Raw genomic sequence first — 72,089 nt, 5'->3', positions numbered from 1 at the left:
AATCATGTTAATATATGGGCTTCGGATTCCCATTCTTTCCAAGACTTTTAACATGATGGTGTGTTGAATTTTCTCACATGCTTTCTCAGCATCTAGTGACATGGCCTTGTGGTATTTTCTTTGACTTGGATTATATGGTGGATTAGATTGGTGGTTTTCCATATATTAAACCATCCCTACATCCCAGGGATGAAGCTTATTTGATCATGATGAATGATTGTTTGGATGTGCTCTTGGATGATGTTTGCAAGGATTTTGTTGAGTATTTTTGCATCAGTATTCATAAGTGGGAGTGTTCTGAAGTTCTCTTTTCTTGTAGGGTCTTTGTGTGGTTTATGATGGAGGGTTTTTGTGGCCTGGAAAAAAAGAGTTAGGTAGTGTTCGATCTAAATCCATTTTGTGGAATAGTTTGGAGAGTATTGGTATTAGGTCATCAATAAATGTCTGATAGAATTCTATACTGAACCCATCTGGACCTGGGCTTTTATTGTTTGGGAGGCTTTTGATGGCTGCTTCTATTTCTTTAGGTGCTATAGGATTATTTAGATTGTTTACTTGGTCTGGTTTAACTTAGTATCTGGTGTCTGTCTAGGAATTCATCCATTTCCTTCAGATTTTCCAGCTTTGTTGAGTATAGGCTTTTGTAGTAGGATCTGATGATTTCTTTAATTTCTTCAGTTTCAGTTGTTATGTCTCCCCTTTCCTTTCTGATTTTGCTAATTTGGATACTCTCTCTTTGCCCTCTAGTTATTCTGGCTAAGGGTTTATCATTCTTGTTAATTTTCTCAAAAAATCCTTTTTTGTGGTTTTGTAGGGTTTCTTTTATGAATATAGTTGCTCTTGTATTTGGAGCATATATGTTAAGGATTAGGAGTTTCTTCTGATAAATTTTTCCTGTAATAAGTAAAGAGTGTCCTTCTTTACCTTTTTTGATAACCTTTGGTTGAAAGTCTACTTTATTTGATATTAGGATGGCCATTCCAGCTTGCTTCTTGGCGCCATTTGATTAGAAGTTTTTGTTACAACTTTTTACTCTGAGATAGTGTCTGTTTTTTTTCTCTGAGATGAGTTTCCTGTATGTAGCAAAATGCTGCATTCTTTTTATGGATCTAATCTATTAGCCTATGTCTTTTTATTGGGGAATTGAGTCCATTTATGTGAACAGATATTAAGGAATTGTGGTTGCTGTTCCTGCTAATTTTGTTTTTAGAGGTAGAATTATGAATGTGTGTTTTTTTTTTCTTTTGGTTTTCTTTCTTATTTATTTTCTTCTTTTTTTTGAAAAACTTTACTTAAAACGGAAAGATAAATGTACAAATTTTAAACATTTTTGCATAAAAGTATACAAATACATTTTTTGTCATTGCTTGGCTTTCTTTATTTTTTCAAAGTTTTGATAGTATGCATTAATGTCTTACTAGTTACAATGAGCGTAAACAACATGTAAAATAGGATGTAACCTGGCATTAGTCATAGTTTTCTTGGTGAGTAAAAATTGAGCATAATTTTTTTTTCCTTACTTTTTTTTCTTTTCTTGAACTTCACACAGTCTGTGAGTTGTTTCTGGGGTGTTCAGAACTTTCTGTGGTTAGTATCACATTATCAGTGACTGCATATTATGTCTGTTCTTTTGTGACTGTGTCATCTCAATTAGGATGATATTCTCTAGATGCATTCATTTTCTTAAGAAGTTAGTTAAGTCATTGTTTCTGATAGCTGAGTAGTACTCCATTGTGTAAATATACCACAATTTTTGTATCTATTACTCTACTGAAGGACATCTGTGTTCTTTCCAACTTCTGGCTATTATAAATAGAGCTGGTATGAACATTGTGGTGCCCATGTCTTTGTTGTATATTGGAGTGTCTCTGGGAGATAAGAAAGGGTCTGTTTTCATTCTTCTGGATGCTGAGTGCCAGTTGGACCAACACCATTTGTTGAATAGGCTGTCCTTTTTCCACTGAATGTTTACAGCTCCTTTGTCAAAAATCAGGTGACCATATATGTGAGTGCTCTTCCTGCTTTCATAGTGTCTGTTGAGAAATCAGGTGTGATTCCGATTTGTCTCCCTTTATATTTTATGTGGCCCTTTTCCCTGCTGCTTTTAATATTTTTTTTTTTTTTTTTTTTGCTTTTGGAACTTGGTGTTTTTAGTATTATGTGTCGGGAGGCATTTCTTTTCTGGTCCAACCTATTTGGAGTTCTATAGGCTTCTTTTATGCTCGTGGTCATCTCATTCTTAAGGGTAGGGAAGTTTTCTTCTATCATTTTGTTGAAGATATTTACTGTGTCTCAGTTGATATTCTTTGCCCTCTTCTATTCCTATTATCCTTAGGTTTGGTCTTCTCATTGTGTCCTGGATCTCCTGGACATTTTGGGTTAGAAGATTTTTGGTTTTTGCATCTTCTCTGACTGTTTTGTCTATGTTTTCAATGTTGTTTTCGGCCCCTGAGATTCTCTCTTCCATATCTTCTAGTCTGTTGGAAATGCTTGCATCTGTGACTCCTGATTTTTTTTTTTTTTTTTTTTTTTTTTTTTTTTTTTTTTTTTTTTAGGTTTTCTACCTCTAGGTTTGTCTCTTTTAGTGTTGTCTCTATTGTGTCCATTTCAGATTTAAATTCTTTCTTCCATTTCTTCATCTCTTTGGTTCTGTTTTCCTCTAGTTCTTTGAGTTCTTTGAGTGTTTTTCTTCTTTCCTCTTTAAAAGCTTCTAATTCTTTATGTTTTTCCAGCATTCTTGTTTAAGGATCTCTATCTTCATCTTGAGGTATGATTTTTGGTCTGAGTATTTTTGGAGTTTTTGGCATTCTGCTCTTTGCCTTGATGTGAGAACTGGGTTCCAGTGTTGCCAGGTTGTCTTGGTTTCCACTGGGTAAGTTCTCTCACTTTCCTCTTGCCATCTTGTTGTCTATGATTACTAGTGGTCTTGTTGTCAGTGATTGGTTCTAGTCCCTCCCATGTTTCTTGCCTATGTACTTGAATCTTTTCTGTTGCTGGTGGAAGATGGCTTGAATGTTTGATTCCCATGAATGGGCCTTCCCGGTGGAAACCAAGTCCTTTCAAAAGATTTCCTGTTCCCCTAACCAAGGGGAGGGGAGTCTTTCTATATGCTTGTCCCAGACCTCTCTGTACCCCAGCTACTTGCAGTGCAGTCTCACCTGGCCTGCATCCCTGTATCTCTCATAGTACTTTTTTTTATTTTACTTGTTTTTCAAGCTTTGCATGTAGTTAAATGTAAATATTTAAACCTGAGTGTGAGGTTTAAAAAAAAAGTCACTTACAAAATATAAGAACAAAAGCAAAAGCAAAACCAAAAACAAAACAAAACTAACTCAAAACCAAAAAACCCAAACATATTTTTCAGTATTTTTTCTCTCTGAAAGTGTGCTATTGACACTCTGAGATCTTGTTTCATATCAGACTTTAAAATTATTTTTATAATAATCACTATTAAAAAGTTTGTGGAATCTTCATGAATTTTCCATCATGCCCGCCAATCTCACATCTTTCCTTTTCCTTAATACTTGCCCTTTGTCCTTGCAAGTCCCCAACTAAAAAGAAAACAAAACCAACCCCTAAAAACAACAACAGCAGCAGCAGCAACAACAACAACAAAAAGCAAACCTTGTAAAGTTGTAGGGCATGACTGTGTGTCAGGCAGTATATCATTTTGTCCACACTTCTGTACTCATAAATGTTCATTGCATGAGTCACTGGCAAGGTTCCAGGCCTCTTCTGCTGCATTGTCAATACTGGATCCTCACCTGGACTTCTTCAGGATATGCCTTTATTGCCCTGTGTCATGGAGATCCTGCAGCTTTGAATCTGTAAGACTGACCTCTTCACATACACCAGCAGCGAATCAGGTGGGTAGATGTTCGGGTTAGCCATTTCAAATCCCCGGATCTGGGCCCCGGATCTTAGCTGGTGCTGTGCAAACTCGACTGCACTCATGCTGCCATGGTAAGCACTCCAGCATTGCCCCAGCTATGTCTCCCAATACCTGTGCCAGCAAAGGGCACAGTCAGCTTTCCCAGGGTCAGGAACTGGGGACAGCTCTTCTGACTTCCATAGGTGGAAAGGGATGGATGAAAGGGGTAGGGCATCTGTTCTCCACTCACACCATCGCATAGCTCTGGTTGTTGTGGGACCAGCTCCCTCATGTTCATGAATTGGAGGCAGGGTCACCCACACCCTGTCATAAGATCAGCTCTAGTGAGATTTCTGGCTGAAATTTCCATGTTCTTCTGTCATTAAGAAGCAGGAACAACTTTTCATATCTCATGACTTTCTATCTTAGGTGACAAGGGGTAGGGGTGGCCATTTCACCCTCACCCATGCCAATGCATGGCATAAAAGTGGCGGTGCTAGCTCTTTGGTGCTCATGCCCTCAGGGACAGCTCATCAGTAAACTCCTGGAAAGGAAAGGATAGCTTGCTTTCTTGAGTACTGCACCTGGTGAGAAATAAGGCTGGATCCGCTGCTCTCAGTTACTCTAGAGAGAGCTCTGCCTCAGTACCCATGCAAAAGTTAGGGAGAGCTCTTCACAACCCACAAACATCTACATGACCCCAGGGAGCAGCTCAGACCATGGGTAGCTCTGTAGCTGTCTGTTTTCCCCTCATTTGATCATCTTCTATTGTTATAACATCCCTCCAGACACACATCCACATAGACATTTAAATGGATTCTGCATGTGAATAAAAGCCTGTTAGATAACCCTTAGGCTATCAAACCTCACTCATTTAACTATAAGTAGTGATTTTCAGTTCCATCTCTTCCTGAAAATATCATTTAATTTATTTTTGAATAAATATTTTGGAAGAATAATGGATATAAGTATACAAAATCAACCAACCTACAAGATACTCTCACTAGTGAGATAGTGGCTCTAATGTTATCCATTTAACCACTGACTATTTTGGTTTTGCTGCTGAGCTGCTGCTGCTGCTGGTATTTTAAAACTGGCTTTAAGAATCATTCAATTAAGTGGAACTCATATCTGACATTGCTAATGTGTCTATAACCTTGAGAATAGACAAGCCACGGGCCTAGGCAGTAAGCCTACTGCTGTTGTTCTGCTAATAGAACAAAAAAAAAAAAAAAAAAAAAAAAAAAAAAAGAATGGAAAGAAAGAAAGGAAGGAAGAAAGAAAGAAAGAAAGGAAGAAAAGTAAAAAGCATCACCTAATTGTTATATCTAGAAATCAGTGCATCACTGAAACTTTATCAAGAGACTTCTTGTTACAATAGATAGTAATTAACAGAAAAACCCACAACAGACTAATTTGTAGAGAGTGAGAGATTTTGGAACCTTGAATCTTGAAGGGGATGTTCTTATCAGTCCTTTCTCTCAAGCTCAGGTTTTTTTATTTATATTTTTTAATGGTGAATCTCTCTTATTTATTTATTTTAATTAATTATTTTATTTATTTATATCTCAAATATTGCCCCCTCTCACACCCTTTTCCAGAGTTCTGCACTCCAACTTCCTTCTCTATAGGCGGCAGCAAGTATCTATAGGATTATGCTCATCCTTTCCCACTGAGACTAGACAAAGCAGTAAGTCCTCTGCTTTATGTGCCTGGGCTTCTGCCCAGTCCCTTCATACTCTTTGATTATTGGTGGTTTAGGAGCCTACAGGGGTCCCAGTTAGTTGACATTGTTGGTCTTCCTATGAGGTTGCCAGCACCTATAGTCTTTTTCCAAAACCTGATCTCAGTTCAATGTTTGAGTGAGTATTTGCATCTGTCTCAGTTTTAAGTAGGCTATTATTCTTTTAATATCTGAAAACATTATATATGCCCTTTTATGTGCACAGGTGCTCACAAATGTCAGAATGGTTCATCAAATATCTTGAATCTGGACTTACAGTTTTTGTGACCTGACTGATGTAGGTATTTGGATCCAAACTCTTTTCCTTCAATAAAGAAATAAGCAACTTGAATCAATGATCATATCTTCAGAAATGAGGTTGTATATTTTCACACAGTTTTCAAAGGTTAGGAGACTATATATTTGTAAGTTTATTTCTGCAAGCTCTATTTCATCCCATTGCTGTATATTTGTGTTTTTGTAACTATACAGTAAAGTTTTTGTTATTGTTGATCTATAGTATAACTCTATTCAAATATGGCTGCAGTGTGTCTCTGTTACTGATAGTCTTTTTTATTTCAAGTCATAGTTTATCAGAATAAAGTTTAATAGTGTTTCCATGGATTTTTGTAGAAAATCACTGGAATCTATATCCAAATTCCATAAAATATTTGTACTGCTTTAGTTAAGATTACTATTCACAACTGCGTGGTACTGGTACAGAAATGGGCACCAGATCAATGGAATAGAATAGAAGATCCAGAAATGAGCCCTCATGTATATGGTCACCTGATTTTTGACAAAGGAGCTGTAAACATTTTGTGGAAAAAGGACAGCCTATTCAACAAATGGTGTTGGTCCAACTAGCACTCAGCATGAAGAAGAATGAAAATAGACCCTTTCTTATCTCCTTGTACAAAGCTCAAGTGTAAATGGATCAAAGATCTCCACATTAAACCAGATACACTGAAACTATTAGATGAGAAAGTAGGGAAAACCTTAAAACACATAGGCGCAAGAGAAAATCTTCTGAACAAAACACCAATGGTTCAAGCTCTAAGGTCAAAGATCAACAAATGGAACTTAATGAGACTGCAAAGTTTTTGTAAGGCTAAGGACATTGTCAAGAAAACAAAATGGCAGCCAACAGAATGGAAAAAGATCTTTACCAACTCCACATCAGATAGATCCCTAATATCCAATGTATACAAAGAACTCAAAAAGCTAGACATCAGAGAATCAAATAACCCTATTAAAAATGGGGTAGAGAGCTAAACAAAAGGTTCTCAATTGAGGAATATGGAATGGCTGAGAAACATCTAAGGAAGTGCTCAACATCCTTAGGCATCAGGGAAATGCAAATCAAAACAACCCTGAGTTTCCACCTCACACCAGTCAGATTGGCCACGATCCAAAACTCAGATGATAGCAGATGCTGGTGAGATTGTGGAGAAAGAGGAACACTTCTCCACTGTTGCTAGGGTTGTAAACTGATACAACTACTCTGAAAATCACTCTAGTGAATCTTCAGAAAATTAGACATAGTACTAGCTGAAGAACCAGCTATTCCACTTCTGGGTATATACCCCAGAGACACTCAAATATACAGCAAAGATACATGCACCACAATGTTCATAGCACCTCTATTTATAATAGCCAGAAGTTAGAGAGAACCCAGATGTCCTTCAGTAGATGAATGGATACAAAAATTGTGGTACATTTACTCAATAGTGTACTATTCAGCCATCAGAAACAATGACTTAACCAAATTCTTAAGAAAATGGCTGCATCTAGAGAATATCATTCTGAGTGAGATAACCCAGTCACAAAAGAACAGACATAATATGCAGTCACTGATAGTGGGATGCTAACCCCAGAGGCTCACACTGCCCCAGAAACAACTCACAGACTGTGTGAAGTTCAATAAAAAAACAAAACAAATCAAAGCAAAACAAAACAACATTATGTTCAATCCTTACACACCAAGAAAACATTGACTAATTCCAGGTTACATCCTGTTTTACATGTAGTTTTTGCTCATTGTAACTAGTAAGACCTTAATGCAGAGTATTAAACCTTAAAAAAAACAAAACAAAAAAAACAAGCACTTACAAAAATGTATTTCCATACATTTATGCAAAATTGTTTAAAATATTTTCCTTTTATCTTTGTTTTGTAAAATAAAGTTTAAAAATATAAATAAATAAATAAATAAATAAATAAATAAATAAATAAATAAAGACTGCTATTCACATTATTAATCCTACAAATTAATGAGCAGAAGGGAGATTTCCATTTTTTTGTGTCATCTTCAAATTTTTCTTCAATGTCTCAAGGATTGTATTATAGATCTTATTGTTCCTTTTGTTAGATTTCATTACTAGGTATTTTTATTTCAAACTACTTTGAATGAGATTTCTTTCTCATTTCTAATTTCTTTCCTAAAATGTTCATTATTGCTATAAAGACTAGTGATTTTAATATATAGCCTTTTTATCCTGCCCTTTTACTGTAAGGGTTTGTCAGATATTAGAGCTTTTTGCTGAATTCTTCAGAATCTTTCAACTAAATGGTAATATCTCAAATGAAGCTCTTTTTTCTTCCCATTTTTCTACTTCTGGTCCTTTACTTCTTTTTTTTTCTTTTTTTAACCTTATTTCTGTAAGGTTTAAAGCACTGTGTGGAATAAGCAGAAACAGTGCATACCACTCTTATTTTCTTGCATTTTATATATTTGGAAATGCTCTCATATATCTTTTATATATAATACTAGACATAGACTTGTTTATAATAATGTATATTATATTTAGATGTGTTAGTAGATTCAGGGCTTGTGTCCAGAAGAGACATTGAACTTTGTCAACGAACCTTTCTTAATCTGTTTAGATGAGCATGTGATTTCTGTGATTATTCTTTATCTTTTGTTTAGTGTGATTACGGAGTGCTCCATCTTATTGATCTTTTCCATGAACCAACTCTTTGCTTACATAATTCTATCTTTTTATTCTACATTATGTAAACTTGTTGGAATTTTTTAAGTGTTTGTATTTAGTTTTGGTTTATTTTAGTTCTTCTTTGTGTTTCCAAATTTTTCTCATCTTCATGTGTGCTTTTTCATTGTTTGTGTTGCTGTTCTACAGCAATTGCTTTTATGCACATGAAATCTCTACTGTTTGATTTTGACTCTTCTTCACTAGATAACACCAAGGTTGGTCCTCATCTGCTATATTACTGCAGACTTTTACATTAAAAAATAATATCTATTTTTGGTAAAACCTATAAACTTAGAATCCCTTGGTAACTTAAAACATTTGACAAAATAATGGCTCATTATTATGTATCAAATATCTTAAGAAGTAATAATTTTGCTCTTAGCATGACTGAAGTTTAAGAAGAATATAATGTAAAAATTTATTATAAAATATTAAATTTTAGGTCTGAAAAAGCTATCGACATGAGTTGTATGCATGTAAACAAGCAATGTCTAACCATCTTTTTAAAAGGCACTTTTAATAAATAATTCTTTTTTTGTTTTTTCATCATAATGGTTTTATTAAGTCATTCTGAAAATCATGGTGGATATACATTTTCCTAGGTGTACTCTTACCATTTTACCCTACCTCTTCTCCTTCACAAAATATATCAAATTCAATTTGTGATGCTTCTCCATTCATAGGAGCATAGTGAAACTCCCAGCTGCTTAATGAAAAATGGGTACCTGCTCCCACTGCCAGAAGCCATGAAATGTGAAGTGCTATACTACCTCATCTTTGTCACAATGTTGTAAGGTCTGCCTTCAATAAATTCTAGTCTGGAATGTTTCCTTTATTTTTTTCTTTTAAATGGGGGTTGGGTGGGTGTATGAGGAGTCTGTCACACAATCCTTAAGTGTTTTTTATCCTCAGCATGAGTCTGGAGTCAGTCACAGATGCACTGCTTCCTTTCCCATGCCAGTTAGCAGCAGCAGGGATTCTTCCCCACAAGGTTTTCTAATAACAGAATGGACTTTTGCAGATATTCGATCACGATGTGAAAGATGAGATTTTGTTAATTACAAAAAAAAAATGTGGGTAGTTGTGGTGTGGCTCATCATGTAGCACACAGGCTTAATTGCTCTGGACAAAATACAGACATACCCTCAGAACATACCTTTATTTCCAAACAATGAGGATAAAGTTAGTTTGTAGAAGTAAGGCAATGTTTGAAAATGATGTGTAATTGAATAGCAGACAAAGGGAAGAATAGTAGAAAATTTGACATTTTAGAGAATACCTAATCCTAAAAAGAAAGGAAGAGGATATACTAAAGAAAAAGGGGAGGCAATATTGCTGTAATGGTTATAGAGAGACAGATTTCAGAGAGATAGAGAGAGAGAGAGAGACAGACAGACAGACAGAGACATAGAGAGAGACACACAGAGACGGAGAGACAGACAGAGAGGGAGAGAGAGAGAGAGAATGCCAGCTAGACACAGGTGAACATAAAATGAGACAGAGAATGAAATTGAGCAAGATTATTAAAACATATTTCCAGAGTTAGTTTTGAGAACAAGCAGAGTGATTCAAGAGAAGGATGAGGACAGAGATGGAGAGTGGGAGTGGGATAAGCAGGGTGGTAGTGTGAGAGGCAGAGGGAGAGGGGGAGCAGGAGGGAAAGGGAGAGGTGCAGGGAGAGGGGGAGGGAGAGGGGGAGAAAGAGGGAGAGAGAAGACAGAATCAATCAGCTTGGTGTGGAACTTGAGCCAATAAAACTGAGTTGAACCAGCCAGTCAGAGGTCAGAAAGCACTAAGAAGTGTGAGATTATTCAGCAATAAATCTCAAAGCTTAAAAACCTTCTAGCCCTAGATAAGATTTTTGGAGGGTAGAAGCTTTCAGATATATGCCACACTGACTGAGGCAGTAAGCCTCTTAGAACATCATGGGAGAAAATACTATAAGGGAAAAAGAGTAACTTTTACTCTGGATTAAAAACATTTCTTTCCGCATTTTGTACAATGAGTATAGGTCGTACACGTCCTACCTCTCTGACATCCTCTCAGGACCACTCTTCTTTCCTTACCCATTTAGCATCTAGTCCTTTTTCTCAGTATGGTCAATTTGTGCTATGCAAATATTTTTGCATGTGTGCCTTTCACTGGAGTGTGAGGTAAGAGTCAGGGGCATAAACTCAAAAAATGCTGTGGCTTCCTTTCCTAATAGTTAAAATTTTTCAATAGCTCTCATTGTAGTGGTAAAACTTCTTGCCCAAGTCCTGTTTACTCTGAAATTTTGTCTGTTTTGAGTTTTCACAGGTCTGTGAATATTGTCACACTAAAACATGTGCAAAGCTGTATGCCTGTACCTATAAAATGCATTTTCCTTTTTAGAAATCCATTGCCACTGTCTTTTATTTCTTTTGACTCAGTGGTCTCCCACAATAATGCCTGGATCTAGAGAGAAGGAAAGTAATATACTGTTTATATCTGGGCCTAGAATCTATAGTCTCGTATTCTTTGTACCTTGGCAAATTGTGGATCTTTTTGGTGATCAACATCTACCACAAACAGAAACTTCTTTGATGAGTAGTCTGAGGTATCTTCTATTCTACAAGTGTAATAAAATGTTCTTAGGAGCTGGTTTAATGTTATATATGAACAGGAAGAAATAGTAGTAGGTCCTCAGTAGGGTATAATATTTGTCTAGCCATAGGTTCTTGGCTTGATAATGGTACTATGGTTAGTGTCACCTCATGAATAAAGACCTAAGTTGAACAGGAACAGTTTGCATAATCAGGAAATTAGACTAGGAAACAAGCAATAGTTTAAAAAATGGGGAAAGAATCTCAGTAAATGTAATAAGCCAGTTTATCAAGGCTAATATATCATCATTAGCTGTCAAACCATGAATTTATACTTTGAAGGAATCCATAGTAAGTACCCTAGCTTCTGTGAACCCTCCCTCTAATACTTAAGAATTTCATCTGTCATTGGAAAAGAATAATAATATAGGGCAGATAAATTGAACTGAGAGTCCAAACCTACTCCATCTTAGGAATGGCCTCCATCTTAAAAGAAATAGATCCTGAACATTTGACCTGTAGCTGAACATTAGCTGGTCCCAAATACCAGGAAGGATCCCCTGGCTTGTTCTTATCCCTTACTCCAGAATTACCCCCTAGCTACTTTCTAGCAATAGTTAATCAAAGGATAGTCTGAATGTTTCAGGTGCACTTTCAGACTGTGATTGTTCAGTGTTGCTTCTGAGCACCCACTTGCAGGCTTACAATAGCCATTTAGATAGGTATTGCCAGGAAGGATGGCCATCATTTGCTCCAATTTTCTACTAAACCTTGTCTCAGTGAGAGTTTGGGGCTTCTTTCCCAAACCATCCTGCAGGTCAGTGATGAGCAAGCCCAAGTTCAAGTTTGGAATAAAGAGACCCTAATGTGATATATCATAAGTTGGTTTCTGGATGGTCTTTTAAGTTTGCAAAGGAGGTTCAAAAGAATCTCTAAAGTTTGAATTTAAGGAGGTTGAAAACAAGACACCAGAACCTTAAAACATAGCAACACTTAAGCACCTATTGTGACAAAGGATGATGCAATCAGAAGGTAGTGTTATAGTGACTATATTTAGGGGAAAATCTTCAAATGAAACATTAGAAAAGATATACATGTCTATAGGCAGTGATTATTATATCATCATTGTCTTTAAATTACCTTAAATCACAAAGCTAATCATATTAAAAGTTTTATATCATTTAAAAGTATAGCATCTACGAAGCCTACAGAGAAACATAATGTATCTGAATGTATGAGAAATGGGGGAAAGAACTGTGAGGAAAAATAAAAATACAAAATTAATATTACAAATCATTTAAAGTAAGTCATACATTAAATATGTGTATTAAAATAACTTGTAAAAGAGTTAATTTTATGTTCAAAGGCAGTTGAAAATACTGAGCCCTAAAATGAAACATAAAATGAAATCATTGCTAATCTGTTTGCGTCATGGAGATATGTAAAATCATTAATATTAATAACTTACAAAATAAAAAAATAGACACTTGTTGTCATGTAATAATTGCAAATACCTTGATGATAACATAAATTAATATTGATCATATTTAGGCCTTTTTAAAACAAGCCTGATGCAAGTGCTTTCCCATTTTATTGGCACCATAATATGAATAATGGTTTTGAAAATATCCTTATTATTTAAGTACACTATTCCCATAATCCTGACATTGCAAGTGGTCAGAAGACTTCTAAGACTGCTATTTTTAAACTGTGGAAACCTAAGGTAAATGTCAATTAGTGAAATCATGTTTCATGTCACTAATCAGAGATGGTTTATAATGTTACAAAATCTTTGGAAATGCATGTAACCAAGCCAGGTATTAACCAAATAAATCTTTAGATATGTATATGTTTTCCCTTATGTACTGATATTATTACAATAAAATTAAAGTCAGTTTTAAATAAATATAAGATTACATATCATTTGAAAAATTATTGCAACTTTCGATATAGTTATAAATGGCTCTATCTTTGAACTTTTATTGCGAGGCAGTTTGATTACAAGGCAGTGTGATAAAAATGGATTATTCACATTATATAAATAACATCAGGTATTTTCAAAAAAGCTTAAGGTACTTGGGATGCTTATTAATTAAAATTAATTTTAAGAAAAAATTTTATTTAAAATATTTTAGCGAAATACCTCTAACTTTCCTAGATTTTTTCAGTTCTCTCAGAGTACATGAATAAAGGAAGCATTTAATTAATAGCAAATGTTTTTAGTTATACATATTTCCATTCCCTTAACCAGAAAAAGCTCATCACTATAAAAAAAATCACTGTTAGGCAGGGAGTGCTTTCGATTTTAATGTATATAATTTAAATTCTGCATTATAAAATATTTTATTCTAATGTTTATAACCTACATATTATATTATTAACACATACAAATTTTACACTAATTGATGCATATTTAATTCCCTAACCAGTATCTTTCAGTTACTATAAACACAGAAACAATTTTTATTATAATTATATCATAATATTATATTCCAAGATAAGGAATCAAAGTCTTATTTCCATGTCTGTTAATTTCTTAAAACTGAATCATAGGTAATTCACTGTAATAATTCAGTGTTAGTTAAGAGAATTTTTTTATAGCTCATTTGATTCTTCAGCCTGGACGTCAATGATGAAAACCTTTACATGGAGTCAGGGAACAGCAGAGCTGATGCATGTCAGTACCAAGGGGACTAGTTCACAGTTGATATTGTTAATTGCTCAGTATCTTCAATATTTTATATGTTTTTCATTGACAGTTTTTCTTGCATCATAAAAGGAAGATATATGTAATATTTCAAAGTGTTATTATTTTATATCTCATCAGCTTTCTCTGTTGCTGAGTTCCTTTATATTTTAATGGAGAAATTTGTTCTCCTACTTGGTTCATGGTCTAGTACATTGTTATATTCAGATTGTGTAATGGGATTAGCCCCTGTTCCTTAAAAGAAGCTCTTACTGATAAACACACACACACACACACACACACACACACACTTTGAAGCACCACACAAACACATAGAGAATGACAAAGAGACAGAGAGAGAAACACAGAGAAGTTTTTTTTTTTTTTTTTTTTTTTTTTTTTAACAGATAAACTCAAGGACCACATTGTTTTAATTTCTCATGTTTTAAATGTTAGATTTAATAAAACTTATTTTTCTGTGTATGTGTGTGCTTCTGTGGTTAAAAATGTAGTTATGTGGACATGGGAAGCGAATGATTCTCTCTGTATTGGGAAGCCAGATTTGAAGATTAACAGCTATTGATCCGCACTTGATTCCACAGGTTGTTTGTTGACACTGGAACTTACTGACAGTATGTTCCAAGATCTTTTCATCATTTTCCTATCACAAAGGAACTGCAGCCAGGTGTGTCAGCTACCATGTGTGTCTTTTATGTAGGCTTCAGAAACTTGAACTCAGATTGTCATATATGCTTAATATTCATACTCACTGAGCTATCTCTTCAATCTTTAAGATTTTATCATTTCTTTTATTTTTAAGAATAAAATTTTATATTTAAGAATATAGTATTTCTAAAAATTACATATATTAGTTTTTTGTATGACTCAGACACTGCATATCTGTTCTTGATGTAAATGCGTATGTTTTTGTGTGTGGTTTTGGTCTTCAAAAAATATCGGCCACCCTAAACCCCTGCAAAAAAACCAAGGACTACATTGACGATCTATATTGTTTTGGGAGTCCCTTTTTCTACCATGACCATCCATTCTGTTAAATTGACTTTTATTCACCTGATGTAATTTACCTCATGGGCTTACTGCTGAATAATTCATCTCAGCTGTTATAGCTCAACCCTCATCTCCAAGCTGATTGATTCAAGCTGAGTTTCACAGCTTCTGACAAGAGCTGCATAGCTTGCTCTCAAACTCTCTGTCAATCTCTTGTAAACTTCTGGCTTTTTCTCATTTGCTGTCTCATTATGTCATTATTTGCCATCTGTTCCTGTAAAACTGTCCTGTCATAGTAGATTCTCTCTCTCTCTCTCTCTCTCTCTCTCTCTCTCTCTTTCTCTGTATCTCTCTCTGTCTCTCTCTCTGTGTCTCTCTGTCTCTCTCTGTCTCTGTGTGTGTGTGTGTGTATCTCTGTGTGTGCATGTGAATTTGTGCTCCTCTATTATGTTGCCTCTCCCTCTGTGTTCTAATGTAAGTTGGAAATACTCTATTTCTGACTCATATGTCGACTTTTCTTTCTAATTTATTACCTTGTCTGCCCTTTAATGAGAGGTCACTTTGAAACATGTCTTCTTTCTTTTGTAAACAAAATTTGCTTTCATTTATTTGAATTAAAAATTGTTACTAAGGGCATATCTGTATTAAATCTAGACCGTGCTATAATTCAGAGCATGTCTGAATTAAAGCACAATCATGCAGAATTAGGTCTTTATATGTGATCCTTTTCCAGAGCAGCCATGGAACTGGATTAACATTTCTCTATATTCTCAGAAATGTTTCTCATGTCTGCTACTGACATACTTGTTAGTCTGTAGAATTTGAAGGAACAGGGTAAGCCAAAGTGGCTTCACTTCCTTTAACATATTTATATATGTATGTATATATGCATCTATGCATGTATGCATTTGTATGTATGATGCATGCATTAAATACTTCTTTTTTTGAAGTTTTAAAATACATTGTCTAATTTGACCCTCATTTCTTTTTATCCCCTACCTTTTTGTTTAAGAATTTTTATACTTTTCCTTATTTTACATCTCAAAGTTTCCAACCATGTGTTACCTTTATACTAAAATTTTATTCATGCATAATTTATAGAAATGTATAGTAAGGATATTCTTATAGGTTTGTGCTCCACCACTTTGTAGGCTGCTATTTTATTTCAGCTTCACTGTGTACTCATATTTTTCTAGCAGCATAATAATTTTCCCAATCCAACTTGTATCAAAGCTGTATTTACATGATGGATGACTTATGTGTCAACAATTTCATCATTTTAGCACACAAGTATTTGCCTGAAAATGCTGATAACTAAAGAGATAGCAGTCCTTTCTTTTCAATATTTTCTCACATCACATTTACAAACTAACTATTTTTTTAGGAACACAAATCTCTTCTTAATAAAACAGTTTTGCATTTGTAGAAGAAGAAAATCATCCAGAACAATTCCTGAATCCTGAGTATATATGTTCTTGTTGTCCATGAAAATTGGTACATTGGAATTTTTGGAGAAGTTTTAAACAGTCATATACCTCCCCCCCACACAGTCTTCTTCTTACATATAATTATACCTTACTATATATATGCATAAAATATTTTAATTGATATGTTTAATACCATTATATTTTTGATATTGATATTTTGTTAAAAAGTAACAAGTTACCAGTAAAATGAGATGGAAATGATAAAAGAATTGGTGGTTGAAAGCTGTATTATACCATGAACTAAAGATCTAGCAGTTTCTGAAAAGTCAATAACAGTATAAACATACAAGATCAGCCCAAGCAGCATGACAAAGTGGGTTATAACTTGTCTTCATTCTATTGTTTTGTAAATCAACATGTTCAAAGGTAAATTTAGAAGAATTTAAGAGCTTTAGAGCCCATGATAATCCCATCAAGGAGTACACAATTAAAGTATGATGTTGTAGTAGCATCTGAGATTACATATCTTGAGCCTCAACCATAAGACAGAGAGACAGAATGGATAAAATTATTTCAGTATTTTTATATCTGTTGAGGCCTATTCTATGACCAATTATATGGTCAGTTTTGAAGATGCTACCATTAGGTGTTGAGAAAAAGATATATTCTTTTGTTTTAGGATGAAATGTTCTATAGATGTCTGTTAAATCCATTTGGGTCATAACCTCTGTTAGTTTCACTGTGTCTCTATTTAGAGACAGAAAACTGGAGTGGTATGACATAGAATACTCTAAGTGACATACCTCCTTTCAAAACACAAAACCACCTTATTCTTTTTAGACAGTAGGATTAAATGGGGGATCAGCTATTGAATTATATGAGCCTATGAGGGTGTTCTTATTCAAAATGTCATATAATTCTAGAAATTCCATGAAAACAAGCCATTAAAGAAATAAAAGATGCAGAAATGTTAGCATTCAGGAAGAGATATATGGCATTAAAAGATAAAGAAGGGAGTTATATTTCCAGGGAAAAGATGACTGTGCAGTCTTTGTTAATATGTGAATGAGCTAGTGAAAGAGAGACTAATATTCCTATATAATTGACCACTACCTCTGTTTCATAGACTCAAAGCCTAAAATGCAGATTCTGATACTTTCTTCCCAAATAAAAATGAGGATGTTAATGAAATAATTAATGAGCTGATAATAGTTACTGTCAGATGTAAGATCTTATAATTTTTAATAATAACAAGGTCCAAGTAGTGATCTACAAGACCTGTCCAACAGAATTATAAATTCTAAATCAATAAAGAAATCTGAAAAGTAAATAAAGTGGAAATGATTGCAGAGAAAAAAATTAGAACCTGAGAGTAATCCCTACAATGAACATTTATAACTTCTTTCTTAGTTGTAATACATAGAACAGGTGACTTTATGTCTAGGAAGAAGGATGCCAGAAACTAAATGAACAAATTTTTTTTATTGAAAATTTTCTGTATTTACATTTTAAATGTTATCCCATTTCCCCTAACTCCCTTCCCCCTCACACTCCTCTTCCCTCCATGAAGGTTCTCCTTCTCCCAACCACCCTCTTCCGCTTCAGTGCCTCAGTATTCCCTTACAATGGAAAAATGAGACTTCACTGGACCAAAAGTCTCTCCTGTCATTGATGCCAGACAATGCTATTCTATGCTACATATGCAACTGGAGCCATGGGTCTCTCCATCTGTACTCACTGGTTGGTATTTTATTCTCTGGGAGCTCAGGAGGGCTTGATAATGTTGTTCTTCCAATGGGGTTACAAAACCTTTCAGCTCCTTCAGTACTTTTTTTAGCTCTTTTATTAGAGTTTCTGTGTGTAGTGCAATGGTTAACTTCAATCATCCACGTCTGTATCAGTATGACTCTGGCAGAGCCTCTGAGGAGGCATCCATATCAGGCTCCTACCAATAAGCACTTTTTGGCAACAGCAATAGTAACTAGGTTTGATGGTTGCATATGAGCTGGATTTCCAGGTGAGGCAGGCTCTGGATGATCTTTTCTTTAATCCATACTCTTCTCTTTGTCCATGTATTTCATCCTGTGAGTGTTTAGTTGTCTCTCTCTTATAAGGGGGACTGAAGTATCTACATTCTGGCCTTCCTTCTTTTTCAGCTTCAAAAGATCTGTGAGAAGAGATTGTTCTTGGAGGGGTGGGTAGTAACCAGTCCAATAAGAATGGCCTCATGACAAAATACACAGGAGACTTGTACCAGGTGAAAGGTAATAGTCAAATATTTTTTAAGACTGGTGTGAAAGTGTCTAGAAGCCACAGAAACAGTACAAAATACTGTTGTCCTGACCCTCCTGTAGTATAATCGAACATCGAATAATAAACTACAGCTTGTGTAAGCATATCTTATATTGTGTTGTAGGCCCTGAACAAAAATATCATTTCTGTGATCCTAAAATGAAGAATGGATCTTCTTCCACATGTGTTTGTGGAAGAACTCCAGATTAGGGAGAACATTAAAAGTATGTTTTTCTGTAGCCAAAATAATAAAAAATATTATTTGCCAGGTTCCCAGAAAGACAAGGAAATTACTTAAAAGATACAAACGATGATAAAATAATTTTCAGTTTTCCATATGTACATTTAAATTTGTGGTTAACAATAATCAAAAACAAAAGAGTTCTAAATAAATGATAAATTACTGCAACTACAACAAAATACTCAAATGTAACATTTTGCCAGAGATTCATATTTAATTAATGATTTATTAAATTTACTCTTTTCTTACTTTATCAAAAAAGAACAAATGAAAGTTTTAAGGGAGATACTTTAAAAAGAATTGCAGATGACAGATTAGATCTTCAATTCATGTACTGAAAGTAAGAGCTACAGGTCTGGAACCTTCTTTAGTTGTATAGGCATTTATTGCACACATCAATATGTGACCCATTATATTTGAGATTATTAAATAAAAATTTACAATGCATTAACAGACCCTCAAGTTAACCAAAGACCTAAGATTTATTACATTGAATATTAGATAAATTTAATCTGTGTTCTTGGGCCATAAGCTCTCATATTGGGCTATGGAATAAACTTTCCCTTATCACCTTTTAGGTAAGAGCAGTATATTAGCAGAGTGAGCATTTACATTATCTTATTTTTAAAGTTAGCTGAATATCCTGATTTATATTATAATACAATCCTAAGACCCCTGAATAAGTTGCACATATGACCAATTATCAATCCTATTAATTACACTGGTTATAGAAACTTTGTTGGTTATCATGGTTATGGTATTATACTCACAGTGGAAGGTTTGTTAAGAACTCCTATGTTAAAGGTAATGCATAAAGCTCTTAGGTTTTGGAGTCTTTATATAAAAAAACAAAACTGCTAGGAAATATTTTATTGTATCTGTATTACCCATCATATTCAACATGAATGCCAGACCATAATATTTGTACTTCCTGGACATAGCAAAGAAACAACCATACCTCAATTTACAGTAATGACTGATAGACATTTCCTTATGACCACATAATTATGCAAAATAATTTATTCTATATTTTATTTCATTGAATAGACACAATGAAAAATTTTGCAGCTAATCTATAAGCATTTATTAAGCAGGTAGTCTTAAAGTCCATAAGTAAAGGAAAATCTTTGGTCACCAAACCTATTTTTTATTTTGTAATAAATGCTGAATCAGATTTAAATATGTGCCATTCAAAGATAAAAGACAAATATCCTGAATGCCATTGGGTAAAGATATTGAAGATAAAATGTGAAATGATGCAGTCAATGTGTTTTGAGAGAAGAATATATTGAAGTTGATATGAAAATGATAAACTGTCTATCATGTGCCATTGCCTTTGAAAAGATTTACTCCATAGAAAAGACAGTGAAAAAATTAAAAATACAAATCTCCGCAGATGCTGATATTAATAACACTCTAATAATAGCCATATCAGAGCTTGCATAATATATTAAACAAAAGTCTACAGACAGAAATATTGGCTATCAATGTGATTTTACAGTTAGCAAAATACAGTTCTTTCTATCAACAATACATAACAATAACAAATACATCAAATTGCAGTTTCCCTAAAGACAAGTCACTATTTATGCTTAACAAATATTTTGCTACTTTCTAATAAAGGGAATTTTGAACTTTATTCTTACATACATATAAATATATTGCTAATGTGAAATTGTTGATTGTTTTCTAAAGTATATTCTTTGAAAGTTGTTCAGTTTAAAAGGCTTATGGAACATTTGATATATTGACAATATAAAGCACAGTGCCTCACAATCATTGTAACCATTTAAAATGAAAAATTTTGTTAGATATGGTGACACATATATTTTATGTCAACACTTACAGGGCAGTTCTAGGTGAATCTCTTCATGTCTGAAGCCAGTCTGGTATATTGAACAGACATGATACATTGAGAGACCCTTATTCCTATTGAACTATGATATATGCTTGAAAAGTGTTCTTAAACACGTTTATTTTATTGCATTGAGATTTCTCAAATCCAAAGGAAATGCATTTTTGTTAGAAGATTTATTTGATGATTGTTCATATCATCTTCTACCTGGTCATTTCTACCTGGTCATTTCAGACTTTTAATAACTAGGGTTAGGAGCAGAAAGTAAGGTCACTGATTTCAGCAGTTTTTGTTGACAAAAAACAATGATAAAGCTAAGACAGTATTTACATTAATTTACTTGAAATGTTTTGAGGATCCATAGTCCTAAGTATGATAATATTCTGAGAGAATGTACTTAGAGAATTTACTTAAAGAAGATAATATAACGAGAGAATCCCAGGTGATTTATTCATGGTTACCAGTGTCTCAATCACCTTAAAACTGAAGTTCTTCTACATCATATCAATAGATGTTTCATCAAAGTTAAGGACATTAATTCCAGTGAAGAAAAGCTTTGGAATGTAATATAAAATGAAGATCATAAGTATCAAAAAAGATACCAAAGAAAAAATACATTTTTATGTGTTGAAGTTTATGCCACTTGGCTCCTTCTAAATTTTATCACAAGAAAATATTCTCATTAGACAATTCTCCCAAGAATGGGCAAATATATAATTCAACTGAAAGCTGTGAATAACAATGAAACAATTCACAGACTTTATAAAGTTCAAAAAGACGGAAGGTCAAAATGGGGATGCCTCAGTCATTCTTAGAAAGTAGAACAAAGCACCCACAGGAGGTAATACAGGGACAAATAGAGGAGCAGGGATTGAAGAAAAGGTAACTAACTCAGAGACTGCCTCACCTGGGGATATATCCCTTATGCAGCTACCAAACCCAAGCACTATTGCTGATGCCAAGAACTGCTTACTGGCAGGAGCCAGATATGGATGTCTCCTTGGAAGCTCTACCAGAGTTATATAGATATATTCATATTATATATTCATATAGATAAATATTCTAGCAGGTAACCATTGGACTGAACATGGCATCCCTAATGAAGGAGCTAGAGAAAGAACTGAAGGAGCTGAAAGATTTTGAAACCCCAATGGAAGAACAACATTATCAATGACCCAAACCCTTCAGAGTTCCCAGGGACTAAAACACCAACTAATGAGCACACATGGAGAGACCCATTGCTCCAGTTGCATATGTCACAGAGAATAGAATTGTTTCACATCACTGGGAGAAGGGACGTTTGGTCCAGTGAAGGCTTATTTTCCCAGTGTAGAGGAATGCCAAAGTGATGAGTTGGAGAGGGTGGTTGGGAGTGGAACATCTTCATGAAAACAAATGGAGGTTGAGGAGGATGGTAGTAGGGGAAAGGGCATAATATTTGAAATGTAAGTACAGCAAATAGCTAATTTAAAAAAAAAGAGGAGGTCACTATGGAAGGTGTGCTTCCCAGTTTCATTGCCAAAAGAAGATATGCAGCATAGATAGAGGCATCATAAACAAATTGTGACAAACAGCTGCTTCAAATTGTATTCTTCCTGCAATCATCAGCCTCAAGGAAAGTCACCCTTTATTAGGAATTTGAAATCTATTGACTAAGCAGTTATAGAAGTAAAGATCTTGCCATGTCAGTTCCAGAAATAACAACACTGATGGAAACCATTCTCTCTAGAGCATCTCATATGAGATACCTAACGTTATAAATATCAGATATTTTAGACTCTTCTTCATAAGACACCTTAAGCTAATTTCAATACACTAGATATTTGCAACAAATAGTATTGACAATATCAGCATTACTTCTAGAAGCAAAATTTATTGCTTGTATAGAAGGTTGCTGTTCTTTTCACTTTTCTATAAAATACTATCTTAGTGAGTAGCATCTTAAGTGTCTGATTAAATGGACAAGAACTAATTTGAATATCTAATAATAGAACATGATTATAATTATATTTTCAACTCCTCTGTGTTTCTATAACTACGTTTTTATATTCCAATCTCCCACCGTAATTCTTTATCATGTTAGAGATGTCATTCTTATGTGTCTTTGTCAGATGCTTAATGACTAGAGACTCACATTTTTGAGCTGAATAATGAACCCTCATCAGACAAATCCTACTGGAAACATAATTTTTATCTCTATAAAGAATGAAGTTAAATGAATATACACTGCCATTTAATGTAACTTGGTAAACTAAACCAAATGCAAATGACGTGACTTTAAATGGAATCACCTCATTTTGAAAAGAGCACTTTTATTTGTATCTGGAGTATTTGTTAATTGTGCAATTAGTTTATCTCAGTATTTCTACATCTATAATAGCTGTCATAATACTTGTTTTATTGTCTTCAAAATGTTGTCATATTCATAAGGTTTGCATTTACTTTAAGGAGTAGGAATGTATGTGTTCACAAATATTCTTGTCACTTGCATAAATGTACAAAACTTCCAATGTTTTCCATAATACTTGCTTAGCAATAACACTACTCTCTTATAGGTTGTTAGGACGTAAATTATATGCAGAGGTCATATGTTCATTGTTGGTAATAGCTGATAGGCAGCCTCAGCAATTTATTCTGGTTACACTCTGACTTAGCATAGATCCTAAACTATGTGGCATTTTCTCTTTCATAAAAATGAAAGAGAATCTCCAAAATTTGGAACAACATTCTATTTCCTCTATCTGAGTTTATTTGCATCCCGTATTTCCTTTATTATTTCTAAGAAAACTCATGTTTTTTCTATTATATTGTATATTATACATCATATATTGTACATTTTATATTTTACATCTTAATACCTATATATTAATTATATATGATATATAGATACATATTAAGATTTAGTAAAATTTCCTTTTGAGATAAAGTGATTTTGTGATGTTGTCCTTTTGTTTTAGCACTGTGAAATTATTCAAATAATTTTTATATAGGTATGATTTCTTCAACTTCAAAAACACAAGAGAGTTTCAGGTTTTCAAGGTAATTTTAATAAATTACACAGCATTGGCAGAAAAGTGAGTATATGCACTTCTATGCTCATCTTCAAACTCAAGTGCTTGTTGAACTCTGACCTGACTTTCCTAAAGTAATAAACACGTGCTTGTGCTCCAACTAATTTTGTATCCTGACAATCAATGTTTTATTGATATCTCATTACAGAGTTATAGCAATAATGGCATGAGATTTCTGTGAGGTGGAAAAGGCTAACTAATATAAATGAGGTTGGTATAACATCACTAAACAGGAATATCTTGTATGTATGTGTGAAATTTTTAAAGAATGCAGAAAATATATTTTAAAAGAATCTTAACTTTCCTCAGTATGCATATATTTGAGATTTCAGGATTTGAAAACTTCAAAAGACTAAAATCACAATAACAGCTCACATTGGAAATCCTATAATAAGACAATGTTTATAGTTATTTTGGAGAGAGAAGGTAGAAATTGAACTAGTATGATGTTATTGTTCCTTGTGCCAGTCAAGCAATACCTTTAATTATAGGATACTCTTGGTAAAGTTTTAGGGGCTAATAATGCATAAAAAGGATAGTAATCTTATATCTTGGAAGATTTTCTGGACTTTTCCTGCTTTAAAGGGATATTCACATTTTAAAATGTAAAGACAATGTATAAAACTTGTAAAGCCCACCTCTAGTAGAAAGACTGAGCATCAAGTGAGCACTAAGGATGCATCTCACAGTGAAAACTCTGACCCATAATTGTTTCTGTCTGAAAGAACTTCAGGGATGGAAAGGCAAATGACCCCAATGAAAAGAAGGTCCAGAGACAGGCCCAAGGTGTGATCCAGCTCAAGGGGAAGCCTCAATTCCTGACACAGTTACAGATCCTACCTAACCCTCAATAAAGGGACTTATTGTGACTATCCTCCAAAAGACAGAGCAAGATGCTGAAAGAGTCAGATGCAGATATTTGCAACTAATGAATGGACAGAAGCTGCTGACCCCTGTGGTTCAATTAGGGAAAATATCAAGAAGATGAAGAGGAGGACAACCCAGTAGGAGGACAAGCAATCTCAACTAAACTGGATCCCAGAGATCTATCAGACATTGACCCTAAACAGACAGCATACACCAATTGATGAGTCCCTAAACACATACACAGCAGAAGACTGCTGGGTCTGGGTCCAGTCAGAGAAGATGGACATAACATTCAAGAGACTGGAGGCTGCAGCAAGTTTAGGGGTCTGGTGGGGTGGGGAGATAAGAGGGTAGGGATATCCTCCTATAGACAGGGGTGTAGGGAGGAAGTATGTAATGTAAAAAAGTCATAGGTTGGGCCTGGAGAAGAATAAAATCTGGAGAGAAAAAAATTAAAAATAAATTTAACAGATACATTAACAGTGTAAACATCTATCTCACAGTATGTTATGGTTCAGTATATTTTATGTATGTAAATATATTATATGTTTAATAATATGTGCTGAAGAAATACTCAAATTAATAAAATTGTATTTATGTACTCAAAATATGTAATTAATTTAAAAAAATCTATTATAGACTTATTTCTTCAAATCGGTAAATCCTTATATAACAGAGAGTAGAAGGAGCAGGTGTGAACAGGAATAGGAGGGGTCAGATTCGGGAAGGATGGAGAGTGAGTCTCACATTCTAGGAAACCAAGAGTCTTCCAGAACCTAAGAGAAATGACATTAGATGAAATACCCAACAAAGGGGAGTGAAAACCTGTAAAGACCATATCCAAAGGTTAGACAAGTCCCTTTGGTGGGGAACTGTAGCTACCTACTTGTATCTAAATTTTTGACCTAGAATTGTTTCTGCCTAAAGAAAATAAGGGGTTTAAGTGTGGATCAGAGACTGAAAGAAAGGCCATCTGGAGACTGCCCCACCTGTGAATCCATCTCATATACAGACCCCAAACACTATTGTGGATGCCAAGAAGTGCTTGCTTACAGGACCCTGATACAGATGTCTCCTGAGAAGCTCTTTCAGAGCCTTTCTTATGCAAATGCAGATACTTGCAGCTAACCATGAGACGGAGCACAAGGACCCCAATAAGGTGTCAATGAAAAAACTGAATGAGCTGAAGGGGTTTGCAACCCCTAGAAATAAAAATAATATCAACCAACCAGACACCCCCAAAAGCTCCAAAGGACTAAACCATCAACAAAAGACTATACATGGAGAGACCCATGGCTCCAGATGCTTATGTAGCAGAGGATGTCCATATCTTCCATCAATGGGGAAAGAGGCCCTTGTGCCTCTGATGGCTCAATGCCCCAGTGTAGTGGAATGCCAGGGTGGTAAGATGGAAGTGTGTAGTGGGCAGAGCACCCTCATAAAAGCAGGAGTAAGGGGGATTGCAAAGGGGAAATAGGGAAATGGAATAACATTTGAAATGTATTTACCATGTCCAATAAAAAAAGAATTAGAATTAATACATGACCCAATGTCTATTTTGAGTATATTTTATTAAAGTTACTCACAACAGAAATTTGAGGCAATTTGAAACTTTCTATGCTTATAGAAAGGATAGCCAGGATATTGAAGATTTGTATAACAACTAAGTATATTGATGAATATATTCAAATAAACAATAGATTTTCATGGGAGAGTATTTATGGGATAAGAAAAGAATATTTCATTATGTGATAATGTGAGCTTTTGAGTGAATAAATGGAATAAATTAAGCTAATCACATCTTCTCTCATGAGGTATTCTATTGATATATACTGGCTATAATACAGTTTTCTTGTGCCTAATATAAAAGTTTCAAAAAGTCTATCCCTATTTTACTTGAAATACCATCTTACATATTTTTCTAGTACAAAAAGTCCCACTGCAATGAGGTCACAATTTGCCATAAAGTAATCCATTGACATACTGTTGTTTAATGTTAGACTATGTTAGACTATAGAAATGACACACTCTTTCTATAATTTATACTTGAGAGCTTTTATAATGTATGATTATTTTGAAACCATAGTTTTAAATAGAAAAATTAAACTAAAATTTGATTTATGCTTCAATTTGCTCATTTAGTGTAATTTAATTTAGAATCAATTAAATCAGTTTTATGTTTCCAATCTTATGCATATTTATACAGGGGAAAGTAATTATACAATGAAATCTATTTCTGAAAATTGTTCATTTTAATTAATTGACACAATAATGTTCTTTTAAGTCATTTAATTGTGATATTTTGGTTATCAGAGTGAAGTACATATTTATTACAGTGAATTATTCAGATGTTCTTTCATACTGTTCCAGGAACCAGGCAGTTTTGAGTGCATTTCATTGTGTTGAGTTTACAAATAAAAATATTGATAAGCATGCTTACCTTATTTCAAACAAACAGTATATTAATGAATATGCAAATGTCAAAATCACTCTTGTGTTCTCATTTTGGTTTCATTCATTGATGTATGTTCCAAGTTAAATTGCTTCAGTATTCATTACTACACATGGTAATTGTTCTGCTAACAACTGAATTAATAATTTTAACTGACTGCTATATATAATATACATAATTTATTCTTTCAAATGCTCAATAGATTACCTACATAAAATCCTGAAATTTTAAAGAAATAATCATTTAAAAGCTGTAACACTAAAGGTTAAAACAACTAAATTTTTTTTTCAATGTATGTTGGTAAATTGACAACTCTGGCTTCTCCTTATTACTCTATGATTCTCAAGGGCAATTTTATTTGTGACCTAATGTTAATGGTCATAATTATAAATAGGCTCAAAGACATTGAAGATATATTGAATAATAGATGAGCTTATTATGTTAATCAAATACAACAACTATTTGTCAAAACCACCAGTATAGTAAGAAGGTAGGCATAAGGTTAAACCTGAACTACTTAATTCTCATGTATTTTATAATGATATTTTATTATTGTTATGTAGAAACTTTCTCCAAGATTGAAATATTTTTTCTATGTAATTTTTATAATCAATAACTAAAAATAGCTTTAGAAAGTCCCATATAATGACGAGATTCACTATGTCCCTCTGGCTCTCCAAGAGTAAAATATAATGATGCAGTTGATGATCACTTTTAGATAAGTCATTCAGAAAGAAAATTCAGGATCAGAACCTACAAGGAAAGAGAACCCCAGACCAATCACACTTATGAACATTGATGCAAAAATATTCAACAAAATCCTTGCAAACCGAATCCAAGAACACATCAAAAGGATCATTCACCATGATCAAGTAGGCTTCATCACTGGGATGCAGGGATGGTTTAATATAAGGAAATCCATCAATGTAATCCACCATATAAACAAATTCAAAGAAAGAAAACCACATGGTCATCTTACTAAATGCTGAGTAGGCATTTGACAAAATTCAACACCCCTTCATGTTAAAAGTTTGGAAATAACAGGAATCTATGGCCCATACCTAAACATAATAAAAGCAAGATACAGCAAACCAACAACCAACATCAAACATAAGAGTGGGAAACTTGAAGCATTCCCATTAAAATCAGGGACTCGACAAGTTTGCCCACTCTCCCCCTACCTGTTCAACATAGTACTGGAAGTCCTGCTGGAGCAATTAGACAGAAAAAGAAAATCAAAGGGATACCAATTGGAAAAGAAGGATTGAAAACATCACTATTTGCGATGACATGATAGTGTACTTTAGCGAGCCCACAAATTACACCAGAGAACTCCTACATCTGATAAATAAGTTCAGGAAAGTGGTTGGATATGAAATTAACTCAAACAGATCAGTAGCCTTCCTATATTCAAAGGACAAACATGTGGAGAAAGAAATTAGGGAAAAGATACCCTTCACAATAGTCACAAAAACTATGCAATACATTGGTGTGACTCTAATTAAGCAAGTGAAGGACCTGTATGACAAGAATTTCAAACCTCTAAAGAAGGAAATCGAGGAAGATCTCAGAAAATGGAAAGATCTCCCATGCTCATGGATTGGAAGGATCAACATTTTAAAAATGGCAATCTTAGAAAAGCAATCTTCAGATTCAATTCAATCCCCATCAAAATTCCAATCCAGTTCTTCACTGAGTTGTGAAGAACAATGTGCAATTTCATTTGGAATAACAAAAGACCTAGAATAGCAAAATCCATCCTCAACAACAAGAAAATATCTGCGGGAATCACTATCCTTGGCCTCAAGCTATATTACAAGGCAATTGTGCTGAAAACTGCATGGACTGGTACAGAAATAGGCACGTGGATCAATGGAATAGAATAGAAGATCCAGAAATGAGCTTTCATGTATATGGTCACCTGATTTTTGACAAAGAAGCTGTAAATATTCAACGGAAAAAGGACAGCCTATTCAACAAATGGTGTTGGTCCAACTGGCACTCAGCATGCAGTAGAATGAAAATAGACCCTTTCTTATCTCCTTGTCCAAAGCTCAAGTGCAAGGGGATCAAAGATCTCGATCTCCACATTAAACCAGGTACACTGAAACTATTAGATGTGAAATTAGGTAAAACCTTAGAACTCTTAGGCACAGTTGAAAATTTCCTAAACAGAACACCAATAGCTCCAGCTGTAAGGTCAAAGACTGACAAATTGGACTTAATGAGATAGCTAAGTTTCTTTAAGGCTAAAGACACTATCATGAAAACAAAATGGCAGCCAACAAAGTGGGAAAAGATTTTACCAACCCCACGTCAGATAGAGGCTTCATATCCAAAGTATACAAAAACACAAAAAGCGAGATACCAGAGACTCAAACAACCCTATTAAAACATGGGGTACAGATTTAAACAAAAGTTCTCAATCGAGGAATATTGAAAGGCTGAGAAACATCTAAGGGAGTGTTCAACATCCTTAGCCATCAGGGAAATGCAAATCAAAAAAAACCTGAAATTCAACCTCGAACCAGTCATATTGGCCAAGATCCAAAACTCAGATGACAATGGATGCTGGCGAGAATGTGTAGAAAGAGGAACACTTCTCCACTGCTGGTGGGGTTATAAACTCATACATGCATTTTGGAAATCAGTCTGGCAGTTCCTCAGAAAAATTGACAAAGTACTACCTGAAGACCCAGTTATTCCACTTCTGGGCTTTTACCCCAGAGATACTCCAACATACAGCAAAGATAAGTGTACCACAATGTTCATTGCAGCTCTATTTATAATAGCCAGAAACTGGAAAGAACCCAGATGTTCTTCAGTAGATGAATGTATACAAAAATTGTGGTACATTTACACAATGGAGTACTACTCAGCTATCAGAATCAATGGCCTAAGGAAATTCTTAAGAAAATGGCTGCATCTAAAGAATATCATCCTGAGTGAGATAACCCAGTAACAAAGAACAGACATAATATACAGTCACTGATAATGGGATACTAACCCCAGAAAGCGCTGAACACCCCAGAAACAACCCACAGACTGTGTGAAGATCAAGAAAAAAAGAGAAAAAAGGAATATATTTTAATTAAAATAGAACTGTATCACATCCCCCTTTCCTTTTACATCTTTTCCCAGTTTCTCTTTTATATCCTCAAATTAATAACCTCTTTTCTTTTATTATTATTACATATATCCATATGTGTATGTGTTTGTACCCACAAATACTTAATTACAAACATATAAATGTATTTTTATACTTTTATGCAAAAATGCTTAAAAATCTGTGCATTTATCTTTGTTTTTTAAAATAAAGTTTAAAAAAGTTATTTTGGCATACAACTATATAAATATATATTTCTCAGTACTTAGGTTTTTTAGAGTAGACCCATTTAAAGGTGCATAATAAACTAGGAGGCAGAAACATAAGTAGTAGAAACATGGGCTAAACTACAAACACAAACATTACTAAGTAGAGATGAAAGAAGTGAACTTGTTTAAATGGCAGAGATAAGAATTTAAACTGAGGATACTGGACTGATTTAGATAAAGAGAAATAAATGTGATGGTTTGTATATGTTTGAGCCAGGACATGAAACTATTAGAGGTGTTACCTTGTTGGAGTAACTGTGGGTGTGGACTTTTATACCCTAGTCCTAGCTGACTAGAAGTGAATATTCTCCAAGTAGCCTTCAGATGAAGATGTAGAACTCTCAACTCCTCCTAGAACATGGCCTATATGCTCCCTTGTTCCTGTTTTGATGATAGTGGACTGAACCACTGAGAAGAACCTGTAAGGTAACACAAATTAAATGTTGTCCTTATAAGAATTGCCTTTGTCATGGTGTCTTTTCACAGAAGTAGCACCCTAACTAATAAGAATTGGAGAGTAAAATATAATTAATCAGGTCTCAACATTTTATTGTTATGAAGAGTCACAATGACTATACAAATATATAAAAGAAAATATTTAATGACACGTGCCATACAGTTCAGGGGTTTAGACCATTTTCATCATGGTGGGAAACATGGCAGCATGCCTGCAAACATGATGCCTGAAATGTAGTTGAGATTAATATGTAGCTAGAAAAAAGAGATACTGGACCTGGATAGAGAATTTGAAACTTCAGAGTTCATCCAATAGTGAAAAACTATTCCAGTATGGCCACATCTAATAATGCCTCTCACTGTGAGCCTATATAGGCGATTTTATAACCAGCCACCAAAAATTGTCTATAGTAAATAGATTTTACAATATGCATTAGACAAGTGGGAAGAATCTGGAGGGGTTTTGGTACCTGTTGTTAATTTGTAAGGGTCCAAATATTCAGAATATATCAGAAATTTAAGGATGAGTTACAGTAAAACAGGTATAATTTGATTTTTCTCCCTTTTGTAGTTGTATATTGGTTATAATTTCATGTATTATCAAGAACTCTGACTTTTTCATAGACAAATCACAGGTGCCAGTGAGATTCTTAAGAAAATGTACAAGAAAAAAAAGATGAACACCACAAGAGAAATTGGATTTTGAAATATTTCAATCAAAATTATCTTTTATAATGATTCCTATTTTTAAGAATTATTATTTGTTTTTAACTTATAGAAGATAAATTATGTACAAATAGTGTTTGAAAAATTTAATATCTATTGATTTAATATGTTTTTAAATCCAACGGATCATGAGAGGAAAATACTATATCAGATGATATTTTAAAAGTAAATTTATCTTGCCAAATAATATTATTCTTGTTAACCAGTTTGTACAGTGAAATATTTCCATGATATTGTAAATAATAAAAATATCTGAAATGTCCAAACAGATGTACATCACTAGATTAAAGGAATATTTGGGTATACACAGCATGTCTTCATTAATTGCTGATAATAGGTAAAGAAAAAAAAGGAAACATTAGCAGGTAATGGCTATAAGAGCAAGTTCTTCATGTACCAACTGCTGCTATCAAAACAAGGTGTACAAAAACTGATACCATAGATTTCAGACAATATTAATTCATAAGGAGCAATAGTAGTTTATCCTCATATAGTTGAGACTGTAGTTAGCAGACCGCAGTAACTGAAAATATAAATATATTTTAAATGAATAATTCAAACAACAAAATCATATATATGCATATATAAACATATATATATATATATATATATATATATATATATATAATTTCAAATGAGAAAATAACAGAAGAAACTAAATAGAAATTCTGTGAAAAAGGGAGTTAATAAATTAGTAACTACATATTTCAAAATTAATTGGCATATAAACACTACAAGGTAATTTAGTGAAGTTCAAAAATGAACTCTTGATTAATTTTGAATGAATTTAATGCTCATTAGTAAAAAGGTGAGATTCAAAAAAAGAACATATAATACTGTAGAAAAGAAAATGCCACCTAATATGTTACAAACATGTAACAAACAATACAGTCTAAAGCAGTTAGTATTGTATGGATGTTAATCTATATGATTTTTTTATGCAAAGATTATCCCCTACTGATCATAATGGGGTAGTTTAGCATTTAGGGAAAGTTAATGAGCAAATGAATTTATACCAATACTCTGTAATTAAACTTACTGCCAGATGTTGATTTTCATTTCATTTGGAATGTTATAAAAGTTATATGATACACTAATGCTTTCATTATGTTTATATTTATGTCTTAGTATTTTTTAATATTTATGGTTTTAAATTTTTATATTTTGCTTTAACATGAATTACTGAATGAATTGATTTTAGTACTAGAAAAACTATATCTAATATTAATAAAAGCTAAACGTAAAATGACACCTAAAAGTGAGCTATCATCTAGTATTTAATCTCATAAAAATTATTAAAAAGATGGCAATTTATAGTTTTTCCTAGCAGGCAATAGCCAATTATATGTAATTATTAGGTGATTTCTTCATGTAATATTTATTATAAATCTGTAGAATGGTACACTGCTACAAATATGAATGTATGTCACCTTTTTTAAAGTAATTTGAGTTTTTTCTCTCTTACAACTTTATTTTTTAAAATAGGGGAATACATATACAGATTTTTAAAGGCATTTTGGCATAACACTATATTGAGATACTTTATTTATACTAATGAGTTCCATATTTGCAAAACAAATTAAAATATATTTCCAAAATGTAGATTCACAAAAGTATGCTCAAAATTGCTTACAATAATTTTTATTGTTTAAAATGACATTTTGTATAAAAAATGTCATCATGTATAAATCTTCAATTGAAGAATCTATAAAGGATAGTTATCTCCTACACTTGGTACATTCTTTTATTTTATTTTAATTTTTATTTTTGGAAACCTAGAATTCTTGGCAGTCTTTAAAAGAAAACTAGATCATTAAACTTCATAGAACTTTTAAATGTTTCATCAGTCTTAAACCTGAAATAGACTCTTTTATATCATTAAATAAAAATGTCTATTATATGTTTAAGTAGATTCTAACATCAAATTCGAATATATATATATATATATATATATATATACATTAATGCTATATTTTATAATATATGTAAATTGAATATTATATAAACTTTATTTTCTACCATGATCTCCTGTCAAGTTGGATTAAATTCTTGGTTTAATATAAAATTTAGTGTTATTTAATCTCATGCCTCTACCATTGTTTCTGAACTCTCCTGGACTAGATGGAGCAAATTCATAAGTACAACATTTGTATAAATGTATTCAATTACTTTTTTATCCAGGGATAAGGACCCTGTAAATCAAGCCGAACAATATGAAGTATCAGCTCTAACCCTATACGGAGAACACAAAAATATCTACAATGTATTTATTTATAAACACATACAATGCTGTAATATTAATATGGATTAAATGATAAAAGACCACTAATTTGATAATAGGAAGGACATAGAAGAAATTGAAGAGAGAAGAGACATGTGGACAATGATATAAATATAGTACTCACATAAAATTCTCAACAAGTACAAATATATGTGTGTATGTGTGTGTGTGTGTGTGTGTGTGTGTGTGTTTGTGTGTGTGTGTGTGTGTGTATAGAAGCTTTGAAAATGATCCATATTTTTGACTTTGTACAAAGTTCAAGTCCAACTGGATCAAGGACATCAACATAAAATCAGATACATTGAATGTGATAGAAGAGAAAGTAGATAAGAGTCATGGGCACATTGACGAAGGGGATATCATCTCTAGACTGGACCCTTAGTGGAGGTACTGGGTCACGAACCTGCCTTCCAAATATTTGAGCCAGACTTGTTCTTGTCTAGAAAAGTGCAAGCACAAAAATTGAGCAATGGTTGAAGGGAAGGTCATCCAGTGAGAGGTCCACCTTGGGGTCCATCCAATTGGTTGGCAACAATCCACACACTACTATTAATGCTTTGTTGTGCTTGCAAACTGGACCCTAGAATCTCTGTTTTCTGAGAGTCTCTACTAAAAACTAATTGAGGTAGATTGAGATACTTACAGCCAACCATTGGACTGAGACCAGGGACCACAGTGGATGAGTTAGGGGAAGGAGTGACAGAGCTAAATGGGATGTTAGCTCCATAGGAACACCAACAGTGTCAAATTTTCAGATTCCTATGAGTTCCCAAAAACTAAGGTGCCAACCAAAGAGCATACATGTCTGTGATCCTCAGCACGTTTGTAGAGGCTTGCCTTGTCTGATGTCATGGAGGAAGATTGGCCTAACTCTGTAAAGATTAGATACCCCATGGAAAGTGGATAAGGTGGTTAGGTGGGATGGATGTTTGGGTGAGGGGTGGTTGTAGATGAGTAGAAAAACACCCTCTCAGAATTACAGGGTTTAGGCAATGTGGTGAAGAACTCTTAGATAGGGAACAGGGAAAGAGGGTAGTATTTGAAATGAAAATATATAAAAAAAATTTTAAAAGAAAATTTCTTCCATAGAATTTTATTATATGTCAAACTCTAAATTTTGTAAAGACATTTATTATTAGTTTATTTCATAGTATAAACAGTAATAAAATGTTGCTACTTGTTTTCATCTCATTTTATCTTTAAAATACTGTGACATTGTTTTTTATCTTAGAAAAATATTTAATTGTGTTCTTTTACTCTTGTGGTTGTTCCTGCTGTCAAGGTACAGTTGATATAACCATTGATAAGTCAAGATTTATTATATTCATCTTTATGCTATTTTCCCTGTGTGTTCTGTGATTGTCCTTTTTATATTATGTATAATTTCTCTGATTATAACATTTATAAATATTTTGTTATAGTATTTTGTTGTTTTTATTTATTATTTCAATGTTGTAGTGTCTTCTTACTATATGTCTCTAGAAAATTGTAGATAGTTTAGTGCAAACAATGGGATTATTTACCCAAACCTCGGTATATATGGCTCTTTTTATCTTTACCCATGACATCTTACATTTCTCTTTTGTGTGTATTTCAAGAAAATAATGTTTGTATTTACCATAGAAAGCAATGTCAATTCCAGGAAATGATTATTTTTAAACTAGGAAATCTAAAAGTAGGATCAAGAAGATGATTTTGTGGGCAAAAGGACCTGCTGCTATGACTGATGATTAGAGATTTACAATTTGTAGAAAACTAACACCTTAAAGTCATCTTTTGATGTCTATATGAAAGGCAGCATGACTCAGCATTTTTCTAAGCTCCACCCCACAGTTACCTTGTAGCAGCCAGGTAGGAGAGACTCACCATCAAAGGGCTGCTTGCCCCTTCCTCACTCTCTTGCTCTTGCCTTCTTGCTCCTACTCTCTACCCATTCTCTTCCCCACTCTCTCCCTATTCCCTTCCCTGTTTCTATCCACAGGCTCATGGCCAGCCTCTATTTTTTAAATCATTTTATTGGATAGTCTCTGTATTTACATTTCAAATGTTATTTCCATTCCCCCCCACTTCCATCCCCTTTTCCCTTGCTTTCATCAAGATGATCCCATCCCCAATCACCCACTCCCCCCAACTCAGCACCTTGGCAGTCCCCTACACTGAAAAAACAAGCCTTTACTGTACCAAAGGCCTCTCCTCCCATTGATGATAGACAATACTATTCTCTGCTACATATGCCTATAATTCTTGTTGTTCTTGTTCTTGTTCTTGCCCTTGCTCTTGTTTTTTTTTTCTTGTTCTTCTTGTTCTTGTTCTTCTTGCTCTTGTTCTTCTTGTTCTCTCTCTCTCTCTCTCTCTCTCTCTCTCTCTCTCTCTCTCTCTCTCTCTCTTTCTCTCCCTCTCCCTCTCCCTCTCCCTCTCCCTCTCCCTCTTCCTCTCCCTCTCCCTCTCTCTTTCTCTCTCTCTCTATCTGCCATCCTTTCCCTCTATTATCCCTTAATTCCATCCAAATTCGCTGAATAAAGTCTATTCTATACTATATAGTCCTTTGGTTGGGCATGAACCTATGGGGATATTCCCTTTCCCATACCTCATTTCACATCCACCAAAACATAACTCTCATCTCTTTAACTTTATAAAAATACATCAGCATGTGTGGATGAAGAGAGGAAAACACACAACACACTAAACAAATATACTACAGTTTCTGAATAATGTTTAAAAATGTTTAATTTATTTCTGTAGATACTGCAGTGTGTTCAAGCTATATTTATAAGGGCAGATATATTTAATGTACACTGTTAACTGTGGAACATAGTTGTGGCAAATTTTAAGGAGGAAAAGAAAAGGAAATACATATATGTATATGTATATACATATATACATATATATATATATATATATATATATATATATATATATATATATATATATATATATAAACACTTTACATGGCTACAAATTGTAACAGCAATAAACTTATTTAAGAAAGCCTAAGAACAGAATTTCTAGTTTTTCTGTAAAAGAGTTAATACTGTAGATTTCATATAAGTGCTTGCTAAGTAAAATGTTTGGAACAAGATGCAAAAAATAGATATTTTTGTAATAAAATCCATTTGTATTGTTGTGCAGTTTTTCTAGTCTGTTGATTTCAGTAAGAGCTGATGTATTCTACATTTTCTGAGTTTGACTCACTGTTCCTTGGATGATCCTGGGCTGAATATCAACATTACAGCATGCCCATGGACAAAATAATGGAGGATCAGTGGAGATCCAGCCAGAGACCTAGATGACACTAAAATATATCCAGAAAAATAGAAGACCTGACAATTCAAATGCAATAGAAATGTTTGAATCAATATAGAATTCTGAAGCATTATGAGAGCAGAGGCATTTTAATTTCTAGGACTGATCTCAATAGCAGTCATGGAGCTAGTTAGGATAATGGAAATAATTTGAAATTACTAGGTAATTTTCATCAGGATATAATGGAACTACTCTTCTAAGGCTCAAATGACTCCTTGGCAGAAAGCTAAGTACACACACAGGGATGCTTCATTAACTCATGTACACAAATGTGCCATCCCAAAACCCCAGAGTTTCTTCTCAATATGAAGTTATATTTTCAAAATACAACTTAGTGTATTTAGATGTAATAATTATATGAGTCAAAAACTCATTAAAGTAAACCGATCTCATATCATGTATTTATAATAAAGTTTTCACATTGAAGGATGAACATTTATTCTTCAAATTATTCTCAGGTTTCTTAACTCCATAACAGCAAAATCATACTTTTTGCAAAAAAAAAAAAAAAAAAAAAAAAGAAGTTAACTTTGCAAAGCAGTATGTCAGAAAGTTTTTATTTAAATTATTCTTTCAAAATAGAATTCAGATAATAATAAATACATGTGGAAACCAAAATAACTTCATTAACTTATGCTGTAATGTTTTAATTATTATATATGCTTATTAGAAAGAAAATCAAGGGTCTAAAATCAACGGATACTGGCATAAATATTTTTTGTAGGGAACATTTGAGAATGTGTTCTAGGCTATTGATACCTTTATAGTTCTGAGTTGTTCTAATTTCTTTCTTTAACTTGGTTATATAACTTGTTCTAAAGTTTACTATGTCAAATCAAACAATCTTTAGTATGCCAAATTTCTTAGTAACTTCAAGAAAAACACAAAACAGAAAGAAAGCAAACACTTGACAAAATCAAAATTACAAAATTTAAAAATAAAATGAAGAAAATTCAAACTTGTGACTCATAAGAATGTATTCAGATTAATAAATTTGAATGCATTCTTTATCAGCCATGTGTAGATGTTTTCTTCAAATGAATATATATATATATATATATATATATATATATATATATATATATATATATAGAGAGAGAGAGAGAGAGAGAGAGAGAGAGAGAGAGATGTGTGTGTGTGTGTGTGTGTGTGTGTGTGTGTGTGTGTGTGTGGTGTGCGCACATGTGCATGTGTGTGTGTCTGTGTTTATACCCGCTTTTTGCCTTACAATATTATTCTTTATTACAAGTAACAAATCAAAATATAAATTCCATCATAGAGTTTCTGGTTAAAAAGTAATCCATCCCATAGTATTGGTGAGAATTTATATTAGCACAGGTATTATTTTTAAAAACAATGCTACACAACAGTCATAGCCCAGTAGAATTATTTGATATTTCACATAATGGTAGTGTAGTCATATCTTGCAGAGTGTTTTGAACTTATAGAGTATGCTCAAAGACAATAAAATTAGTCTGTCCAAATGACATCTTTACTTCCCACTTCTATGACAGCACTATATTTAATTTCCCAGAAAAAGAAATAAGCTATGTCTCTACCAGTTAACCAGTACATGCAACCAAGTACTACCTCACTTTGAATAGAGAAAAGAATTTGTTATTCATAAGAACAAGATTAATTCATATGATTCATGCTAGGTGAAGAAGCTAGGACCTGAAAGACACACACACACACACACACACACACACACACACACACACCAACTCTCTCTCTCTCTCCCTCCCACTTCCATCATTTTCTCACCTCTCTCTCTCTCTCTCTCTTTCTCTCTCTCTCTCTCTCTCTCTCTCTCTCTCTCTCTCTCACACACACACACACACACACACACACAGATAGAGATGCAGATAGAGAGAAAAAAGCAACTTAATCTAAGAAAATGGGACTTCCCATGGAAATTGAGGGATGAGTAGTCATGGAAGGTAAACAGAAATGGTAGAGTTGGTTCCATGTGCACTAAGTTACATTTAAGTAGAATGATGGCATTATGCATCTTCCGACAGAGAAATGATGCATAAACTCTGTGCTTAAAGATGGCACATGTAAAGTTTCTGGGGAAGATTCTTAATATCTTTTTCATAACAACATAGCAAGTATACAAAGAGAAAAAAATGAATTTTCTGATTGTAAACATTGCATTTGCATGTAAACAAATTGGTAACCTAATAAGATGCAATATTTTATGCTTTTATATATTATTTATAGATAAATTTAATTTAAAAATGGTGAAAGAAAGTGCATGCTGACAGGTCCCTGATAAAGCTGTCTCCTGAGAGCCTGAGAAATACAGAGTCAGATGCTATCAACTAACTATTGTAATGAGAATTGGATCCTCTATGGAGAAATTAGAAAAAGGACTGAAAAGGCTGAAGGGGTTTGCAATCCTACAAAAGAACAAAAATATCTATCAACCAGACAGCTCAGAACTCCCAGAGACTAAACCAACTACCAAAGAATACACATGGAGGAACCCATGATTCAGGCAATATATGTAGGAGAGGATAGCCTTATCTGGCATCAACAGGAGAAGAGGTCCTTATCTGTGAAGGCTAAATACACCAGTGTAGGGAAATGGCAGTATGGAAAGATGGGAGAAAGTGTATAGGTGGGGGAACACTCTCATAGAGGCATGGGGAAAAGGAATGGGATGGGGAGATTTCAGATGGGAAACCAAGCATTTAAATGTAATAAAGAAATATCCAATAAAAATAAAGTGTGGGATTTATTCAAGTTTCTCAACATTGAGTTTGAGGTTGGCTAATGGCTTCTAGTGTATTTTTTTTTTTTTTTTACTATGATTATGTATGGGCCTTGTATTCCTGATATTTCCAAGACATTTAACATGAAGGGATATTGAATTTTGTCAAATGTTTCTCAGCATCTAATGAGATGATCATGTTTTTTTTTTTTTTTCTCTTTCATTCAGTTTGTTTATATAGTGGATTATGTGGATGGATTCCTGTATACTTACCCTTCACTAGTCCCTGGGATGAAGCCTACTTGACAATGGTGAATGATTATTTTATATGTGTTCTTGGACTCAGTTTGCAAGGATCTTTTTGAGCATTTTTGCATTGATCTTCATGAGAGAAATTGGGATGATGTTGTCTCTCTTTGTAGGGCCATTTGTAGTTTGGACATGAGTTAAATTGTGTCTTCGAAGAATAAATTTGATAGTCTTCCTTCTGTTTCTATTTTTGTGGAATGGATTGAAGAGTATTAGTATTGGGTCTTCTATGAAGTTCTAAGAGAATTCTGCACTGAAAGCATTTGGTTCTGGCCTTTATATTTTCTTGCTTGGGGGGCTTTTAATGACTGCTTCTATTTCTTTAGGGGTTATGGTAATGTTTACATGGTTTATCTTATGCAAATTTAATTTGATACCTGATATCTGTCTAGAAAATTGTCCATTTGCTCCAAATTTTTTAGTTTTATGGAGTACAGGGTTTTGTAGTGGGATCTGATGATTTTTTGAATTTTCTCAGTTTCTTTTATTATGTTTCCCTGTTTATTTCTGTTTTTGTTAATTTGGATACTCTCTCTGTGCCCTCTAGTTAGTTTGACTAAGGGTTTATCAATCTTTTTGATTTTCTCAAAGAACCAACTCTTGATTTTGTTGATTCTTTTTATAATTATTTTGTTTCTCTTTGGCTGATTTCAGCTCTTGTTATATAACTTCCTGCCATCCACTTCTCTTGTGCATATCTATTTCATTTTATTCTAAAGCTTTTAGGTGTGCTGTCAAGCTGTTATATATGCTCCACCGTTCCTTTTTGGAGGCACTCAGAGCTATGACTTTTCCTCCTAGCATTGCTTTCATTGTCTTCCATACATTTGCATAATATATGTTAAATTTTCACTATTTTCAAAAAAGTCTTTGACTTCTCTCCTTATTTCTTTTTTGACCAAATTATTATTAAGCTGAACACACCATTGTTCAGCTCCATATGTATGTGAGCTTTTTGTTGTTTTAGTTGCTATTGAAGACTAGCCTTAATTCACGATGATCTGTTAGAATGGGTGGGATTATTTCAATCTTCTTGTATCTGTTTAGGCCAGTTTTTTTTTTTTTTTGACTGATTATATGATCAATTTTGGAAAAGGTACTGTGAGGTGATGAGAAGAAGGTATATTCTTTTGTTTTTGAACAAAATATTCTATAGATGCCTGTTAAATGCATTTGGTTCATAATTCCTGTTAGTTTCACTGTGTCTCTGTTCAGTTTCTGCTTCCATGACCTGTCCAATGATGAGTGGGTGCTGAAGTTTCCTACTATTATTGTTTGTGATGGAATATATACTCTGAGCTTTAGTAGAGTTTCTTATATGAATGTGAGTATCCTTGTATTTGTAGCATATGTATTCAATATCAAGAGTTCATTTTGATAGATTTTTTCTTTGATGAGTAAAATGTGTCCTTTCTTGTTGTTTTGTATAAATTCTGGTTGAAATCTATTTTATTCTATCTTAGAATCACTTCTACAACTCGTTTATTGGGACCATTCGCATGGAAAGTTTTCCAGCCTTATAATCTGAGGTAGTGTCTGTCTTCATCTCTGAGATGAGTCTCCTATATGCAGCAAAAATCCAGATCCTGTTTATGTATTCATTCTGAATGTCAACCTATTTTTTATTGGAGAATTGAGTCCACTGATGTTAAGAGATATTAAAGAATAGTGATTGTTGTTTACTGTTACTTTTGTTATTAGAGGTAGAATTCTGTTTGTGTGCTTTTCTTCCTTTTGGTTTGTTGAAAGATTAGTTTCTTGCTTTTTTTAGGTTGTAGTTTTGCTCCTCATTTTGAAATTTTTTTCATCTGTTATCCTTCTATCAACAATGGATTTGTTGATAGAAAATTATATAAATTTGGTTTTGCAGGAAAGTCTTCGTTTCTCCATGTATAGTAATAGAGAGTTTTGTTGAATATAATAACCACGCTGGCAGTTGTTTTCTCCTAGGGTCTGTATGATATCTGTCTAGGATCTTCTAGTTTTCATAAACTATGTTGTAATTCTAATTGGACTTTTTTTATATGTTATTGTCCATTATCCATTCCTGAATTTTGTATTCTTTCTTTGTTTTGAACATTTGGTGTTTTGAATATTAGTTGATGGGAGGGATTTTTTTTCTGGTCTAATCTATTTGGAGGTCTGTAGGCTTTTTTTATGTACATAGTCATCACTTTCTTTAGATTAGGGAAGATTTCTTGTACAATTTGTTGAAGATATTTAGTGGATCATTTGCTCGGGTGACTTTGATCTCTTCTATACCCATTATCCTTATATTTTCTATGCATATTATGTCCTGCATTTCCAGTATTTTCTGTTAGGAGATTTTTGATTTTTACATTTTTTCTTACTCTTGTGGCAAAGTTTTCTATAGTATCTTCTATCCTTGAGATTTTCTCTTCCATCTCTCATATTCTTTAGGTGATACTTGCAACAATGACTCCTGATTCAATGCAAACTCCATCAAATTTCAACTCAATTCTTTATAGAGTTAGAAAGAGCAATTTGCAAATTCATTGGGTATAAAAAAATAGAATAGTAAAAAAAAAAAAAAAAAACCTACTGTCATTGATAAGTTCCAGAGCAATCACCATTCCTGACCTTAATCAGTATTGCAAAGAATCAGTTATTAAAATATATGGTATTGTTACAGAGATAGGTAGGTTGATCAATAGAATAGAATCAAAGACCCAGAAATGAAGCCACACACCTATGGTCACTTGATCTTTGACAATGGAGCAGAAAATACTCAGTAGATAAAAGACAATATCTTCAACATATGTTGCTGGTTCAACTGACTAACAGTATGCAGAAGAATGCAAGTCAATTCTTTCTTATCTCCTATACAAACATCAAGTTTAAGTGGATCAAAACCGGCACATTAAACCCTGTACACTGAAAGTAATGGAAAACAATGTAGCGAAGAGCTAGAACGCATAGGCACAGGGGAAATTTTTCTGAACAGAACACCAATGGCTTATTCTCTAAGATCAGGAATTGACAAACGGTACTTCATAAAATTGCAAAGATTCTGCAAGGCAAATGACACTGTCAGAAAGACAAATTGGCAACCAACAGATTTGGAAAAGACCTTTACTCGTCCTACATCTGAGAGGTTAATATTCAATATATACAGAGAACTAATGAAGTTAGCCTCCAGATAACCAAATAATCTTATAAAACATAGGGTACAGAACTAAACAGAGAATTATCAACTGAGGAACACTCAAGGGCTGAGAAGCACCTAAAGAAATGCTCAACATTCCTAGTCATCTGAAAAATGCAAAACAAAACAACCCTGAAATTTTAACTCACAGCAGTCAGAATGGCTAAGATCAAAAACTCAGTTGACAGCAGATGCTGGTGAGGATGTGGAGAAAGCAGTACTCCTCCATTGTTACTAGGATTGCAAGCAGGTATACCCACTCTGGATGGATATCAGTTGGGAGGTTACTCAGGAAATTAGACATTACTCCCTAATACCCAGCTATACTACTCCTGGAAATATACCCAAAAGCTTATCCAACATATAACAAGGACACATGCTCCACTATGTTCATAGCAGCCTTACTTCTAATAGTCATAAGTTGGAAAGGACCCAGATGTCCTTCAACAGAAGAACTGATACAGAAATTATGGTACAATTACATAATCCTGTACTATTCAGCTTATAAAAACACTAACTTCATAAAATTCTGAGGCAAATGGATGGAACTAGAAGCTATCATTCTGAGGGAGGTAACTCAGTCAGAAAAGAAAACTCATGTTATGCACTCATTGATAAGTAGATATTAGCCCAAAGACCTCTGAATAAATAAGAAACAGTTCACAGACCTTATAAAGCTCAAAAAAAAAAAAAAAAAGAAAATCCAGGATATTGGTGGCTCAGTCCTTCTTAGAAGTTAGAGAAAATTGCTCACAGGAGAAAATACAGTGACAAATAGAGGATCAGAAATGGAATAAAAGATCACTCAGAAACTGCCCAATCTAGGAATCTACTCCATATGCAGCCATCAAATCCTAGCACTATTGCTAATGCCAGAAAGTCCTTACTAGCAGGAGCCTGATATGGTTGCCTCCTCAGGAGCTCTCCCAGAGTGATACAGATACAGCTGAGAATTCTTGCAGCTGACCATTGTACTGAACATGGAGACCCCAATGGAGGAACTAGAGAAAGGACTGAAGTTGCTTAAAGTGTTTGCATCCCCAGGGGAAGAACAACATTATCAATCAACCAAACCCTCCAGAGCTCCCAGGAAATAAAATACCAATCAAAGAGTACACATAGAGGGAGGCATGGCTCCAGTTGCATATGTAGCAGAGGATGGCATTGTCTGGCATCAGTGGAAGAAAAGGCCTTTGTTCCAGCAAAGACTCCTTTTTCCAGTATAGGGGACTGTTATGGTTCTGAGGTAGGAGAGGGCTGTTGAGAGAGGGTGTACCTTCATGGAAGCAAGGGGAGGGGGAGAGCGAGAGTTAAGAAAGTGGATAGCATTTGAAATGGAAGTACAGAGAATATCCAATAAAAATAGTGAAGCAAGCCCAATTTTAATTATATGTCTTTATTACTTTGGATTTCTTAAGCATTATGTAAAATGGCTGAATTCTGTTTAGAAACTGTTGATAGCACTCTCCAAATTAGCACTAAGCAATTAATTAATATGTTATTTAGTATTCATTAAATTTTTGTTAAAACTTATTTTAGAAGTGTTCCTCTTTGGTATCTCTCTAAATTTGTGCATTGATAAATCAGAAATGAGACAAATAATTTTTATTATTATGGAGATATGTTTATAGAATGCATGCTATGGTAATAATAGAATGTGTTGAGAGAGGCTTTTATACCTAATGCTCAGTATAGAACTAATAAGCTTTAAAATATGTCTTGTGAAAATCATGTATTTGAAACAAATATAGTTAATTCAATATAATTAATTAAATATGAATATAAAATCTTGATTTGTATCTCTTAAGTGATAGAATTAACCAAATTGTTTAAAAAAATGTGATCTCAAAGTGCGTTTAAAATTCTTGATAATTTGCATATAAATTCAAGGATTATATCCCTTGAAAATATGCATATATTATAAATGTTTTAATAAAATTGCATTATATCTTATATTTATTACATTTATAGTTTGCCTCTTACATAGTTAAGAAAAATAGTAATGTAATAAAACACAATTATTAATTAAATAATTAAACATTATTAAACTATAAAATAAAAGAACAATTTATGTTTATGTGCATTGAATGTCTTCCAAATTTTGAAATGTAAAATTAGGTCTTGGGGATTTGAGTTAAGAGAAGAAAATAATGAAGAAATACAGATAATCTATTTTTGTAATTTACCACTCACTCAGTTATTTTTAACTTTTCTAATATATCACTCACTTAGTAATTTTTAATATTCTTTTGCATAGAATATATTTCAATCAAATTCATTTAAAAATATATTCAAAATAATTGTTTCCAGTGCACATAGATTGTTAAAGTGATGCTTTTCTCAAGTTCAGAAGCGGCAGTCCCAACTGTGGCTTTCTTCCGTGACAAAACCCACAGACCTGTTTGATGCTAATCTAGACGGACACTCACATCTCATGAAAGAATCATCACTGCTAATCAAATCAGAGAGAAAACCCACTACTCTGCACCACCGGAGACGTTTCATGTTCTGAATATTTCATAAGAAGGGGGCCCTAGCTGCCGTGGAAATTCTCAACAGCTTTAGATTGCGTGCAAATATTTACTTAAAACATTCTAGACCCGTTCAACTGGTGTGCTACAACAGCACCAGTGAGCCTGGAGTGATCTTTATAAATTATGGTAATTACTGGTGACACGACTCTTGCTAGGCCGCAGCAGCTTGCTTGGTCCCTTTGGCTTTGCCAGCAATTTCTCCTCTTGCAAGATTAAGTGGGCAGGGTGCCATAGGAAACGAGATGTGAGCACAGTGACAAATGTCTGTTGTGACTGCTTAACACTGAACTCAATTGTTGAGTTGCAGAAACATCCAAACACAATCAAGGCCTGATACTAAGCCTTGGAGTCAAGAGATTGTAGGTACAGCACTTGAAAGTCTTGGGAAACACTGTCACTATGGCAAAATTTGCAACAGCAGTATTCCCCTTCATCTTGATACAATGTACTATCACTGCTTTTGTATAAGTAAAAGTCCAAAACTAAAGCTTTTTGTGGTTTCATAGATTGCTTTGTGAATTCTTGGATCAATATTTGAAGTGATAATAGTATCAAAGGTTAAAACATCAAGGCAAATATTAATAAATTACTTCAATGAGAAATGACTTTAAGTTTAATAAGAAATTGGTCTACATGAGTATGAATCAACCAAAATATTTTGTTTATGACCATCACCAACTCTTTTTTTTTTCCAGAGCTGAGTCATTTATTTTCTGTCTGCATTAGAAAATATGTTCATTAGTGTATTTCTTGATAATAAAGTAAGAGTTTCAATTTATCACAACATAGAACATCAAAATACTATATGAAGGAGTCATAAAAATTATCTCGTGTTTTTTTTTTTCAATAATTATACGAAAATCAATTTCAAACTGATTTACCATGGAAAGATTTGGAAGTTAATGCAAAATAATTTATATATTATTTTTAAAAAATAATTTAATTGATATAGTTATGGCATATCTGAATGTATAACTTCTACAGAGTTAAAAATGGCATAAAAATAGAAACAGAGCAGGATGGGAACAGCGTACCAGTAATAACTTTATGTCCATAATAGATATATAAAAGCATTAGTATACTATGTTAATTTAGTGTTGTACACTTGGTAAGTCTTCAGAAATACTTCATAGGTTGCACTTCTGTGGTGAGGTAAGATAGGGGTCAACCATATCCTTTGTTGAAGGATGGCTGTAAATTAAGCTCATCCTTAGCCATGTCTAAGTTCAATGTGACAGAGTGGTGCACACTGGCAGAAAAGATGGAGGAAATCAAGAACTCCCCAAATAAATTTTCTTGGCTGTTTTAATTGTTGAAAAAAGAAACAGCTTCAAAATAACAATCTCAATTTGGAGGGAGTGTGTTCTGTTGGCTTGAATAAGCACTCATTCAGACGTTTTAGATCTGTTGGGTAAAGACTATATCAATGACAATAATACAAATAAAAATCACAAGAGATCTCCCTAAAAACAGAAGTAAAGAAGGTTCAACATAGAGTCCTGGGCAGCAAGGAAAATTAAAACGGTCATGGAAAAAGTGGGATACAAAAAATATCACTATCCCTGGAACACAACAGAGCAGCCATAGGCAGGACCTCTGCTGACACAGAGAGCCTGGATCCTTCCTTTTTGAAGCTTTTATGATTTGCCAAAATGAAAATATTAAAATATAAGTTATGCTTAAAAAAATCTGCGATTGAAATCTTTACATCCTCCAGGCTAGCACTGTGAGATCCATGTTTAGCCATGGCTGTGGAAATGTCACGGTTTATAGCTAGTGGGATTTAAATGCTTTCATGGGTGGCCAGTTAAACGGTTTTACTGGTGCTACTTTGGTAGATCAGTGATTAGGATACAGTCATGCATAGGGGTCTATGTCTTCACTCCTACAGAGCTGACCTGACTTGTATTTTCATGTTTTATTCTTCCTATAGTCTTCACCCATCTCAGTCTGAAACATATGAAGTAGAAAATGTAGTAACAATTAATATAATTGACTTCCATAGTGATATCTAGCTGTTATTAGATTTTCGTAAAGCAACCAAATGTATTTTCTGAGTTTCTTTCTTAAATGACTATTTACGATGCTCTGAACTTTCATATCCAAGGACTTTCCATGCCTCTTTTATCCAGCAAGAATGACATACCTATAATCCCTCTTGCTGGAATACAGATACACCCTTAGTGCACACGCTTTTAATTTGCTTTTAATAGTTACTTTGATCTACCTTATGTTTTTATTGATGTTATTTGTCCTTAGCTCTGAAAGTAATGCAGTCATCTGTGTATTTATAGTTCACAGATTTATTTTAATTCTTTATGGATCTTTGATTATGTTCTTTTCATTTCTCTCCGATTCCCTATGAAAATATTAGTGCCAAATGAAGTTATGTTACATATACTAGAATGGAGAAATTGAACAACATGACCTACAAATGCAGTGATAGTCAAGATATGTAGTAAAACCCTCCATCTAAATATTATGACTTTGTTCCCCCAAAAGTATCTTTGAAATGGCACACTAGAAAATTTGTTTGCAGCAAAGAGGAGTAACCAGGACTTTTAAAATGTAATTTATCAGAATCATTTAATTCATATAAAACCGTCAACTTCATTCCTCTAAATTAGATATAATTATGGCATAGCTAACAAATCAAATAACTATTTGAGGTAAAATTTGTGGGTAAGAGGCAAATGTATATTGGTTTTCAAACTAAGACTGCTCAGCCATTCACTCTGCTGCACTGGCTGGTTTTGTTCCCACTCATAGTCTCAGTTTTCTCTAAATTAACACACACACACACACACACACACACACACACACACACACACACACTTATATTTCATGAAATTTGTTTAGTGTTTAACTTGAATATCTTGAAGATTTGTACAAAGTATTCTGGTCTATGTGTACCTTGAATATTATTTGTGAATTACTCTGTGTGTCCTGTATTTACATAAAGAACAAAGGCATAGAAGTTTAGCGGGAAATATCCAACTAATAAAACACCAAACCATCAAATATCCAATTTAGAAAAAATGTAAGTGTAGTGGAACAAATTTCAAAGGCAGATGAAAGTATTTGAGTGACATTTGAAGTCAGTACATCATCATGTTTATTTTCTGGGTTTTATGTCAGTTTACACAATCTTATTTTCTGTGTAAACTCATAAAGACAAGTGTCATATTGAGACTTTCAATAATCAAATGTGACCATTTAAAGGTCAGTTTAAAAACTGACGTTTGTCTCTCTTCGATATAATTTTATTTTCAAGAGTGCAGTTTTAGTTAGATGTTTGGGATACAGTAATAGAAGAGTCATCGCAAGGCAACTTTTGGAAAGATTATACTGTTTTAATCACCATAACAAATGCATATTTGTTAATTTTCTCGAACCAGATATGCTTCCCAATTTATCTTCATTTTGAGTACAATGCTGAAAGTTGGAGACATTTTCTCTCTATAGTTTTAGTACAAGGTTGAACGCACCCATCAGAGTTCATTGGTTGCACATTTTATACTTAGAGAAAGTGTTAAGAGTCCATTTCATTGATTCACAGGCTAAGCAATTTCATTTTTTTTTCTTGTTTTCATACTTTGACCTACAACCCCAGCATCCATTAGGCACTACGATAGCAAGGTGTAGACACATCAACTACAAAGAAATAGAACGAAAATGACACTGTCTCCAGCTAGGGATGCATTAATAGACCTGAGAATTCAAACATAGAAAAGGCAATTTTTTCCTGCTGGGAAGTCGAGTTCTCTGGAGAGCCATCTCAGACTGAAGAACATGATATGAAAATCAATAAAGGCCCTATTGTGCTACTGATGTGTCCGGTAAGTGTCATTTTATATCTTGCTGGCGGATATCTAAAGGAAGTTAAAACTACTTTACTCATAGTAATTGGATGAATCCTCTTTCATCAGTGGTCTATATTGCTGTTCAGTGGAAAAACAAAATATACTGCAGGGTCCAGTTGGATCAGAGATCTCATGGAAATAAATGTGAGAAAGCTGACGTTTCCCACAGTTGTGTTAATGGGTTCTCTGATGCTTTCCACTCTCTAAATTCCTATACTTACATGTGAATTTAAGAAGCTAACTATAAATACTGAGCTAAATGACAGGGATTGTGGTTGGGGAAACATCAAGTTGGTTAACCAAGAAGAGCAAGTTAAAAGACAACATTACAAATGCCAGAATGATTTGCAGAAGTTGAACAGCTGAACTGAAAGGTTTAATTTCATCAGTAGGTATTTTATTTTCCTGAAAGAAACATCATGTTTGAAAATTATATATGCATTAATGTCAGCTATCTTTATTACATATGCCATTATGTGAAATATTTTATAATTTTCTGACATTTAATTTTGTTTCCCAAAACAAAAATAAAACAGCAAACTTGTTAATTTTGCTATCATCTTATCCAATAAATTAGATTGTTTTAGATAAAAGTCCTTCTATTATCTGTTCACTGTCACGAATTGGTGAATGACAGTCTGTCAAGGGATATTAGCTTTTGCCATTTGAGGCTTTTATTTGAAATTCCCCTTTTCGCTTTTTGCAATTTTACACTATGCTGTCCCAAATGTAAAATAATCTAGGCCATTTAACTTATATTTACATATCTGGAAAATATTTTAAATTTATCTGTTTCAGTGATTACTTAATTAGAATTAGTTTCTGTAATCATGAATGCAAAATTCTATGTTCAGCAATTAATGACTTATGCAATGAAATTATTTCAAGAGTAATTCTGCCATTATTTTATTTAAGACTATAAGATAAGCAAACAAACCAAAGATACTATTATTATAGTAAGTTGTATAGACTTAGAAAAATAAAGCACCTATAATGTCTAGTAATAAAATAAAGATTTTAGTATTTTAACCACAAAGTCCTGCACTATAATTCTCAGTTTATCTCAGTATGATATTTATTTAAAATACTGTGGTTTATCTCAATCATCTTAGCATTCCGGTTAAAGAGTTTTTACCTCTTCATGGGTATGTCTTCATGGGTATGTTTGCTTTTGTAACTTTGATATTATAAAGACCTTTTATTCAATAACCATGTCCAAAATATACAGCACATTTCTAAAACACTACAGTAGCAAAACCCAAATGGATCATAAATATCAAAGGAGACATATATATATATATATATATATATATATATATATATATATATATATATTCATTTGTCTAATGTATATATACATTTTCAGTAAAGAAAAATGTTCATATTACAGACCTCAAATAGCATTCATATACATGTGGTAAAAGAAAAATTGAAGCTACATGATTCTACCTTCTACCACTCTGATAGCTAACAACATCCACAGCAATGATTTCAATTGAAAATAACAATGAAGAAAAGAAGTAGAACCCAACACCAATTGAGTACTAACAGTCATAAATGACAGAACTACTATAGAATGAGTAATAAAAAGGAAAAAAGTGTTCCATGGTAGAGCCAAATCATGGTAATATTGAGGAAAATGTATTAAGTATAAAATCATAAATAAATGGATGTTGATTAATTTTCTTAGGATGTTATGACACTGGAAATAGAAAAGTGGTATCTTGTAACACTGGGTAAATAGAGATTTAGAAAGGATTTTTACTGTATTAAATTTTTATTTATTTAGTATTTCATATAATATGTTTATATTATATTTTACCCCAGCCCCTTCTCCTTCATTTCCTTATACTTTACATCACTCTTAGCACCCAATGTCATTCTGTCTGTCTCTTCCTCCTTCCCTTCTTCCATCTCTTCATCCATGTCTTACTTCCCTCTGTCTTTTCCTCTTTTTCATTATCTCCTCCATGTGTATGTGCACAACTTTGAAATAAAAAGCTGTATAAGAATTTTCAAGCTTTTCAGTCTGAATTTTAAAATATAAAAAAATTCTGTGTAAATGGTAAAGATGGTGGTAAAACATTATTTGATTTTTGTGGCTAGAGAAATAGCTCTGCTTTTAAGAGATTTTGTAGAGGATCCAGGTTCCTATACCAGCATCCACATCATGGCTTAAAACCCTCAGTAATTCCAAATCCAGTGGCTAAAATTTTCTCATGTGGCATTCATGTGCATGGAGCACATACACAGAGCTTCACAAAATACGAGAACACAACAAATAGAACTAAATTTTAAAATATCATTTCTGCTTTTTAAATTTTTTCTTCTGCATGATTATTCATAATATAGCTGGATTCTTTAGGTCAGTACTTAAGAACCTTTAAAATATGCTGAATCATGGTTTTACATGATGCTAAAAGAGGAATAAGTAGCTAACTTATTGACTGATAATACCATGCTAATTTGATGTCAAATGCTCTCTATATTTTCATTTTAAATGGGAGAGTAAATGGGCATACATATGATTGCAAACCCCAACTTGACATGAAGAATTTATTAGGGTTAGGGTGTGGGAGAGAGTTTCTCATTATCACACTATCAAGACTAGTTCATTAAAGTTAGACATTCTTTGGCAATAACAAAGTATACAACAGTAATTTCTTTTTTCTCGTTTTTATTATATATTCTGTATTTACATATGAGTTGTTATCCTTTTCCCCCTCCTTAATCCCATCCCACTTACCCTCCATTTGCCTTCACAAAGATGCACTCTCTACTAATCACCCTCTCTACCCCATTCCCTTGGCATTTCCCTACATTGGGAAAACATGCCTTCCTTGGATCAAAAGCCTCTTCTCACACTGATGCCACACACTGGCATCTACATCTACATATGCAACTGGATCAATAGGTCTCTCAATATATACACAAGGGTTGGTGTTTTAGTCTATCAGAGTTTTGTAGTGTTTGGTTGGTTGATAATGTAGTTCTTCCCATGAGGTTGCAACCCCTTTAAGCTCCTTCAGTTCTTTCTTTAGCACACACATTGGGGTCCCTGAGTTCAGACCAATGGTGAGCTGCACCAAATCCAGTTACATTGATGAGGACCAGAATGACAAAAAGCACCCGCAGTGTGTGGGCCCTTTGACCCGGTGATCTGGAGCCCTCTGACAAAGAAGTAAACATGCCCATGAAGAAAGCCACTGATAACAACTGTCTCTGAAAATGGCTGGGTAGAAGACTATGCTTGATTATTTTTTTGACCCAGGAGGGTCTCAAAACAAAAGTTCCACTCCTCATATATAGTGTGTGTCCCTGCCTGCACACTTCTCTCCCCACTGCCTGCTTTGTTTTGTTTAAATTATGCTATTTACATCAAGCTCACAGCTCTCCTCCTGGTTACCATGTCCAAAAATGCCTTAATATAGCTAGAAGACCATATCCCATATACAGTCAAGAGTGTGTTGATGCTCCCGATGCTCAGGACCCATATAAAGACCAAGTTGCACATCTGCTACATATATGCAAGAAGGCCTACGCCCACATATGTTCTTTGGTTAGAGGTTCAAACTCTGAGAGCCCCATTCATTCAGGTTAATTGACACCGCTGGTCTTCCTTTTGAGTTCTTTTCCTTTGCAAAGCTCAGAGTCCTTCATTCTGTTCTTCCATAAGAGTCCCCAAGGCATATCCACTGTTTGGCTAGGGGTGTCTGTATCTGTCTACATGCTCGTCTTTTCAGCACACCTATTGCTGAGCCATGAGCCTTTCCTGTCTCACCTTCTGGGATGCAAAGTGGGTGAGGATGGGTAGAGGTTGCTTCTGCTACCCGTATCCTGTAATTATGGGAACACAGTCAAATAATAAGTAAGTAAATAAATAAACGATAAAGTAAAGCAAATAATTATTAATATATAACAAATATTATGTAAAAATAAATATGAAAATTTAAGCTTATAAAAATATGACAGAAAATATACCTTATTTGGAATACTTTATGGCTATCAAAATCCTTTTTAAAATAATTCAAAGAATATGCATATTCATTAAAGTACTTTTAATGATTGGTTTTTAGAAAACCAACATGTAGGTTTTCAAAAATAAATACAAATATAAGGTAAAATATATACAATAGTGATACAATATAGAACAAATTATTAAAATAGGCATGTATTCTAAGAATATTATTAAATCTTATATATTTTTTGCATTTTAAAAGGTGTATGTTTTTTTTTTCTTTTGAAGATTATTTTTAATACATGTGCATGTTTATGTGTACCTCTGTGTGGTGGTGCCTACAGAGTCAAGAATGAGTTTTTGGGTCCCATGGAGATGGAATAAGGGTGATTATTATACACCTTATTGTGTACCAGTTTCTCTATGAGTCCAGCATGTGATCATAACCACTGAGTCATCAGTTTACCACAAATTTAATATTTTATGTTACCTCCAATGGGTCGGAAGCTCTAATAAGAAAATCATGAATTTTCCAACAGAAAATCAAAACACTAAATTCATCTCAAATTTTAATTCTTACATGTTCCCCTTTCATGATAAGTAAAAGTTCATAATGAGTTGATGCAGACAGGAGCCTAACATAACATAACTATCCTCTGAGAGGCTCCACTCAGCAGCCAATGGAAAGAGATGCGGATATTCACACCCAAACATTAGGTGCACCTAGGGGAATCTTGTGAAAGAGTTGGGAGAACGATTGAGGGACCAGAAGATGACAGAGACTCTATGGGTGGACCAAGAGAGTCAACTAACCAGGACCTTCTAGGCTACCAGAGACTCAATCACCAATGATAGAGCGAGCACGGAGGAACCTAGTCCTCCCAGCACATTTGTAGCAGATGAGCAGCTTGGTCCTCATGCAGGTCCCGGAGCTGGGGCTGTCCCTGAGCCTGTAGCCTAACTGCCTGCCAATGATCCCACGCTGCTAAAGGGGCAGCCTTGAATGGCCTCAGTGGGAGAGAATTTGTCTAGTTCCACAGGCAGTTGATGAGGTTGGGGGCTGACTTCCGAAAGAAGATTCTAGAAAGAAGAATAGGAGGAGGAATTGTGTGTGTTTGTATGTGTGTGTGTGTGTGTGTGTGTGTGTTTGTGTGTGTGTGGTGTGGGGGGTGGGAGGAGAGGAAGGGTTGGTACTGGGATTGTAAAGTGAATTAGTAAGTAATTTTAATTAAAAAAAAAAAAGAGTGAAAGGATTTTAGTTTCACCACTCAACAGGTAAAGCAAGGGAACACAGGAAAATTCAAATATACCCGTCTAAGTTGAACACAAGTATTTTATCAACTGTTTAGAAAGAATCAGCATTACATTATACCCCCAATATATTTCCATTAGGGGTAAAAATACATCAATTCTGAGAAAAAAAAACAATATGCATTAGCAATAAAAAATATTAAAATATAATATTCCTCAAGTATTATTCAACTATTTCTAAGTAATAACTGTTTAGTCAATGTGTATTTACATGGAGGAATCCACACAGTTCTCGGAGAAGGAATATATGGATAAAGTTTTGATAATATAAAGGCATAATACAATTCCCACTCCAGTATAACCTTTACGTTCAAGTAGCAGACATAAGTGTTAACCTGAATGTCAGGAAAAACACATTTCATGATTAATTAGTCACTTTTATGGGCTCAATAAAACAAGGGGGCTGAGATAATGACAGGATATAAACATGGGTGTGCATAAATTTTCTCTCACTTGGTTTAAAGACTTAAGCTGAACATTTAGCGTCAAAATGGATATTACCCCAATATACATGTTGATTATTCTCTTAGCCAGTGCAAAGGATTCATACCCTGAATCATCACTAACAATGCTTACTTAAATTTGACTTGCCTTAGCAAAAATAATCTCTCCAGCCCACTTATTCCCCTTCTGGGCATTTACCTCAAAGACGCTCCAACATAAAACAAAGATACATGCACCACAATGTTCACTGCAGCTCTATTTATAATAACCAGAAGCTAGAAAAAACCCAGATGTCCTTCAGTTGATGAATGGATACAAAAATTGTGGTATATTTACACAATGGAGTACTACTTAGCTATCAGAAATAATGGCTTAACGAAATTCTTAAGAAAATGGATGCATCTAGAGAATATCATCCTGAGTGAGATAAACCAGTCACAAAAGAACAGACATAATATGCAGTCACTGATAATGGGATACTAACCCCAGAAAGCTCTGAACACCCAAGAAACAACTCACAGACTGTGTGAAACTTAACAATAACAACAAAAAAGAATATATTTTAATTAAAATAGAAATGTATCACATCCCCCTTTCCTCCCTACAGCCCCTCCCACTTTCTCTCCTATCCCCTCAAATTAATAGCCTCTTTTCCTATATTATTGTTACATATATACATGTGTGTATGTATATGTACCCACAAATACTTAATTACAACCTTAAAAAATATATTCAAAAAAATAAAAAAAATCATATACTTTCTTCATCCTAAAAGGTTGAAGATCATGAGAGGAAATATTAGTATTGTGGTACTGAATAAATATATTTCTTTGTTTGCTGCATGTTTCCTTGACATAGTTTCATAATTAGTATGACCTATCACAATAAGACAAAATAGAAAAAATCTTAACTATGATATCACGGTGAGGACTTTATCATTGGGATTCTTAAAGTCAATGCTGCCATATTTTCCGTTTTATGAAAAATAAACTGAATAATTACTTTTTATGAGTATACTTAAAACACATTGTACATGCAGAGATATGCAATATATTAAAATATCTCTATATAATATCATTATATGTCAATTAAAAAAAAACAGAGCTGAAACGTATAATCTTGAAACCAGTCACAGTTTATTACCAATTCGGTTACAAAACACATTTGGACATTCTATAATGGTTTCTTTTGTACTTGGAAAATATTGACCTAATTTTAGAAAATGCAAATAATAAGTATTTTAAAAATTATATTATGCTGAAACACATTGTAGACTGTATTTTCCATCTTTAATATTGTGCAATAATATTGTTTTCTTCAAATATTTTAATATAAATTAGCTTTGCAGAAAAATGATTGTAACTCTATTCTTAATAATTTTTAAAAGTTATTTATTTCTATATCTGTGAATTTAAGCAAGAACTAACAAAATGGTCTTCATTGCTAATCTGTACAATTATGATAAGTTTACCATTTTATACATTTCCTAAACACAAGCAAAATTGCCCTGGTGCAGAATTTCGACTATTTCTACCTTCCTTCAAATTCCTTTAGAACATTTTTACCATTTTTCCTTTGTTAATTGGATATTATCTGTATTTACATTTCAGATTTTATCTCTTTTCTCCATAATTCTCATTCCTCCTACCTCTTTCCTTGCCTCCCTGAAGATGCTCCCTCTCCCAGCCTCCCTTTCCCACCTCAGTGCCTTGGCATTCCCCTACACTGGGAAACAGAGCCTTCACTGCAACAAAGGTCTCTCCTCCCATTGATGCCAGAAAATGTTATCCTCTGTTACATATGTACCTGAAGCCATTAATCTCTCCATGTGTTCTCACTAGTTGATGATTTAGTCCCTGCGAACTATGGAGAATTTGGTTGGTTAATACTGTGTTCTTCCCATGGGATTGAAAACCATTTCAGTTCATTCTGTCCTTTCTCTAGCTCTTTAATTGGGGTCCCTGCATTCAATCCGGTGGTTTGCTGCAAGCATCCTCATTGGTATCAGTAGAATTTTTAATTTATCCCTTTCTCCTTTATACATGGTTAACATATTCATATTCTTATCCATTTATTCATTTATTGATGTTATAAGTCTAATAATTTTTAACTTCCTTAAATCATTTTACTTTTAACATTTTCCTAAATTTTTATAATACTTAAGTTTATATTTAATTAAGGTTGAAGTGTATCTAAATATATACAAGTGTAATATAAACATTAAGAAACCATAAAGTTCATAGTTTATTGTGTTACACACACAGAAACACAGACATACACAGGCAAATGCCTGTTTGTTTATATTTCAAATAAAAGATGGAGCAGAAAAGGAAAACATGGGAAAAGCTGAAAGGAAAAAAAGAGAAAGGGAAAAATTACCTACATACTAATAAGAACTAAAGTGCAGGAGATGAATGCAAACCTATTCCTAAAATATATTTATTGTGTAAAGATCAAGTACTTGATATGGTTGAGAATAAATGGTAGTAAATTGTAAAAGCTTTACAGAAGTTCTTTACGTTGAACCATAAAAAATACCATTAAGGAGAGCTGAAATGTTCACACTTGAGCATTTCTGCTTGTTACACTTCTCCTAGCTATTCTGTACTTTTCGCTAATATCCACTTATCAGTGAGTACATACCATGCATGTCCCTTTGCGTCTGAGTTACTACACTCAGGATACTTTCTAGTTCCATCCATTTGCCTGCAAAAGCCATGATGTCCTGGTTTTTACTAGCTGACTAAGTATTCCATTGTGAAAATGAATCACACTGTAATGAAACTCACCTCAAAGAATTATACTCTTTTTTATCTGCCAAGTCACCATTGCTATGCTTGATAGTGATTGCAAGTATTTTTCTTCTTAGTGTGATAATGATTTTCTTCATCAAAATATTAATTGGCATTTGAACCATATATTTCTCATCAAACTATACAAGATAAGTGTAGTGACAAGATTGCTCTCATAATCACTAAGGCAGTACAAACTAGTTTATGCAAAAAGTTTTAGTTTGGAATCTCAACAATCAAAATACAAAACACCAAAGAGAAAGTTGAAGCAAGGATGGCTTCCAAAATAATGGAAATTATCATAAACAGAAATGTACTATAATTTCTATTGAAATGAATATCAAGTGGTTTAACTCTCTCTATAAATTAACCTGGTAGTAGAAGAAATATCAATAAAAGGCAATTACAGCAGTGAATACTGGAGAATATGTTTTGCCAAAACTTCTGTATTAATGATTTTACCTGAATATCTGTGGATAAAAAGGCAAAACCACTAAAAGTTCATAGTCTTGATTTTCAGCATCTGTGAGTATGAAATCATGTGAGATGTCTGTGAAATGTGCTATTAAACATACTGATAATTATTTGTTTTAATTTGAAAACCCAGAATATCCCCTTTATCTTTTCATGGCCCTTAGTACATAGGTTATAAAAGCATGTCAGGATAGATAATTACTCACATATTTAAATAGTAAAATTGTGTTAAACTTTCGTTGTCCTGTGTCATGGAGGTCCTGCAGCTTTGGATTTTCAGGACTGACATCTCACTTGCTCCAACAGTTCACAGATAGAATATATGTTGGGGAGAGAAAACTCAAAGCTCTGACTTTCATCCTGGTTAGTTACTGGATTGGTGAGTTTGCCAGCTCTCCTGTCCCCATAACACCAGGGCCAGTGCTCCAGCAAGGTCACAACTAATTTGTCCATGTGCTTCAGTGAGACAGGTACAGGGACATCTTTTTCACTGTAGTGCCCACAAGCCATCTAACCTATATTCCCACCATCACGGTCAGCTCTATTTTGCTGCCAAGGTGAGTTGTGGGCCAACTCTCCTAATGCTGAAGCCTGTAAGAGGCAGTAAAAGTTTTTGTCACATAGAAATCTGCTCTCACAAAGGCCACAGCCATTGAAGAATGCGACCCATTCTACAGGGCTGCAAAATATATTTTCTCTTCTCATATTTTAGATGAAAATCCTTTTATAGCTATGTATTGAAAAGGTGTAAAACTAAGGAAGATAAACTCTGGTTGGATATTAGGAAAAAATGTATGCAAACCACAATGTGCTCTGATGGGAGAAGTAGCTGGAGATGCAGCTCAGTGACACCGAGATTACCAATGGTGTATAAGGTTCAATTGTCAACACCAAATCAGACTTCCCATGGCACAGACCACATTTGACTAGAAAACAGTGATCCTGTGTGAGACAGTTTAGAGTCATGACAAGGGTAAGTTATGGCAAATAGTACTTATTGTTCATATACAGACTCCCTTAACAGGACCTTGGGATTCATAGGAATGAAAATAAAGTAAATAAGATTGATATAATATAACATATATTTGGAAAGATTGTCCTATTTTAACTAGTTTTACTAAACTATAAAAATTTCAGTAATTATTTGCTCATTGATAAAAATTATCACTTCCAAAATTCTATGATGAAATTAAATGTTTCCTGTTTTAAGTGCATTTAAAATAAATTAGTGTAAAAGCAGGGTATGATTGTCCACACCTGTAATTCAAAACCTGGAAGAAAGGTGAAGGGGGATCCCAGTGAGATCAAGGCCTACATAGCAAATTTTATGCCAGTCACCTTATGCATTGAGACACTTAATTAAAACAAAAACAGCAACAACCGCAAGTATATGACTTAGCAATGAAATTAAAATGGCCAACATTTATTTACTTTTACATATCTTAAAACATTTAAAATACTTGTATTTTACATGCAGAATCAACAAATGAGTGTGTATTCATGCACACCTTGTGCATGCAGTGACTACAGAAGATAATATAGGGTATCACTTCTCCTGGAAATAGATTTATAGACAGTTACAAACACCATATGAAGGTCTGGAATTGAATTCTAGTCATTTGGAAAAATAGCAAGTCTTATTAAATGCAAAGGTATCCTCTAGTTTCATCGTTTATTTTAGAATAATTTTATTGATATAGAATGGTATCCACGTTTAATGAAGTGTACATATTTATTGGAATATCTAAAAACTTCTGTTAAAATCACTTTCCTATATTTTTTTACATTACTGAAGCTACGTGTATAATAATCACATTGCATTATTAAATCTCTGTTTAATAGATAGCTCTCCATTTGAACTCAAGAACGAATCAGCAGGAGACAAATCATACCTGTTTCTAGAAACCTAGGACTTAAGAGCAAATCAGCAGAAGACAAGATGTACCTGCTTTTAAAGCCTAGATAAGTACCCGTGGCTAGCGGTTATTGCTGAAGAATCTATACCAAGAGTCTTAAGCCTTTGTCTTTATCTCTACTGATAATTACAATTCTCACCCCGCACCAAAGAAACTGCAACAGAGACCGCTAAAGAAAATACAAGCAGTCAAAATTCAGACTTGTAGAACCAATCCCAATGGATAAAGCTACGAAACACTACCAAAACTTAAGTTCTAGAAACAGTAAAGAAGAAGGGCAGAAAGACTTAGGAGCCAGAAGATACTAGAATTTACACTGAAATTATGCTTAGAATTATGTCAGCATTTACATTCATAAACACTCACAGCAAGACTACACAAACATGTGCTGAGTTAGGACAGCCCGCATACATGACAAAGTGGGTAAAGAAACTCCCACAAGGTCTCTACCCTACACACTGACATGCTGGAAACTGAGGAGAGCTGGTAATGGTCTTCTCCAGGGAATATCGATTTTCTAGTGCCTGATCTGAAAATATACATAGAAGTAAAATTATATGGACTGAACATGCCATATTTAAAATATTTATAATATAATATATATATATATATATTACTCACATATATGCATTCAATAACAATTAATAAAAGGATATGAATTTGAAGGATAGCAGGGAGGGTTATGTAGGATGGTTTGAAGAGAGAAAAGAGAAGAAACATTGTAGTTAAATTGCAATCTCAAAAATAAAAGAATAAGTAAAAAGTATTTTGAGTTGAACCTTTTGAACCCCAAAATATTTTAAAGAAAACATTAGGTTCAATAATTGGAATATTGCATAACATAAAATATGGCCTTTACAATTTGTTACCAAAAAGTTAAGAGGCATTGTGGCCTTGTCGAGTTTCTTGTGACCTTGTTGGAGCAAATGTGTCTTGATTTGCATTTGCCTGATGACTAAGGCTCTTGAACATTTCATTAGGTGCTTCTCAGCCATTCAGTTTTCTTCAGTTGTCACTGGAATGGGACTTTAAGAGTTTAGAAGGACTAGCCAGTCACTCTCCTCATCTGCTGCAGGTCAATACGAAGAATAACCTCAGCTCCTTCACCAGCACAATGTCTACATGCATGATGCTGTGTTTTCTATCATGATAGCAATGAATCAAACTTCTGAAGCTACAAGGAAAGCTCAATTCCTTTCCTGCATAAGAGTCACCATGGTCATGATGTTTCTCCAGCAATAGAACACTAACTATGACATACACAAAAAATGAACAAAACCAAACTCACACTCAGAAAACCTCACACTTACACAAATAGTTTTAAGATTTTATCATATACAGAATGTTAACTGTATTTTCTTTAATAGTAATTTACAGAAATAAAATTTAAACATTTAATGTGTCTTCAAATTTCAGTGCCTTAAAATGCTTTATTAAAATATAACTACACCATTTCACCCTTCCATTTACTTATCACAAATCCCCTATTACAAAGCCATAGTTTTTTATCATTGATTATTTTAACATACTTTATTTTTTTCTGCATATAATTTTACTTCAGATTATACTTATAAATACTATATTTGCTCAATATTAACTTTTTTACTTTATAGCTTGTGAGTATAAAGGTTTAATGAATGGTGTTATGAAAGTAAAGTAAAGGTAATACCAGTGAGTTTTTTCCAGATCTCAAGTGTTATTTTTAATCTCTAACATATGAAAAATATGATTATAGCTTCACTGGGTCATAATCTTTGAAAATACATTATGATACTGTTATGCTATGTTTTCCTGTACTTTTTAAATGAACATTAGGGAGCCTTTATATCCTGCTTATATTTTATAAATCAGTTTGTTTGCAAATAATGGTTAATGAGCTTTTGTTTGGAAATTATTCTTCCTGCTAAATAAAAGTCTTGAATGGCTTTCTAACTCTCTATTATTTGGGGTAGGTTTTCTCAAAAGGTACAGTGTGGCATAGGTTCAATAGCTTTTTTCAATCCATTTGTAATGTGTGGTATACCATTTGGAGAGATGATTTAAATTGAACACATATTAAAATATAGTTACTATACATCCACCTTGGTGACAGCTGAAAGTTTCTACAGCTGCTTGGAAATGTTGCTTTTTAAATTCATGAAGGAGAGAATGTGAGCAATTTACTCATACAACAAGGCAGAAAGTTAGAGTACTCTGGATTGAAAATCAGTAGTCTAGAAATTTCCTACTTCTGCAGACCCAGCGTAGGTAGTATTGAAAGTGTACTGAGTGACCTTAAATGTGACTAATATAGTATTCCTAATTAAATTAAATTTACTGTCAATAAACAGGATTTTTTATTTTTTCGGTTTTTTTTAAAGTTTTTGGAATGGAAATGCAATCACAATATTTCTGCTTTCTTTTTTTCTCTACAACTCCTCCCATTTGTCTCCCTTGCTCATTATCAACTTCGTTGTAAGTCATTTCTTTTTCTTTGTTTTATCATCTATCTGCATATTTTTTTGTATTTATCAATGCATCTATCTGTCAATCAACCAATCTATCTATCTATCTATCTATTTATCTATCTATCTATCTATCTATTTATCTATCTATCATCATCATCATCATCATTAACCACTTTATTTTAAAAAACAAAGATAAATGTACAAATTTTAAGCTTTTTTATACAAAAGTATACAAATACATTTTTCATCATCATTGTAATCATCTGACTATCCATCTTTACATTCCATCTGTTATATATATATATGCAAACATATATATATATATATATATATATATATATATATATATATATATATATATATATATATATATATATATATATATATATGTTTGTGCATATCTATCAAGTGTCTATCTTTCTTTTTTTCAATCTATTATCTATCTGTATATCTATAGGTCTGTCAGTATATAGCTCAGTGAGAAGTATCAATTATGTAGAAATAAGAAGAAATTTTGTCTTATGTAAGCACATGGGTTTGGTTCACATACTCTTGATCAAGAACACGACTCAAGTTAGTCTTTGCAAGGTTTCAAATGTGATAAAATGTTTACTTTCAAGGCTTAACAAAGCAGTTGCATATCAACAGGTAGATAGGTTCTTTCAAAATATTGTTAGTTTGCTTTACTTACTTGTGCCTGTGTGTGAATGTGGTGTTTATTACATATAGGGAGATCAGAGACCAACAGGAATGAGTTTGTTTACACTTTCTATACGAAAAACTGTTTTCAAATTGTTAGGCTTGTAAGCAACTGACTTTTCTCACTGGGTCTTCTTGTTCCCAAAATATAAACTCTTAAATAATACACTATAACAAATTTGGGAAACATCATTTCTTCATTATTAAGACAGTTACTGGATTAAAAAAAAAAAAAAAAAAAAAAAAAAAAAAAAAAAAAAAAAAAAAAAAAAAAACCTCTCCTCCATACTTAGAGAATGGTTGCATAGAAGCATTAAAAATAAATAAGAGGGATACACAAAAGGTTGACTAAAGTGAAAAACAATAAAATCCAACTCAGAGTTCATCTAATGATAAAAACAAACAAATAACATAAACAAGTAAAACAAAAACAAATCCAAAAATATTAGTGCCACCAGAGGCTGACATTACTTTAACAATGAGCCAACACAACTCTGAACTCCATCAGCAGATAAAGGATATCTTTTCCTCACTTTTCAAATGAATACTGAAGTTAAAGACCTTAGTGCTGCCTGATGCCCTAAGGCAGTGTTTCAAATCAGGGGTTGCAGGATCTGTGGGTGCCCTTAGGCTGCATTGATAACATTCTTCAACTGCTTACATTTGGTTTCACTTCCATCTTTATTATATCAGAATAAGATATTATTATAATATTACACACATATAGTTTTAAAATATATATAATCTCAAATACAAATATATAACTAAAGTACATTTAGAATTGCTCACAAACTTCCCCAAAGCAAATTTATTTGACATTTATTTACTGATACATTAAGAATGTATCTCAGATTCTATTAAATGCAGTGGACTAATGAATAATTAATAAATATTTTAAACTTAATAAGCAAATGTGTATTAAGAGCCATTATAGTAAATGTCTCCTCCATGAGAACTTTGAGTTTTCTGATATAAGCTACGAGAAGCTAGAGTACAATCAGACATGCCATACTGCACTCCGTGAGTAAGCAAGGGTGGAGACATTGGGTCTGCAAATCTCATCACAATTCCCATTTCAGCACTGCTGTGACATCCCATTTCTAGGGAATAACACTTGTTTACTGTCACAGCCTGACTTTGAGGCAGTCTATTACCTGGTGACTTTTATTCACCACTTTATCCCACACATTATGATATTTAGTGACCATGTCATCTTGTTATTTCTTTCACTATATTGGAACAAATAAGACTTCAAAAGCATTCATAGATTATATAAGCTTATACATTATTAACTAACAAGAATTTGCTTAACTCTTTTTTCAGGATCCATGATAATCTCAAATAAAAAATGATGTGGCAATACCATGTTATTAAATCCCCATTGACCTGGGGACTAACATCATTCAACCGAAAGATTTTTATTTTCTTTATTTAGTGTGGTGACACAAAATATTAAAATGTATACTTTCACATGTCAAAGTATAAAATTGGAATATAATGTAATAAAAAAAATATTAGGTCAATCAATTAGGTACCCCATAAATAGACACAAACTTCATAAAATACAATCATGATTAAGTTTTCTTAATTTTTATACTTCATCAACCCTTAATTTTTAAACTATTCTTTAAAAATGAAAATTAGAGATCAAAAAAAATTTAAATCTTCAAGATGTAAATATGAAGACTTTCTAGATTCACAGTATAAATTTCATAACTGCTGTAATAAACACAAAAACAAACATGGAACTACATTTTCACAATATTAAAAATGTGAGTTTAGAAAAATCAGATTGCATGACTTCCAAGAATCCTATATACTGTCAGACAAATGAGATGCTCTGTATAAGCAAGTCCGTTTCATGAAATTAGATAAAACTGATGTCACACCTTTATTTAAGATATATAATTTCTATAAAAGGGAACATAAGGAATGAGATAGAATATACTTCATTTTCATTGATAATAATACAAATTTAGATTAACATTTGGTACGCTTGTTTGTTTTTAGAGACAGAGTTTCTCTATGAATTCCTAGCTGTCCTGGAATTTACTCTGTAAACCAGGCTTGCCTCTGCTTTACAGATCCACTTGCCTCTGCGTCTGCCTGTCGAGTGCTTGGGTTAAAGTCCTGTATCACAAACACTCAGTTACACTTGGTATGTTCATATGCTTGTGGAGTCACTAACATGAGCAGGTGACTTTAAAAAGCTTTTCTTTTATTCCAATGCTAACTTCTATCTTAGTTTTAAATTATTTTCCATTTATTTTCTTAAATAAATGGGATGCTTTGAAACATTTTTTAAAACAATGACAATAAAAAACTAATATTTTATTGTTTTATACATTTTACTGAAAATGAATGTTTTAAACAATATATTCTGATTTATTATATAAAAATAAACTCACCTAACTCCTCCCAGATTCTTTACACTTCACTACTTTATACTTCACTACTCACCCAAATTCACATCTTTTCTTTTTTCTGTTTCTTCAGAAAAGCACAAGCAAACAGACATGAAACAAGAAAAAGTAGAATAAAAATAAAAAGAAAAATACACAGTTGAACACACACACACACACACACACACACACACACACAAATAAATGAGACTAACTTAGAAACTATACCGTACATGCATAAGAACAATATCACAAAATAAATGCCTCTAAAATGATATAAATGGAGACAAAGTGGTTAAAAAAACAAAACAAAGCAAAATTTAGAGAAAAGAAGAACAAAAGCAAAAATCTGACTGAGTTTTTGTACATATTGGATATTAGACATCTATTAAATGTAAGATTGGTAAAGATGTTTTCCCAATTTGTTGGCTGCATTTTGTTTTCTTGATAGTGTCCTTAGCCTTATAGAGAATCAAACAATTCTATTTTAAAATGGGGTACAGAGCTAAAGAAAGAATTCTCAATTGAGGAATGTGGAATGGCTGAGAAGCATCTATGGAAATGCTTGACATTCCTTGTCATCAGGGAAATGCAAATCAAAACAACCCTGAGATTCTACCTCACACCAGTCAGAATGGCTCAGGTCAAAGACTCAGATGACAGCAGATGCTGGAGAGGTTGCATAGAAGAGGAACACTCCTCCACTCTTGGTGGAGTTGTAAACTGATACAACCACTCTGGAAATTATTCTGGTGGTTCCTATCTGAATACCCAGTTATTCACTTCTGGGTATATAACCCAAAGATGCTCCAGCATACAACTAAGACACATGCTCCACCATGTTCATAGCAGCCTTATTTATAATAGCCAGAAGCTGGAAATAACCCAGATGTCCTTCAGTAGATGAATAAATACAAAAATTGTGGTATATTTACATAATGGAGTACTAATTAGCTATCAGAAACAATGACTTTATGAAATTCCTAGGAAAATGGATGCATCTAGAGACTATCATCCTGAGTGAGGTAAACCAGTCGCAAAAGAACAGACATAATATGCAGTCACTGATTATGGGATACTAACCCCAGAAAGATCTGAATACCCCAGAAACAACTAACAGACCATATGAAGCTCAAAAAAGGAAAGGCCAAAAAGTAGAAGCCTCATCCCTTTTTATAAAAAATACATAAATAGATAATAAGTGAAGAGCACCCTCTCATAGTGGGGTACACCTAGACTTTAAATCATTAATAACTCAAGAGCTAAGAAAAAAACCTTGTAGCAATTTTTGGTATTTAAAAATCATTATGTTTAATGTAAACACACCAATAAAATTTTGACTATTTCCATGTTACTTTCTTTTACATTTACTTTATGCTTATTTTAACTAGTAAGATTTCAGTGCATACTATCAAACCTTATTATAAAAAAAATCAATTACTGACAAAAATATATTCATATAGTTTTTTGCTAAAATGCCTTTAAAAATCTGTACATGTATCTCTCTTTTGTTTAAATAAAATTGTAAGAAAAAAAATTATGGATTATGAATTATGGATCTAGCAAGACATCCTTTGGAGTCATTGCTTTGCTACCTTCCTTTAGCTCAGTAGTTCTCTACCTTTAGGACTTGACCCAATGAAGGGGTGGGAAAAGTGACTCTTTTACAAGGTGTCATATTCGCATATCAGATATTTACATTTCAGTTCATAACAGTAGCAAAATTACACTTGCAAAGTTCCAACAAACAATTTTATTTATTATTGTGGGTATTATGTCAAGACCACAGTTTCCTTTTCTTAATTATCTTTTCCACCCTCACACCTCAGCTCCCCATTCACTCTCCTGCAGTTTCGCATTAGAAAAGGGGAGTGCTCCAGGGCATATCAACCAAACATGGTATGTTAAATAGCATTGGCATTACATAACATGAAGTCACTTCCCTTCATATTAAGGTTTTAAAAGGCAATCCAGTTAGATGATAATAGTCCCCCAAAACAAGAAATGTGTCAATAGAGGTACCCCAGTGCCCTCTCTTAAAAAATCCCACAAAACCATGTAGCTATAAATTATAACACATTTGCCAAGGGACTCCATGTAGGCTCCCTGATTGCCAGTTCAGTTTCAGTGAGCCCTATTGGCTCCAGGTTTTCTGATTCTGTGAGTTTAGTATGAATTATTTTTAAGATAGAAATCTAAATCATTTATTGCCATATGTAACATACAGGGTGAAAATTATGGTGTTTGTGGAGCTAAGAGGAAAGAGAATAAAGTAATTTTGATTTATATGTCTGAAAGTCATGTAACATGAATGTTTGTAGGTTTTAGTAACTTAGTTTTAGTCTGCTCCTTTTACATGTTTCCAAATATTTTGAAAACTAATTTTGTGTTTACTGTATTTATAGAACTAGAATAAATGTATACACAGCATTTACTCAATTATTTTATTGTTGTAACTGCAGATTGTGTATGGGAAACAAAACAAAATATATTTACTGTCAGAATCAATGTGTTCTGTGGAATAGTATATTTTGTAATTATTATAATTGCATTCATATGTAGAAATTATGTAATTTTAATGAACATTTTAATGGTTTGAAAATAATATTTTAAGCACATAGACTTTCCATCCTCATGACTAAATCATAAGCATCAATTTAAAATAAAATTCTGCTACTAACCATCCCACAATGGTACTTTAGATAATTAATGTTTAATATAATTGATGGCAGCACTTACTATGAATAAATAAACAGAAACCATTTATTTGAATGCAGTTTATAACTATATATTTTTTGATATATATTTCTCATAGTTGAAATCAATTTGGTGGTAAACTACTGAGAGAAACAGAGTGCTAAACAGTAGCCTTCGAGCTACAACCATTTTGTGTTTAAGAATGCATTACACTTATTTATTGAATAGAAAAACATTTACTGAATGCTCAGATAATTTGAAAAATTGACTATATATTATCACAGAACTTCTGGAATTATGTTGTTACTTTAAAAATAATAGAGATATTTTAAGAACACATACAATGTATATCAAACTAACTATAGCATTTTGTACTTAATCTTTTAATATTTAAAAGTTAGATACCATAAGATTGATAGAATGCAAGTAGAATAGAGATCAAATCATGTGTTTTACTTCGGCATTAATGTCATATCCATTTTACTTTGTTGCTTTTAGTATATTTTTTTCGATTTCTTTTTATTCAGAACAAAACTAAGAGTATTTTACTGAGTTTCTTTTATCCTTGGAACCTCACATGTGTGTAGCTATGACATTTTAAGCATCCTTCAAGAGCACTGCACTTATAGTAACTGATAGAATTGTAATGGCAATATTTTAGCCAAATTGGACACTTTCACTGAGGACAGAGTCACTGCACACAATAAAAGAGCTACATAATAAAACATAAACTAATATTGAAAATTGATTTTTGTGAAAGATTCAAAGGCAATGCATGTTGAGAAACAGTTCTTTACTTCAATGGTGTCATGTCCATAACACTAAAGATAGAATTTACTAACGAGATAATTGTTCAGCTATTACTAAAACTAGATTACTGCTTTGTGAATAACAATATTGAATGTCTGAGAAAAGAGTTACTGAATAGAATAATATTGCAAAACGAAATACACAGGACCATTACACAAAATATAAAAAAACATTCAATAATCAGTTATAAAATTATTTACAAGATTTGTTCATATTTGTTTGATATATACATATTCATATACAACTGGACATAATCATAAAAATAAGTGTGTTAAATATAATATTAAAATATTTAAACCACTTGAAATTTTAGAGGCAAATGAGTTTATTATTTTCTTTTTTCTTGCATTTCTTTTATTTTTTAATGATCATATATATATATATATATATATATATATATATATATATATATATATCACTTCTCCTTTCTCTATACTCTTGCATATCATTTTTTATTGATTTTTACTGTGATATATTCTAATGAGAGCTTCTCTCCTTTGAGTCCTTATGGCACCTCTATGTATCTACTGCCATCAGGAACTATACCCTTTCTGTGTCTTTCTAATAAAGGAACAGAAATCTTGATTAATAATAACAAAACAAAGCAAAACAGAGCAAAACAAACAGGAAAAACAAGTAAAAATAGGGTAAAAGAAAAAACAAAACAGAAGAGGCAAAGAAAAGCCACTAACAACACATGTGGATACAGGAGAATACACCTTTAAAGACATAGAATCCCACACATAAAAACTACAAAACCAGAGGCCATAATATATACACAAAGACCTATAACAGGAAAAAACGAAAAAAGGAAAAGAAAAGAAAAAAGGAAAAAAGCCCCTGCAAGAATATTATTAGACAAAGACCCTCTAAAGATGCTATTAAATTTGTTTTGCATTTTGTGCCATACATCTACTACTGGCTATGATACCACCTTGAAAGGATCATTTGTTCCTTAGTAGCACTTTCTTGGAGAATACTGATATTTCCCTTTTTAGTGCTATTGTTTGCAGCATCAATATACTGTTGATTCCAGAACTCCATTGGGTTACCAATAGTCAGGCCCAATCTATGATGTCATTATCACCTTTGCTGCATTTGTGTCTAAATTATACTAGCTTCAGAAGCTTTCTTGATGTCATCTCTGTGGGCAGTACTGAATAAGTAATACTTCAATCCAGGAAATATTAGAAGATGTATAGATATGCAAATGTATACCTATTGTTGACCATATTATGATGTTGTGTTTGTGTGTATTATATAGCCTTGAATTACAAATAAAATTAGTTCAGTGATTTCATCAGTCTTAGAAATATAAACATTTTCTTAATGAAATAGTACAGTTTTTAATAATATTCATTCAAAATAATAAGTTACTAAATTAGATATTAGGGTCCTAATAATGAAAACAATACTCAAATTTTCTAGAAAGCATGGTAGTTCAATATTCTATATATTTATAAGAGAAGGCATAGCAATTCACTATCTATAAGAACTTAATTTGATTTATAAAAAAATACTTAATATTTATAATAATTAAATTCTATATGAAAATGAAAGGATTCTATGCAATAACATTTATAACTATGTTATTCTCTATTTTAACATAGTGATTGATTGAAAAATGTAATGTGACATCAATTTAAAGAAGACAATATATAAGAATTATAATAATGAAATGGGAATCATATTGGTAGTTAGAATGTGAAATGATACAGGTACTATATAACACAGTTTGTAGGTCCTCACAAACTTAAAACAATAACTACTATCCATTCCATATGATAAAATGTATACACACACACACACACACACACACACACACACACACACACACACACACAAAAGTTTTTATAGAACTTTTCAATGATAAATTACATGAATGCAATATGTGTGTGTGTGTGTGTTTGTGTGTGTGTGTGTGTGTAACATTGAAATTTTTGGTGTATTCTTTTAGAAAATGGGAAAGTATAAATGTAATAGTTGTGGAAGACACTCACAGTCTGGTACCCTGTGTGAGCAGGCTGTGAGTTTTCCTCTTGCATTCAAGGAGCTGTGTTTTAAGAAGTGAACAGCTCCTTGGGGAGAAGTTACTCAGAAGAATCTCAGCATAAAAATCTGTGCCTGTGTATTGCTTGTATAGCCTACTGTTCTATTGTCTAATTTCTTTATATCATCTCCAAAACTGAAGTATCTCTGAAGACCTATCTGTGTTAAAAGAAATACATATAAACTAAACAAGGGGAGAAAACTTTGCTTTCTCTTCAGGCACAATTAATTGGGTAAACTCTTAAAAATAGCATGGTAAGTATTTTTAATGTTAATAAATATGTAAATAAGTTTTTTTGATAATTGAGAGC

Source organism: Micromys minutus, assembly GCF_963924665.1.
Source record: "Micromys minutus genome assembly, chromosome: 7".
NCBI classification, from domain to species: domain Eukaryota; kingdom Metazoa; phylum Chordata; class Mammalia; order Rodentia; family Muridae; genus Micromys; species Micromys minutus.
This window is presented reverse-complemented; position numbering follows the sequence as displayed.